This window comes from Podarcis cretensis (assembly GCF_951804945.1).
Source record: "Podarcis cretensis genome assembly, chromosome: 3".
Classification (NCBI taxonomy): domain Eukaryota; kingdom Metazoa; phylum Chordata; class Lepidosauria; order Squamata; family Lacertidae; genus Podarcis; species Podarcis cretensis.
This window is the reverse complement of record NC_137172.1, coordinates 6,436,258-6,508,346: the sequence shown is the minus strand read 5'-3', so window position 1 is coordinate 6,508,346 and position 72,089 is coordinate 6,436,258. Positions and strand designations below refer to the sequence as shown.

General features: G+C 44.6%; 1 protein-coding gene across 2 annotated transcripts; it reads right to left on the bottom strand.

Annotated features, from left to right (window-relative positions):
* Nucleotides 1-24,505: 24,505 nt before the first annotated feature.
* On the bottom strand, nt 24,506-64,594 carry BLK (BLK proto-oncogene, Src family tyrosine kinase). 2 transcript variants are annotated; one of them, XM_079968776.1, is made up of 13 exons: nt 64,455-64,594; nt 50,163-50,279; nt 48,769-48,817; nt 45,303-45,396; nt 43,455-43,553; nt 42,601-42,704; nt 36,974-37,120; nt 35,803-35,955; nt 34,119-34,298; nt 32,647-32,723; nt 29,983-30,133; nt 26,692-26,823; nt 24,506-25,683 (listed from the first exon to the last, which is right to left on the bottom strand). In XM_079968776.1, the coding sequence occupies exons 2-13, from the start codon at nt 50,271-50,273 to the stop codon at nt 25,472-25,474; spliced, it is 1,509 nt and encodes a 502-aa protein (XP_079824902.1). In that variant the 5' UTR covers nt 50,274-50,279; nt 64,455-64,594; the 3' UTR covers nt 24,506-25,471. The 2 variants fall into 2 exon arrangements, with proteins under 2 accessions (XP_079824902.1, XP_079824901.1); XM_079968775.1 differs by having other exon boundaries at nt 50,163-50,274; nt 64,455-64,557.
* Nucleotides 64,595-72,089: the final 7,495 nt, after the last annotated feature.

Below are 72,089 nucleotides of genomic sequence, written 5' to 3'. Positions count from 1 at the left end.
GTGCTCCTGTTTCTCTGGTTTTGCCTCTCTCATCGTTTCCATCCTTATCTGCCCTCTTCCGAGCTGGTCCAGGAAGGAGTCTTCATTCTCTCTCTTTCTGTCTCTCTCTTTTCCATCAAGGAAACAATAGCCCAACAAGCATTTAACAAATCGGACATTTCCCTTTCCCGTTCCCCCCCCCCCACCTCTCATTTTTCTGCAAGCGTGCATTTCTCTGAAGCAAACTCTGCTCCCACTGCCTCCTTGTTTGCAAATTGTGAATATATCACAAGAAAGGCGAGCAGCTGGCTCTGAATTTGGGGCTCGCTGGGACTGATAATTCTGCAGGATGCAATGTGAGTCATTTGACCTTGGGAAAGATTATTCAAATGTCCTTTGATTATTTTTGCTCATGATGGTATTGGTTATACTGCATGGGATCCCGCTTCCAATACTGTTTTCCCCTGCAAAAGTTTCAGGGCGAACAGACTGCTTCCTTTCCAATCAGTGCATGCCCTGCTGGAATCCTGTAACTTTTTATATCACAAATGCTCTGCCCCACCTTCGTTGTGTTATAGAATGGAAGTCAGAACTCAGGAATCAGCCTGGCCTGGCCGACAGAGGCCCAAACGACATGGCAGGTGTCTAACGAACTGAAAGTGGACATTAGATTGTGCCTGGAATCCACTCGTTTTTTGAGGCTGTACGATATACGGTTTTCCCAGTAGTGATGTATGGAAGTATGGAAGTGAGAGCTGATCGCCAAAGAATTGATGCTTTTGAATTATGGTGCTGGAGGAGACTCTAGAGAGTCCCATGGACTGCAAGAAGATCAAACCTATCCATTCTGAAGGAAATCAGCCCTGAGTGCTCACTGGAAGGACAGATCCTGAAGCTGAGACTCCAATACTTTGGCCACGTCATGAGAAGAGAAGACTCCCTGGAAAAGACTCTGATGTTGGGAAAGATGGAGGGCACAAGGAGAAGGGGACGACAGAGGACGAGATGGTTGGACAGTGTTGTCAAAGCTACCAGCATGAGTTTGACCAAACTGCAGGAGGCAGTGGAAGACAGGAGTGCCTGGCGTGTTCTGGTCCATGGGGTCACGAAGAGTCGGACATGACTAAACAACTAAACAACAACAATGATATACGGTATGCACAAACAAGTTATTCAGCAGAAAACTGATGTGGAATAAGTTAAAAACCAGATGAAAACATACATCAACATTCTACATGCCTGGATAGCCTTGCCTAACCAGAAAAGAGTACAGTTATGGCATCTGTCTGATATCAGTGGGAAGGGAGTTCCAAAGTTCAGGTGCTGCGACATTAAAATATCAATTTCTTACAAATGTGGAATGTATATTACATTGCCCCACAACAGTTCCACACATCTTTACATGTCTTCCACTTCTTCATTAATCCACCCCATTCTTTTAATTCATTTCTCTGTCACTTTCCTAACTGCAAATGGTTCTGGTTGGTTTTTTTTTAAGGTGGAGTTGCTCTAGAACAGCGTTTCCCAAACTTGGGTCTCCAGCTGTTTTTGGACTACAACTCCCATCCTCCCTAAGCTAGCAGGACCAGTGGTCAGGGACGATGGGAAATGTAGTCCAAAAACAGCTGGAGACCCAAGGAAACCCTGCTCTAGAAGAACAGTTGAGAACACTTCAATTGTATAAACTAAATTACTGGTATGACTTTTAATCACTTCTGCAGAAATAGTGGTTGCACGACTGTCCTAAGACATAGATGGCTGGGCTCCGCAAAGCAGGGACCATGGCCACTTTCTGTTTATTTGGGATCCTGATTGCCAATAACATCTTTCTTGTCTTTCAAATGGATGATACTTAGCTATACCTCTCTTTTAAATCAGAACCAGTGAAGGTGGTGAAGGTCCTGTGTGAGTGTCTGGAGGCAGTTGGAGGATGGATGGCGGCTAACAGATTGAGGTTGAATCCTGACAAGGCAGAAGTAGTGTTTTTTGGGGATGGGGTGGGCTGGTGTGGAGAACTCTCTAGTCCTGAATGGGGTAACTGTGGTGCACAGCCTGGAAGTCATTTTGGACTCACAGCTGTCCATGGAGGAGCAGGTGAATTCTGTGTTCAGATCAGCTGTCTACCAGCTCCATCTGGTACAGGCTGAGACCCTACCTGCTTGCAAGCTATCTCACCAGAGTGGTATATGCTCTAGGTAACTCCTGCTTGAACTACTGCAATGTGCTCTATGTGGGGCTACCTTTGAAGGTGACCCGGAAACTGCAACTAATCCAGAATACGGCAGCTAGACTGGTGACTGGGAGTGGCCACCAAGACCATATAACACCAGTCCTGAAAGACCTACACTGGCTCCCATCACATTTCTGAGCACAATTCAAAGTGTTGGTGTTGACCTTTAAAGCCCTAAACAGTCTCGGCCCAGTATACCTGAAGGAGCGTCTCCAACCCCATCATTCAGCTGGGACCCTGAGGTCCAGCTCCGAGGGCCTTCTGGTGGTTCCCTCCCTGCAAGATGTGAGGTTACAGGGAACCAGGCAGAGGGCCTTCTCGGTAGTGGCACCCACCCTGTGGAACACCCTCCCACCAGCTGTCAAAGAGTAAAACAACTAGCAGACTTTTAGAAGACATCTGAAGGCAGCCCTGTTTAGGGAAGCGTTTAGTGTTTAATCGACTATTGTATTTTAATATTCTGTTGAAAGCCGCCCAGAGAGGCTGAGGAAACCCAGCCAGATGGGTGGGGTATGTATGTATGTATGTATGTATGTATGTGTGTATGTAAAGGTAAAGGGACCCCTGACCGTTAGGTCCAGTCATGATCGACTCTGGGGTTGCAGGGCTTATCTCGCTTTATTCGCCAAGGGAGCCGGCCTTCAGCTTCCGCGTCATGTGGCCAGCATGACTAAGCCGCTTCTGGTGAACCATAGCAGCACACGGAAACGCCGCTTACCTTCCCGCCAGAGCGGTACCTATTTATCTACTTGCACTTTGACGTGCTTTCGAACTGCTAGGTTGGCAGGAGCAGGGACTGAGCAACGGGAGCTCACCCCGTCACGGGGATTTGAACCGCTGACCTTCTGATCGGCAAGTCCTAGGCTCTGTGGTTTAACCCACAGCGCCACCTGCGTCCCTATGTATGTATGTATGTATGTATGTATGTATGTATGTATGTATAAATAAATAAAATGTCTCACATTCACTCCCTCGGCTGGCTGTACCTCAAGGGCTGGCTGCTCAGGGAAGCCAGAAGCCCTCCATTTCCAGACAGCTGTGTGGAAGATGGTTTCATGGCCTTGGAAGAGCAGCCTTAAAAGAGAGACAAAGAGGAAAGTTTAGTCTGAATTCCATCTGCTGTGAAAGCCTCCCCCAAAAGTCAAAGCTATGAAAGCAGCCTTGGGGGAAAGTGTGGGCTGAGAAGGGCTGTATGAACTGAGAGGTGGGGGTGAAGAAAAAAAGAAAGATGTGAAATCAACATGTTCCAGCAGATAAGCCATCAGGGTCAAGGCAGCTGGCAGGGAAGCTGTGCCAGGAAGACACGAAACCTTCACTTTTGCCTCTTTCATCTTCAGCAAAACCCCTTGCATTTTCTAGACACTGTGGAAGTGCAAAGGGGAAACCAAAGAATAACAAAAATGCAGAGCTGGGACAGACCCCAAGGGTTGTTCAGTCCAATCCTCTGCGATGCAGGAATCTTCAGTAAAGCATTCATGACAGAACACCATCCAACCTCTGCTTAAAAACCTCCAACTAAGGAGAGTTCTCCACCTGTCAAAGAATTAGTTATTTCTAATGTTTAGCTGGAGTCTCTTTTCTTTTCTTATCTTTTTTCTTTTGCAGTTTCATCCTTTATTATTTTATCCACATAATATACATTCTTTACAACAAACAACTCCAAAATAAAATCATATGTAACAAAACCATAAGTCTCATGTTTTCATTTACACTGATCTCCTCTTCGATACCTTTACTTGATATTTCTTGCTGCTTTCCTTACAGAATCTTCATTAAAATTTAAATCTCTTAAATCCTATACCAATCTTTAACAGTTTCAATTACCGTATTTTTTGCTCTATAAGACTCACTTTTTCCCTCCTAAAAAGTAAGGGGAAATGTGTGTGCGTCTTATGGAGCGAATGCAGGCTGCACAGCTATCCCAGAAGCCAGAACAGCAAGAGGGATTGCTGCTTTCACTGTGCAGCGATCCCTCTTGCTGTTCTGGCTTCTGAGATTCAGAATATATTTTTTCTTGTTTTCCTCCTCCAAAAACTAGGTGCGTCTTGTGGTCTGGTGCGTCTTATAGAGCAAAAAATACAGCAATCCCTTCACCTCCCTCCCCCGCAGCCCAGTACTTCCCTCCACCCGTGCACAATCTTTTTTACCTAATAATATTTTTGTTATTGTTGTGTTATTCACTTTATTTGTTATTCCATCCTTATCCTATCTCCTTCCGCCTTTTATACTTTTGCATATTAATTTTTAAGCTCCAGCACCGACTTTTTTCATGTATTCCTGGAATCTCTTTTCTGGTCATTTGAATCCATGGGTTTGGGTCACACCCCGTGGAGCAGCCAAAAACAAGCTTGCTCCATGTCTCATGCAATGGTCCTTCAGGTATCTGAAGTCTCTGCTGCATCTCAACCTAAAGGAAACACGCCTGGAAGCCCTGGAAGTTTGTACCCCTTGGAGGTTGGGTTGGCGCTCAACAATATGTAGCAGAGTGAACTGGCAATATTCTCTTAATTGGTGGGGTCACTGTGAGTCATAGAATCTTAGAGTTGGAAGGGACCCCAAGGGTCATCTAGTCCAACCCCCTTCAATGCAGGAATCTCAGCTAAAGCATCCATGATGGCCATCCAACCTGTGCTGGGCCCAGGGGTAACCCATAAAACATGGTCCAAGACCAGTCCAGAATCCTAAGGTTCCACTGGGAGTCAGTCCAACAGGGCCAAGGCAGGACACGAGGCAGGAAACCAGACAAGGACAGGTACAGGATCTCAGGCAGGATCGGGCATACAGCAATGTACCTCCCATAACCTGGGACGGGGTCCGACAGCCTTTTATCTTTGTCGGGGTAGTGGCCGGTCCTGATCCCCTGGTGACTCACCTCCCTGTTTTGCCCAAAGGCAAGCACTCCTCCTGCGAGTGCTCAGTTCTCTCCTTCTCTCAGACCTGAGTCTCTGCAGCTCGGGAGACGTCGGTGGGTTACTAGACCCAGGGGCCGCCTCAGCCTCCCCTGACCCAACCGGTAGTGGAGCAGCTGTAAGTGATGGCCCAGCTGAAGGCAATGAGGTTATCCCCAAATCTGGAGCCAGGGCAGGCACCGGCCCCTGACTCGGCCCAGCTGGTGTTTGTTGCAGGGGAACCTGTGCAGACTGGGACTCTTCAGTTTCCCTCCCCTTATGGTTTTGATCTATGGGCTACTTTTAAAATGAGGCTGCATTTTAACCTGCATTTTAAATTGTCCCCCCCCCATTATGTTTTTACTGTAACTTTACTGGTGTTAGCTGCCCTGAGCCTGGCTCTGGCCAGGGAAGGCGGGGTATAAATATTTTTTTAAAAAAATATTATTATTTCTCTCTCTCTCAATATCTCTCTCTCTCTCTCTCTCTCTCTCTCTCTCTCACACACACACACACACACACACACACACACAACACCAGAACTCTGGACACCCAACAAAACTGGGTGTGGGAAGATTTAGGAGAGCGCTTCTTCACTCAGCACGTAGTTAAGCTACAGAACTCCCTATGGGCAGCAACATAGATGGCTTTTAAAAAGGATGAGACAAATTCATGGAGTGGGAGAGTCCAGGAATGGCTACTAGCCAGGATAGCTCTGCTCTGCCTCCTCAGTCGAAGGCAGCGATGCTTCTGAAGACTAGTTGCTGGGATCCACAGGAAGGGAGAGATGCTCTTGTGTTCGAATCCTGTTGCGGGTTTCCCACAGGCACCCACTTGGCCGCTGTGAGGACCAGATGCTGGACTCGATGAGCCATTGGCCTGTAGGGCTGTCTCTCCTCCCCTTGCCGTTTGCAAGCAAGTACAATATCTACCTTCCCCGCAATCTCGGCCTTCACCCATTATTTTGGCTCATCGCAACCGCCGGGCGTTTGATGCGTGAGCGAATGGGGCCTCATCCATCACAGACCTTGGAGGAGTTCAGAGGGGCCCTGCGGCTGCCGACGAGAAACATTCCTCCCCAAGAACTGCTCTCGACTGGCAAGGGGAGAAGGAGCTAGAGATAAGGGGCCTGCTAATTTGTCTTTTTTAATTGGCTCGGAATACTTGAATGAGAGTTGTTTTGTTATCCTTGGCTGGGCCTTGGCCGCTGTCCAGCGTCCAGGGCTCAGCCAGAGGCTTCTGAAAGAGCGAGCCTCTGATAAGTACTCTATTATGATTGAGTCCATTTCATGTCATAAGGAATGGGAGCAGAGAGGAGACGGCTGGGTTTTCTTTTCCTTTTCTCTTTTTTTTAAATAAAAAAACCCCAATTATTTTACTTGGGCAAAAAGTTAGGTTTGCCACCGTCAGTCAGGATAAAGATCACTCAACTTGCTTTGGGTTGTACAGTGGTACCTCAGGTTAAGTACTTAATTCGTTCTGGAGGTCTGTTCTTAACCTGAAACTGTTCTTAACCTGAAGCACCACTTTAGCTAATGGGCCCCCCCACTTCTGCCGCACAATTTCTGTTCTCATCCCAAAGCAAAGTTCTTAGCCTGAGGTAATATTTCTGGGTTAGCGGAGTCTGTAACCTGAAGCGTCTGTAACCTGAAGCGTATGTAACCCGAGGTACCACTGTGCTGGTAAAGATATCAAGTTTTAATTTTTAAAGAAATTCTGGCATCACACCACTGCCCCTCCATGAAACAGAACCAAATTCTGATGTTAGTTGCAATGCACACCATACATTTAAAGGGCTGTAAAAGTAAAGGGACCCATGACCATTAGGTCCAGTCGTGGCCGACTCGGGTTGCGGCGCTCATCTCGCTTTATTGGCCGAGGGAGCCAGAATACAGCTTCTGGGTCATGTAGCCAGCATGACTAAGCCGCTTCTGGCGAACCAGAGCAGCGCATGGAAACGCCGTTTACCTTTCCGCCGGAGCGGTACCTATTTATCTACTTACACTTTGACGTGCTTTCGAACTGCTAGGTTGGCAGGAGGAATGGGAGCTCACCCCATGGAGGGGATTCGAACCGCCGACCTTCTGATCGGCAAGCCCTAGGCTCTGTGGTTTAACCCACAGTGTTAAAGCCTCTGCTTCGCATGCTCAGGGTTCTGGGTTCAATGCAGGTGAGAAGCTAAGAAGAACCTGCTTCATGAAGCCATTGCAGACCTTCCACGGTTCCCCATTTTTCAGGGACAGCCCTGGATTTACACAAGTCATCCCAGTTTCTGATTTCATTTCAGAATGTCCTGCTTCTTCTTAGGACGTTCCTATTTTCATTGGAGAAATGTTGGGGGGGGGGGAATGGCAATGGCCCATCTAGTCCAACATCCCGTTCTCACCAGTTGTCCATGGGAAACCTGCAAGCAGGACTTGAGCAGAAGCGCCCTCTCCCCTCCTGCGGTTTCCAGCAGCTGGAATTCAGAAACATGGCTGCTTCCAGTTGTGGAGGCAGAATGCAGCTAACTTGGCTAGTAGCCCTCGACAGCCCTGCTCCTCCATGAATTTGGCTTATCCTCTTGGCAATGACAAACCTAGACAGCATCTTAAAAAGCAGAGACATCACCTTGCCAACAAAGGTCCTTATAGTTCAAGCTATGGTTTTCCCAGTAGTGATGTATGGAAGTGAGAGCTGGACCATAAAGAAGGCTGGTCACCGAAGAATTGATGCTTTTGAATTATGGTGCTGGAGGAGACTCTTGAGAGTCCCATGGACTGCAAGAAGATCAAACACATCCATTCTTAAGGAAATCAGCCCTGAGTGCTCACTGGAAGGACAGATCGTGAAGTTGAGGCTCCAAGACTTTGGCCACCACATGAGAAGAGAAGACTCCCTGGAAAAGACCCTGATGTTGGAAAGATGGAGGGCACAAGGAGAAGGGGACTACAGAGGACGAGATGGTGGGACAGTGTTCTCGAAGCTACCAGCATGAGTTTGATCAAACTGCGGGAGGCAGTGGAAGACAGGAGTGCCTGGCGTGCTCTGGTCCATGGGGTCACAAAGAGTCAGACACGACTAAATGACTAAACAACAACAACAAAATCTATATCTATCTATATCTATCTATCTATCTATCTATCTATCTATCTATCTATCATCTATCTATCTATCTATCTATCTATCTATCTATCTATCATCTATCTATCTATCATCTATCTATCTATCTATCTATCTATCTATCTATCTATCTATCTATCATCTATCTATATCTATCTATCTATCATCTATCTATCATCTATCTATATCATCTATCATCTATCTATCTATCTATCTATCTATCTATCTATCTATCTATCATCTATCTATACCTATCTATCTATCTATCATCTATCTAACATCTATCTATCATCTATCTATCTATCATCTATATTTATCTATCATCTGTCTATCTATCCATCTATCATCTATCTATATCTATCTATCTATCTATCTATCTATCTATCATCTATCTATCTATCTATCTATCTATCTATCTATCTATCTATCTATCTATCTATCATCTATCTCTATCTATCTATCTATCTATCTATCTATCTATATCTCTATCATCTATCTATCTATCTATCTATCTATCTATCTATCTATCTATCTATATCTATCATCTATATCTATCTATCTATCTATCTATCTATCTATCATCTATCTATCTATCATCTATCTATCTCTATCATCTATCTGTCATCTATCATCTATCATCTGTCTATCTATCCATCTATCATCTATCTATCTATCTATCTATCTATCTATCTATCTATCTATCATCTATCTATCTATCATCTATCTACCTATCTATCTATCATCTATCTATATCATCTATCTATCTATCTATCTATCTATCTATCTATCATCTATCTATCATCTATCTATCTATCATCTATCTATCATCTATCTATCTATCATCTATCATCATCTATCATCTATCGACAGCCATTGTCACTTGCTGCTAAGAACTGATGTTTTTGAGCCACCTGATGTAACCTCCAGACTTTCCACCCTAAACCCTGAGAAAGCTTTGATCCCATATTGCCTTAGAAATGTGAAACTTATGGACAGTTCTCTCTTTTCCTAAAAAAATGTTTAGGGGTACTCTCATTTTGACTCAATAAAATCACCATTTTATAGTTCAAATTGGGGAAAATAAATACAGTAAATTGGACAAAAGTACAAAGATTCACAAAATGTTTTGGGGTTTACGTACCCCTGTGTCTCCCCCCAGAAAAAAGCACTGCTTATGGAAATCATTTCCCAGCTAACCACTCCAAGAAATCAGTCCAGCCTGGCAAGGCTTCTCTCTTACAGCAGATAATCAGGGCCTGCCACCCCTCAGGTATTAATAAAGGAGGTTTTCCCTTTGCTTTGTCCCAGCCAAAGTGGTTAGAGGGTATTGCTCACTAATGCGGCTCCTGTCATTACGCTGCAATATTGTTTATATCCCAGAGATGTGGATAAGGAGTTCTGTCACTTCTGGCACCACTGTAGCTCCCGAGAGATTACAGAGAACTGTGGCTGACACAGCCCAAGTCTGCTTTGATTGACACCGCGGGGAGGCATGGTTACTGTCAAGGAAGGATTGGGTGGGTGGGGGGAGGTGGCAGTGGGGAGACGGGAGAAGAAAGATTTGCACAGAGAATCCTGGAAAAAACAATGCTGTCCAGGGTTGTAAAGACTGTGGAGAGAATAACTGGGTGCACTCTTCCCACCTTGGATCAAATCTATGCTTCCAGGTGCCATAAGAAAGCTGCAGAGATAGCGCAGGATAGTGCACACCCGGAAATGATCTCTTTCAGCTTCTGCATTCTGGAAGAAGGTACAGGGTTATAAAGACTAGGACTAGCCACCTGAGAAACAGTTTCTACACAAATGCGATTTTGCTTTTAAATGCAGTGTGAGGAGTCTCTATGGGAGTATATTGTATATAAAAATGGGGTATCAGAGTTTTTAGGGGCTGACCAGGCTGGGATAGCTGGGAAAGAAGGATTGTTGGGTTTTGAATGTCTTATGTAGTTTTTCAATTTCATTGTTCTGTATGGGACGATGACAATAAAGATTATCATATATATATATTTAAAAAGGAAAACTTCTAGAGGACATCTTTGGCCTTCTGGTGTTCCTTCTTCTCAAGATTCGGGGCTCCCCCAGAAGACCTGTTTATTGAGCACTCATCCTGATTTGCTGCAAGGAGTTTGAATGATGTTGGCTATTTACGGAACATTCCTTCCAATTTGTTTTGGGGGAGGTTGGACGATGTCGGGTCTTCCCATCTCATTCCAGCACATTGGCCAATCACATTCCTTATTGCAAAAAAAGGGGGTCCGATTTTGGGGCAAGAAGGTTTGGTGTGTGAGATTACCAAACTAGCTATAATCGCACAACCTGAAATTTCTTGGTATGTGATTCAATTCCACCCCAAAATAAGGATAGTGTAGAAGTGGAAAGATAGCGGGTGGTGCTGTGGGTTGAACCACAGAGCCCAGGACTTGCCAATCAGAAGGTCGGTGGTTCGAATCCCCGCGACGGGGTGAGCTCCTGTTGCTCGGTCCCTGCTCCTGCCAACCTAGCAGCCTGAAAGCACGCCAAAGTTCAAGTAGATAAATAGGTACTGCTCCGGCAGGAAGGTAAACGGCGTTTCCATGCGCTGCTCTGGTTCGCCAGAAGCTTAGTCATGCTGCCCACATGACCCAGAAGCTGTATGCCGGCTTCCTCGGTGAATAAAGCGAGATGAGCGCCGCAACCCCAGAGTTGGCCACGACTGGACCTAATGGTCAGGGGTCCCTTTACCTTTACCTTTAGAAGTACCTTAATCCTGAAAACAAAAGCACCATCGTGTTGGGTCAGAACAATGGCCAATTGTATGTAGGGATCAGATAAGTCTCTCCCCCCCCCCTTAGGTTGCTGGGAATTTCATAAGCAATTGCACTAACTGGAAATGTCCTACAGACACCTGACTGGTGACTGGGAAAACAGGATCATATAATCACATAACTGTAGAGTTGGAAGGAACCTTCAGGGTCATCCAGTCGAACCACCTGCAATGCAGGAACCACAAATAAAGAATCCCTGACAGATGGCGATCCAACCTCTGCTAAAAAAATCTCATGAGGAAGGAGAGACCGGCACCTTCCAAGGGAATCCGTTCCACTGTCAAACAGCTCTGACAATTGGAAAGTTCTTCCCAATGGTTAGTCGGACTCTCCTTTCTTGTGATTTGAATCCATCGGGCCAGATCCTACTCTTGGGGGCTTCAGAAAACAAGCTTGCTCCCTCTTCCCTGTTGGATGCTAGACTCTAGCCTTTCATCTGATCCAGCCAGACCCTGTTTTTTATGATCGGTGGTGCTTTCAGGACAGATTAAAGAGGGGGGAAATGGCTTTGATGGGCCATAATAATAATAATAAATAATAATAATAAATTTTATTTATACCCCACCCTCCCAGGCCAGAGCTGGGCTCAGGGTGGCTAACACCGGTAAAATTACAATAAAAATATAATGGGGGGGGGGGACCAATTTAAAATACAGGTTAAAATGCAATTTTACGAGGGAGCATTCAAATGTGAGACAGCCCCCACCCCAAATCCTTGCTCTGAAGTGGTGCAACCCTGCACAAGCAACATCATGCGCTACCTCCGATCATACGTTTCAGCTCCGCTCTTTCGGTCATGTGTCCCAGCTCTGAGTCCACATTGCACAGATCCAACTTTCAAAGTGCATTCTTGCTTTGTTGAGCCTTGCGTTCCACAGGGTCGTGGGCTGCAGTGTTTAGTTCTTGATGTTTGAGCTAAAAATAAAAAAAAGGAGAAGAAGCTGTTGAGGAATGATGCGCAGCCAGAAGTGCACAAGGGGTGGTGATGTCTTCAATCTTCTTAGGACAACCCAAACCAAACACTGTCGGTTTGTTTTGTGAAAATCGCCACAATGCTCTTCATCTTTCTTTTGGCACCTCTTCTGCATTTTTTGACGTCGTATTTCTCAACTTGTTTATTCCGGGAGTTCTCTGCCCTTCCACGGACCAGCTTCTGAACCACAATAGCATGTCTTTCTATAGGCAAACACATCTCAAACTTTCCTAAATCATATAGGCGTCAATGCCTGGTGTTCACAAGCACATGCACATGTCCACAGCAGTTTATGAAAGCAATATTAAATACAAGAATAAAAATAAAATATAGTTAGCTGAGATGAGTGGGAGACCTTTTGGGTCCAAAGGGCCAGGTTCTTATCTGTCTCCACCCCTGTGGGCCAGGACAAACCACCTGTCAATCGTGGTATTACATTTGATAGCTTAGCTCAGTTGGTTAGAGCATTGTGCTGATGATGCCAAGGCCACAGGTTCGAACCTCATCTGGGGCAGCTGCATATTTCTGCATGGCAGGGGGTTGGACTAGATGATCACGGTCCCTTCTACAATTCTACGATGCTATGATTATGTCATAACCAATGCCTCACCAGCCTAGTCTGCAGGGCTGATGGGTCAGTCAGATAATATGCATGAAATGATTTGAGCACTCAGAAAATGTGGCATCCGTGCAGACATAGAAAGGTGCCAGACTAAGGAACATTTTGAACCTCTTAACCTCTCAGCCGTCTCAAAATTGAGTTTGTTTCGAGATAGCTGAGAGGTAAGGGAGTTCGACAGGTTGGAAACAGACATATCTTAGGTCTCTGTCTGTCTATCCACACATTTTCGTTCTCATACAATATTATTTCAGAGTCAGTGTCGTCACCATGATTGTGCACTGTGAAGTCTGTACAGTGGTACCTCAGGTTAAGAACTTAATTTGTTCTGGAGGTCTGTTCTTAACCTGAAACTGTTCTTAACCTGAAACTGTTCTTAACCTGAAGCACCACTTTAGCTAATGGGGCCTCCCGCTGCCTCTGCGCCGCCGCTGCGCGATTTCTGTTCTCATCCTGAAGCAAAGTTCTTAAGTTCTGAAGGCAGCCCTGTTTAGGGAAGCTTTTAATGTTTAATAGGTTATTGCATTTTAGTGTTTTGTTGGAAGCCACCCAGAGCGGCTGGGGAAACCCAGCCAGATGGGTGGGGTATAAATAATAAATTATTATTATAATAATTATTATTAACCTGAGGTACTATTTCTGGGTTAGCGGAGTCTGTAACCTGAAGCGTCTGTAACCTGAAGCGTCTGTAACCCGAGGTACCACTGTAGTTTGAATCTCGCCTCAGACCCACCTCAGAAGGTGTCCTTAGCCAGGCTATTAATCTGTCTTTACCTCAGCCCCTCAGTTTCCATGTGGGGGAAAGAACGCCAACCTATTTCCTATCGCGAAACGTGTAGGCGAAGCCCTTTGCCTGGTCAGCTATGTTTTCTTGTTTGTGTGTACGTGAATACAGGTGCAATGCAGGTTTCGAAGCATGCAAATTGGGATGCAGGCCAGCCTCAACCACAACGGTGGGACACGGCACTTGAAGATTTGGGATTTACGGCAAATCCGTCACCTCTGTTGACAGGCCCCGTTGCACAGGAGGACCACAGATGGCTGGTTTTGATTCGGGTTTCACTCCTCCCTGCGAAGTGTTGCGCCTGCCACCGAGCAAGACAAATCGGAACCCGCCTCTGTCACCCCCGCCAGAGACAAATGGCTGCCCACATGACAGGATGTAGTAATAAGGAGATTAATTTGCCACAGGAGTGGCTTCTGAGGGGAAATCCTTAAGAACTTAACTCAATCGGAGGAAGCTCAGGGCCAGCAAACTTCTACTGGGCTGTCTCCCGCTTCCAACGAAACTTTTGTTTTCGTCCGGCCAAGGAGTCTGCATTTCTCTCTCTCGGCATTTCCCAAACTTCTGATACCAAAGCACAGAGTCATTGCTGTTGCTATTTCCTGAATTAAAATTAGAAGCTAATCTATGAAGAGGGTCACTGCCATATTTCTCCATCATGGCTCCATGACCCTCCAACTTTTTAAAATGTTTGCAGTATAAAACTGCTTTGGTACTCTTCCATAATTCCCCTTCCTATTCACCCCCTCCTGCAGTTTTGCACATTTGCCCTCATTTTTTATTTTTAAACCGATTGTTTTTATACGCCCTGGAATTTTAGCGAATGCTGATCGGCTCTTTTAAATCCCGCCATTTCAGAATGTGCTTTTATGGACAGTTTCAGGCAGTGGGTTTGTCCCATACAACTGACATTGTAAGCTACCTTTAGGTAAAGGTAAAGGGACCCCTGACCATTAGGTCCATTCGTGGCCGACTGGGGTTGCGGCGCTCATCTCGCTTTGCCGGCCGAGGGATCTGGCGTACAGCTTCCGGGTCATGTGGCCAGCATGACTAAGCTGCTTCTGGTGAACCAGAGCAGCGCATGGAAATGCCGTTTACCTTCCTGCCAGAGCAGTACCTATTTATCTACTTGCACTTTGATGTGCTTTTGAACAGCTAGGTTGGCAGGAGCAGTGACCGAGCAACGGGAGCTCACCGCATCGCAGGGATTTGAACCGCCGACCTTTGGATCGTTTCCTGCTTGGCAGGAGGTTGGACTCGATGGCCCTTGTGGTCTCTTCCAACTCTATGATTCTATGATTCTAAGTCCTAGGCTCTGTGGTTCAACCCACAGCGCCACCTGCGTCCTGGCATGACATAACTCTCTGCAAATGAGCTTTAGTCCAGCTGTTCAGAGCAGTCGTGCACATTTCATCGCATGCGCCGCCAGGCCCTCCTCGCTCCTTGGGCACAGGCAGGAAGGGTTGTCAAGGACTGGCGCTGACTGACTCAGGCCTGATCCCTCCCTGCCTCCACGTTCCTGTCCTCCCGGGTACAGGACATTCCCTCCAGGAGAGGACGGCCAACATGGGAACGGAGCGCAGCTGTTCCTCAGCCGTTACCTTGAGCTCCAGAGAACCTCCCTCCCTCCCTTTCATGATTTGAATGCGGTCAGCTTGTTTGCTTCTCAGAGATGCGCAGGAGTTGTCCGAGAGCCGGAGGGGAGGGCGGGCGCTGCCTGCAGATGGCCGGGTCCCATGGCCTTCACCTTCCTGCTGCAAGGGAGAGGCAGGCAGAACGGCCTTTGGGATTTGGCCAGGTTGTAAATAACATCTCCCTCCCCCAAAACTCCACAGGAAGAGCCTGGCAGCCAGGCGTGGACAAAGTGGATCTGCTCACATCCGCACCTATTGACTTCAAGTAGCATTGCTGCTCGAGAAACAAATTCATCAGAAACCCAGGAAAGCTGCCTTATGCTGCTGGTTCATCAAGCTCATGGCATATGAACATCAGAAGAACCATCTAGCCCATCATCCTGTTCTCACAGTGGCCAACCAGATGGCTGGGTGAGACCAGCAATCAGGATTCGAACACAGGAGCCCTCTCCCTTCCTGTGGTTTCTAGCAACTGGTCTTCAGAAGCATTGTTGCCTCCAACTGTGGAGGAACAGCAGAGCCTCCATTATGGCTAGCATTGTCCTCCATGAATTCGTCCATTCTGCTTTCATCCAAGTTGGTGGCTGTTATGTACTGAGTTGAATAGGATCCAGAATGCAGCAGTCTGATTGGTCCGCAGGAGCCACCCAATCCAGCTCCAGGTGGAAGTGAATCTGCAACCTGATTGGCCTACAGGAGAATCCCGGAATTAGCCAATCACGTGGGGCCCATTGTGTAAATAATGTATATAAAGCAGACATTTCGGGGGAACTTCCATTCCTCCTCACTACTATGAGCTGAATGAAGAGCATGAAATCCACACTCAACTCTGAGTATATTTTAGTGGCCATCCCTGTTTCCTGTGGCAGGGAGTTCCCTATAAGAACATAGATAGTGCCACAAAAGTTGGGTGCATCCCACTCTTTCTGCTGAGCATTGGCAGGGCCTGTGGTCCTTTGGAGAACTGAGACACAGCAGAGGCCATTGGACCTTTAAGAAATAGGGTTTATTCACCTGTTCACACCTTCAGTCTGCACAGAGGGAGTCCAGATCTTGCAGCACAGTCATTTCAAGAGGGGCTTGTCCCCCACAGCAGTGCAGCCAAGGCATCTCTCCCAGCAGGCCTGCAGCCAACCTGCCCAGACGGATCCATATCTTTCTTCTTCCCCGCAAGCCTTGCTCAGGATTCTCTTCCTATCACCACACACCCAGTAGCTACCTGCCAACCTTCCAAACCCCCAGTCTCTGTTCACACCTCAGGGCAATTGGGGAGGACCGTTCTCTTGCATTGCCAATGCCCTCAAGGGCCCTGTCTTGTTCCGTAATCTTTCTTCTTTGGCTGATCACTCGTAAGATTGTCTTCCATGAACACGGTCTTAACGGTGCGCCCGTAAGCGATTATGGAGGCCAATTCTGGATCCACATGTCCTTCCACAGTGAGGACATAGGTTTCTGGGTGGGAGTTGATCATGGTGAGGGTTTGCCAAGCGTGCCTTCCTCTTAGCACATTTCTCCCTTTCGTCGTGAGTTTGAGCATCTTCAAAGTCCATGACACCTTTGGTAGAGGCTGTTCTCCAACTGGAACGTTCACAGGCCAGTGTTTCCCAGTTGTTGGTGTTTATACCCCATTTTCAAAGATTTGCCTTGAGAGAGTCTTTAAACCTCTTTTGTTGACCATCAGCATTACGCCTTCCATTCTTAAACTGGAAATAAAGTAGTTGCTTTGGAAGATCGCTTGGACTACTGCAATGCGCTCTATGTGGGGCTACCTTTGAAGGTGACCCGGAAACTACAACTAATCCAGAATGCGGCAGCTAGACTGGTGACTGGGAGCGGCCGCCGAGACCATATAACACCGGTCTTGAAAGACCTACACTGGCTCCCAGTATGTTTCTGAGCACAATTCAAAGTGTTGGTGCTGACCTTTAAAGCCCTAAACGGCCTTGGCCCAGTTTACCTGAAGGAGCGTCTCCACCCCCATAATTCAGCCCGGACACTGAGATCCAGTGCCAAGGGCCTTCTGGCGGTTCCATCCCTGCGAGAAGTGAAGTTATAAGGAACCAGACAGAGGGCCTTCTTGGTAGTGACACCCGCCCTGTGGAACGCCCTCCCACCAGATGTCAAAGAGAAAAAACTACTACCAGACTTTTAGTAGACATCTGAAGACAGCCCTGTTTAGGGAAGTTTTTAATGTTTAATAGGTTATTGTATTTTAATATTGTGTTGGAAGCCGCCGAGAGTGGCTGGGAAAACCCAGCCAGATGGGCGGGGTATAAATAATAAATTATTATTATTATATTATAAGATAATACTCAGGCATCCAAACAACAATGGCCCTAGCTGGACGTAGGCTAGTCCAGGAATTCCTCTGCAGCTTGTATTTCACACCCCAAATAATCAAAATCCTACCATTTATTAATATCTAAGGTTTAGGGCTTCTTCCCATCTAGAACACCAGCTTCAAAAGAGGATTTGACAAAGGGCTACCGACAGCTACCAGCAATTATGGCTATGCTATGTATTTGCTGTCTAGGTTTGTCTTTGCTTTCCTAGACAGCATCTTAAAAAGCAGAGACATTACCTTGCTGACAAAGGTCCGTATAGTTAAAGCTATGGTTTTCCCATGAGTGATGTATGGAAGTGAGAGCCGGACCATAAAGAAGGCTGATCGCTGAAGAATTGATGCTTTGGAATTATGGTGCTGGAGGAAATTCTTGAGAGTCCCATGGACTGCAAGAAGATCAAACCTCTCCATTCTGAAGGAAACCAGCCCTGAGTGCTCACTGGAAGGACAGATCGTGAAGCTGAGGCTCCAATACTTTGGCCACCTCATGAGAAGAGAAGACTCCCTGGAAAAGACCCTGATGTTGGGAAAGATGGAGGGCACAAGGAGAAGGGGACGACAGAGGACGAGATGATTGGGCAGTGTTCTCAAAGCTAGCAGCATGAGTTTGATCAAACTGTGGGAGGCAGTGGAAGACAGGAGAGCCTGGCATGCTCTGGTCCATGGGGTCACGAAGAGTCGGACACGACTAAACGACTAAATAACAACAATTTTAATATTCTGTTGGAAACTGCCCAGAGTGGCTGGGGAAACCCAGACAGATGGGCGGGCTATAAATAATAAATTATTATTATTATATTATAAGATAACAATCAGGCATCCAAACAACAATGGCCCTAGCTTGACGTAGGCTAGTCCAGGAATTCCCCTGTAGCTTGTATTTCACATCCCAAATAATCAAAATCCTACCATTTATTATATTCAAGGATTTAGGGCTTCCCCCATCTAGAACACCAGCTTCAAAAGAGGATTAGACAAAGGGCTACAGATGGCTACCAGCAATTATGGCTATGCTATGTCTTTGCAGCTGGAAGCAGAGATGCTTTTGAATACCAGTGGCGAGTGCTTTTGTTCCTGGTTTCTGCTTGTGGGTGTCCCACAAGCATCTGTCTGGCTGCTGCAAGAACAGAATGCTGGACCATTGGTTGGATCCAGAGGGGTCTTCTCATGCTCTTACGCCCCATCGCTTTCAGCCATTCAGATTTCCTCTTAGAAGTCTCTGCTGGAATGCCAGGGAGAGGAGGCGAGAGGGAGGGAGGGAGAAAGGGCTCATAAATTACTGGCTAAAGCCACTGTCACATCAAGGCAAGGGCAGTTTATACAAGCTGCTGCAAGGTTATTAAAGATCAGAGGGTAACTAACCTCGGACACAGCTACCCCTGAAGTGTGTCGTGTCCGAGGGCGCTTGATACATGCTTGGGCTTTGACCTGGAGGCGACCCGCTCTGACCCCTGCTTTATCAGAAGGAGAGCAAGCCCCAGGGTGGGCCTGAGGACCACCTAGCGTGTAACCTGAAGGGCACAAGGAGAAGCGATAGCAAAGGATCAGCCAGTGTTGGGACTGACGGAGGAGAATGCGAAGTGGTACACTCTGAGCTAGGGATGCGGGTGGCACAGTGGGTTAAACCACAGAGCCTAGGACTTGCCGATCAGAAGGTCGGCGGTTCAAATCCCCGCGACGAGGTGAGCTCCCATTGCTTGGTTCCTGCTCCTGCCAACCTAGAAGTTTGAAAACACGTCAAAGTGCAAGTAGATAAATAGGTACCGCTCCAGTGGGAAGGTAAACGGCGTTTCCGTGCGCTGCCCTGGTTCACCAGAAGCGGCTTAGTCACGTTGGCCACATGACCCGGAAGCCGTACGCCGGCTCCCTCGGGCAAAAAAGCGAGATGAGCGCCGCAACCCCAGAGTTGGCCACGACTGGACCTAATGGACCTTTACCTTTGCACTTGAGCTGGGAAGTCTGTGGTCCGGATACAGTGGTGCCCCGCAAGACGAATGCCTCGCAAGACGAAAAACTCGCTAGACGAAAGAGTTTTCCATCTTTTGAGGTGCTTCACAAGACGAATTTCCCTATGGGCTTGCTTCGCAAGACAAAACGTCTTGCGAGTTCTTGCAAGTTTTTTCCCTTTCCCCCCCTTTTTCTAAGCCGCTAAGCCGCTAATAGCCACTAAGCCGCTAAACCGCTAATAGCGCTAATCCGCTAATCCGCTAATAGCCGTGCTTCGCAAGACGAAAAAACCACAAGACGAAGAGACTCGCGGAACGGATTAATTTCGTCTTGCGAGGCACCACTGTATTACCTTGAGCTGCTCGCTCGCTCGCTCGCTCACTCACTCACTCACTCACAGAAGGTATAAAAAATAGTATGGCGATGAAGATGATGATGATGATGATGATAGTACCCCACCCATCTGACTGGGTTGCCCCAGCCACTTTGAGCAGCTTCCAGTGTTCCAGACATTTCTTCAGGTTTGTAGGGCCGAGGCTGTTGAGGGCTTTGAAGGTCAGTGCAAGAAGATCAAACCTATCCATTCTGAAGGAAATCAGCCCTCACTGCTCACTGGAAGGACAGATCGTGAAGCTGAGGCTCCAATACTTTGGCCACCTCATGAGAAGAGAAGACTCCCTGGAAAAGACCCTGATGTTGGGAAAGGTTGAGGGCACAAGGAGAAGGGGATGACAGAGGACGAGATGGTGGGACAGTGTTTTCGAAGCTACCAGCATGAGTTTGACCAAACTGTGGGAGGCAGTGGAAGACAGGAGTGCCTGGCGTGCTCTGGTCCATGGGGTCACGAAGAGTCGGACAAGACTAAACGACTAAGCGACAACAACAACAACCAACAGTTTTGATTGTGCTTGGAAACATACAGAGAGCCAATCAAGACCCTTTTGGACCGGTGCTATATGGTCTCGATGGCCTAGCTGATGCATTCTGGATTAGTTGTAGTTTCCGGGTCACCTTCCAAGTTAGCCCCATGCAGCAGTAGTCCAAGCGGGAGATAGCCAGGTCATGTAGCATGGGCATAGCCAGGATTTATTGGGGGGGGGGGAGGATTTTTGTGGGCAAGGGCAGAACCAATGTGATTGGTCAGTTAGTTAATATTCCCAGTGCTTTTTTCTGGGGGGTACGCAGGGGTATGCATACCACTAAACCTTTTGTGAATCTTTGTACTTTTGTCCATTTACTGTATTTATTTCCCCCATTTTGAACTATAAAATGGTGATTTTTTTGAGTCAAAATGAGAGTACCCCTAAACATTTTTTTAAAGAAAAAAAGCACTATTTGTATTGTTTGACTTGATCTGGGGCGATGGGGGGTGGGAGCAGCTGCCCCTTCCTGCCTTCCCTTGGCTATGCCCATGGCATGTACCACTCTGGCAAGACAGTCTGCAGGCAGGTAGGGTCTCAGCCTGCATACCAGATGGAGCTGGTAAACAGCTGCCCTGGACTCAGAACTGACCTGCGCTTCCATGTACAGCTGTGAGTCCAAAATGACTCCCAGGCTGTGCACCTGCTCCTTTAGGGGCACAGTTACCCCATTCAGGACCAGGGAATGCCCCACACCTGCCAGCCCCTTGTCCCCCCAAAATAGTACATCTGTCTTGTTGGGATTCAACCTTAATCCTTCTCAATAGGAACACCACAACATAAGAAGGGGCCATCTTCAGAACCCAGCACAATTCTTTACTGTGCCCCCCAAACCACCATTTCTGCTAGAGGTACAGTTCCTTTTCTAGGTTGTTAATTGGAAAGATGGGATTCGGGGGCCTTTCGGGGGCGGGGGAATTTGTATATAACCTCTGGGAGAAGAAGCTGCTATTGCTCTCACTGCTACAGAAAAGGAACATCTGAATACTTCCTTAAAAGCCCTCATTTGTAACACCCCCCCCCCCCAGAGTCCTGTCTAAAGTATGTGAGGTGAGAGAGACACCTAGTGGGCACCTGCGAGAATAGCACCTTAGAACGCCTTTCCTTTCCTTGTGGACAGATGTATGGAAGTGAGAGCTGGGCCTTAAAGAAAGCTGATCGCCGAAGAATTGATGCTTTTGAATTCTGGTGCTGGAGGAGACTTGAGAGTCCCATGGACTGCAAGAAGATCAAACCTCTCCATTCTGAAGGAAATCAGCCCTGAGTGTTCACTGGAAGGACAGATCGTGAAGCTGAGGCTCCAATACTTTGGCCACCTCATGAGAAGAGAAGACTCCCTGGAGAAGACCCTGATGTTGGGAAAGATGGAGGGCACAAGGAGAAGGGGACGACAGAGGACGAGATGGTGGGACAGTGTTCTCGAAGCTACCAGCATGAGTCTGACCAAACTGCGGGAGGCAGTGGAAGACAGGAGTGCCTGGCGTGCTCTGGTCCAGGGGGTCACGAAGAGGCGGACATGACTAAACGACTAAACAATAACAATCGAAAGACTCCCCAAATCCTGTAGCACAGAGATGAGAAAAACATTCACAGCCCAAGAGTGACATCCCTTGTAGCCAACCATCAGGGGCAGGAACAGGGGCAAATGTTGGTGGCAATGGATGATCTTTTAATTTTTTTAAAGCTTTTAATAGTTAAGCACATTTCTGCATAAATTTATGCCATCCTCTTTTAAAACCTTCCAACTTGGTGGCTACCACTGTCCCCTGGACAAGGGTGTCAAAAAATGCTAGAGGGACAGGTAAGCCCCGCCCCACATAATTGATCACAAAATGTGGCACATGCACATCATTTGAATGGCAATATTCTTCATTTTTTTTGGGGGGGGGGGCGTTTCAGTCAGTCAATTATTTTATGGGAAGGGGCAAAGGGACCTCAGACCCTATGAGTTGGCTCCTATGCTTGTGGGGGAGCAAGTTCCATAGTTCAGCTATGCACTGGGTGATTCTTCAGCATCAACTTCGTTGGACTGGTCATGTTGTTTGGATGCCTGACTTTCGTCTTCCAAAGAAATTGCCAAAGCTTAGTAATAATAATAATAATAATAATAATAATAATAATAATAATAATTTATTATTTATACCCCATCTATCTGGCTGGGCTTCCCCAGCCGCTCTGGGAGGCTTCCAACACAATATTAAAATACAATGACCTATTAAACATTAAAAGCTTCCCTAAACAGGGCTGTCTTCAGATGTCTTCTAAAAGTCTGGTAGTTGTTTTTCTCTTTGACATCTGGTGGGACGTCTTTCCACAGGGCGGGTGCCACTACCGAGAAGGCCCTCTGTCCAGTTCCCTGTAACTTCACTTCTCGCAGGGACGGAACCACCAGAAGGCCCTCGGAGCTGGACCTCCATTTCTGGGCAGAACAATGGGGGTGAAGATGCTCCTTCAGGTATACTGGGCCAAGGTCAGCACCAACACTTTGAACTGTGCTCAGAAACGTACTGGGAGCCAATGTAGGTATTTCAGGACTGGTGTTATATGGTCTTGGCGGCCACTCCCAGTCACCAGTCTAGCTGCCACATTCTGGATTAGTTGTCGTTTCCGGGTCACCTTCAAAGGGAGCCCCACATAGAGCGCATTGCAGTAGTCCAAGCAAGAGATAACCAGAGCATGCACCACTCTGGCAAGACAGTCCATGGGTAGGTAGGGTCTCAGATAGGGGTAGAGCATGTGCTTTGCAGAAGGCCCTCGATTCCTACATTGCAGCAAGGTTGGGCTAGATGACTCTTGAGGTGCCCTACAACTCTACAAATTCTATGATTCTGTAATCCCTGGCATCTCCAGGTCAGGCAGGGAGAGACTCCCTGTCTGAAATTCCTGGAGAGCCGCTGCCATCAGTGTGGACAATTCCGAGCTAGATAGAGCAACTGTCTGGCTCAGTTTAAGGTAGATTCCTAAGACTATGTTGCAATGCAAAAGTCCCTGATTCGGGTCCATCTTATTGTTTCCAACCCCCAGCCCTGTGTAGGTTTGGAACTGTACTGGCATCCCTAGCTGGGGGAGAGGAAAAAGCGACGTTGTGTCACACAAACTCTCAGCGACGTCACAGACACTGCCCAGTACGTCCTCACAGCACAAATACAGTCTTACCTTGGGTTACAGACAGGTTGCATTTTATCGGTTACGGACGTGTCAAAACCCGAAAGTACCGGAACGGGTTACTTCCGGGTTTTGGCAGTTGCGCATGCACAGAAGTGCCAAATCTCAACCTGTGCATGCGCACAAGAGGCGCTGCGGGTTGCGAATGTGCTTCCCATATGGATCATGTTCACAACTTGAGTGTCCACTGTAACGACCAGAAACCCCACAGCACTCCCCAAATTGCAACGGCCTTGCAGAGGCAGGAACCCCACTTAACCAGTGACAAAATATTTGCAGCCTGACCGGGTGCAACTGAGCTAAGTTAAGAGTTGCTTGGGATCACAGTAGACAGGAAGGCCAGAGCAAGATGTGATTTCATGTTTCTTTAAGTCAGTGGTTCCTAATGTGGGTGCAAGTACCCCCTGGGAGGCAGTGGGATTACCCAGGGGGGCACTAAGAAGCAGGGGGGACAGGGGAACACTGGAGATGTAAGTGACAAAGGTCCATATAGTTAAAGCTATGGTTCTCCCAGTAGTGATGTATGGAGGTGAGAGCTGGACCATAAAGAAGGCTGATCGCCGAAGAATTGATGCTTTTGAATTATGGTGCTAGAGGAGACTCTTGAGAGTCCCATGGACTGCAAGAAGATCAAACCTCTCCATTCTGAAGGAAATCAGCCCTGAGTGCTCACTGGAAGGACAGATCCTGAAGCTAAGGCTCCAATAATTTGGCCACCTCATGAGAAGAGAAGACTCCCTGAAAAAGACCCTGATGTTGGGAAAGAAGGAGGGCACAAGGAGAAGGGGACGACAGAGGACAAGATGGTGGGACAGTGTTCTCGAAGCTACCAGCAGTGGCGTAGCGTGGGGGGTGAAGGGGGGGCGGCCACACCGGGCGCAACATCTGGGGGTTAGGGTTAGGGGGCGCAAATCCATGGGTTAGGGGGCGCAAATCCATGGGTTAGGGGGCACAAATTACTTGTCTTGCCCCGGATGCTGACAACCCATGCTACGCCACTGGCTACCAGCATGAGTTTGACCAAACTGCGGGAGGCAGTGGAAGACAGGAGTACCTGGCATGCACTGGTCCATGGGGTCACGAAGAGTCGGACATGACTAAACAACAACAATTAGGAAGGAGGAGCCTGCAGGCACTTGGAATCAAGGCTTTGACCAGCGGAGGTGAGATCCTGCTTTGCCTTCATGTGCCCTTTCCTTATGCCTGATTATAGATCCAGCCTTGGCAGTTTAAGTTATGGTTACCCGATTTTTTTCAATGAATCCGGGGACACTTTTTTTTTTTTTGAAGCTGAGTAGCAACAGGGAATCAGTAGGGGGGATGGTGAGGCAAAAGACCCTGGGCCCAAGCACACATGCATATTGTATAAAGGTGCAAAGATCTTTTTTCGCACCCTGTGAAACATAAATGTGCAGAGTTTTTAAGAAACTGCGCAATGGCTGTCTGCCTGTAACTCCCGACCCTCCCCCGATCAGTCAAAACAAAGGGGAAAGCGGGCAGGAGATCTGTACCGCCGGACACCCCGGTACAGCACACAAGACACATCATATGGGGACTTCCAGAGAGGAAAAATGGTGGGCACCACGGCCGTGAGCAGCTCCTGAAGCCACCCAGAGCCAACTGCGCTACCAGGCTGGCTCCGGGTTGCTGTGGCTGCCGCTGCCACGTTTCCCGGGGACAGATTTGCAAATCTGGGGACATTCCGGGGACGGAATTTGTCCGGGGACAGATTTGCAAATCCGGGGACTGTTCCCAGGAACCAGAGACGTCTGGTAACCCTAGTTTAAGTTATTGTTTAATTGGTAAGGACGGTTTTGGGACAGGCAATGGAGTCCGATCTAAGGGGTGGTTGAGTCTCCACTTCTCAAATCCTCTCCTTTAGCACTGGCCCGGAATAAAATCCATTTCTTGCAGGGGACCTCGAGAACGGGGTGAGGACCACAGGCAGCCGTGGAGGAACAGAAATGCCCAATGGTCCAGCGAAGTCTGCTTCGGAAGTGAGTCCACACACCCCTCTTGCCAGCATCCCACAAGGGTTGTTTTTTTTTTTTTTACAGAAGTCTCCAGAAACTTCGTCGCTGCTCAGGAAGAATTGGGCTGAGCTTCGTACTGTGCTTCCGTGGCCGTGTAAAAGTCCTCAAGGGTGGACTGGAGGTATTCGAACGTAGGTCTCTCATCGGGATTGTTCTTCCAGCATTTCAACATGACTGCATAGAGTTCAGCTGGGCAGTTTTCTGGACGGGGCATCCGATAACCCTTCTGTAGATGTTGGATGACTTCGGAATTGGTCATAGCTGTGGAAAGGTGAGGAAAAATTGATACTGAAAAATGTGGTCTCATCCCTTAAAGGTAAAGGTAAAGGTAAAGGGACCCCTGACCATTAGGTCCAGTCGCGGACGACTCTGGGGTTGCAGTGCTCATCTCGCTTTATTGGCCGAGGGAGCCGGCGTACAGCTTCCGGGTCATGTGGCCAGCATGACTATGGAAGCTTTTAATTTTTAATAGGTTATTGTATTTTAGTGTTCTGTTGGAAGCCGCCCAGAGTGGCTGGGAAACCCAGCCAGATGGGTGGGGTATAAATAATAATAATAATAATAATAATAATAATAATGCTGCTGCTGCTTCTGGCGAACCAGAGCAGCACATGGAAACGCCGTTTACCTTCCCGCCGGAGTGGTACCTATTGATCTACTTGCACTTTGATGTGCTTTTGAACTGCTAGGTTGGCAGGAACAGGGACTGAGCAACGGGAGCTCACCCCGTTGCGGGGATTCGAACCGCCGACCTTCTGATCAGCAAGCCCTAGGCTCTGTGGTTTAACCCACAGCGCCACCCACATCCCACGGTCTCATCCCTTACTTGCCCCATAACCAATCACTGTATTTGGTGGGAGAGGACCTCCCATCTTAGCACAAGGTCCATACTGTATGGTATAGGAGCAGGGCCTTACTTGTGATGGCACCTACTCACTCATGTATTTTGAACTGATGTAAGATAGGAAAATTAAATGAGATGGATATAGTAAAACATGCAGGAATGGCGGATAAGATAAATGAACCTTGGAAGGGGAGGGAAGTCAATGAATGTGTGGTATAATAAAAGATGTTTAATTTGAAATGTAAAATTTTAAAATTTAATAAAAATTATTAATAAAGAAAATAGAATGAAGGCTTGCTAAAACATCAGCAGAGCGAATCAGTATTGGATAATGGATAATGGATAATGAATCATTAATCATCAATCATCAATAAATGATCCTTGGCTCGGAGTAACAAATAATGCTCTAATGCAAACTACCGTACCGGGGTAGGGGCACCTTCCATAGGTGATGATTTCAGTAAGGAGAACTCCAAAAGACCAGACGTCGGATTTGATCGTGAAAACTCCATAGTTAATTGCTTCTGGTGCTGTCCATTTGATAGGAAATTTGGCGCCTGTCAAGAAAGGGTAAATTCATGTGTTTTCATTGTTCTTATTGATTTTAAATTATAATTATGACAGAGAAAAGAAAGAGAAAAGACGAGATGGAAAGGGAGGGGGAAACCCCACCATCTTAGTTTAAAAATATATGTGACGTTAACATATGAGAGCGCTGGAGGTGAAATAGTTAAACAAGTTACCCAATCAGAACCCAGGGGGGTTGAGTCAGAGGGACTATAAAACCAGCGCTGGGAGGGGCGAAGGGAGGATTTGGTGAGAGTTGGGTGGTTGGTTGGAGTGGGAGTGAATTGGGATAGAGTCTGTGGGTAGGTTGAGTTAGTGTAGCGAAATAAGTTGAGTCAGGAACAGTTAGGAGCTAGGAAGACGAGTAAATATCTGAGAGGTGGTTTAATGAGTGAGAGCAGGTAGTGGAAGTTATAGGTCTGGCACCCCATGATTGTAATTCACTGAGACCATTTATGAAACCACACGCTTGTTAAACTGCAATAAATAAACAGATGTTTATGTTCCAATTTAACCCTGACTGGATTCAGTATTGTCCCAGGTAGGGCCTGGGTGGTGGCAGCGAGAAATAAAGTGGTGGCACGGTGAAATGTCCGGGGACCCTGTGTGATCGCCACAATATACTGTAAATCAGTGGTTTTCAACCAGTGTGCTGTGGTACCCTAGGGGGCTTTGCATGATGGTCAAGGGTGCTGCGGTCAACACTGGCCTCTGTCTCTCTTTCCTTCCCTCCCTCCTCTGATGAACCTCTCGCATCTCTAACTCCCAAAGGTTTGCACAGCTGTTTGTTGCAGCAGCAGTCCTGGTTACAAGCTCTCCAGGTGAATGGTGCCTCTGGGGCTGGCCAGGGGAGACTAGAGGAGAGACAGGAAAGCTGAGGAAACACTCCATAAAGACCCCCCCCCCCAGGGGTGTGGCACATGAGGTCACCACCTTGCTGAAGCAAGGATGGGAGACCAACTAGGGATGACGAAGCAGGCCACCCAGGCTTCTTGATGGGACAACGGCAGAATATAAATGTGATGAAATAAAGTAAATAGATTATCAGAGGGAACAGGATAGTACTGTATAAAGGTGGACCTCACTCAGCTAGGCTCAGGGCTCAGGCAGGAACATGCAGGAGATGATGATGATATATTTATTTATTTATACCCCACCCATCTGGCTGGGTTTCCCCAGTCATTCGGGCCACCTCCCAACAGAATATTTAAAATTGATAAAACATCAAACATTAAAAACTTCTTTACACAGGGCTGCCTTCTGATGTCTTCTAAAAGTTGTGTAGTTCTTTATCTCCTTGACATCTGCTGGGAGGGCATTCCACAAGGCGGGCACCACCACCGAGAAGGCCCTCTGCCTGGTTCCCTGTAACCTCACTTCTTGCAATGAGGGAACCACCAGAAGGCCCTCAGAGCTGGACCTCAGTGTCCGGTCTGGACAATGGGGGTGGAGATGACAGCGACCAGAGATTTGGGGGTGACAGCTATAAAAAATGGTGACACACTCTGAGTGGATGGTGTCGGCCCGTTCTTGATTTTCTCCCTTTTAGCTCGGGAAAGGATTTGGGCTGACTTGGAAGACTCCCTGGAAAAGACTCTTATGTTGGGAAAGATGGAGGGCACAAGGAGAAGGGGACGACAGAGGACAAGATGGTTGGAAAGTGTTCTCGAAGCTACCAGCATGAGTTTGACCAAACTGCGGGAGGCAGTGGAAGACAGGAGTGCCTGGCGGGCTCTGGTCCAGGGGGTCACAAAGAGTCGGACACGACTAAATGACTAAACAACAACAACAACGTATTCTCTGGTAAAAAGTCTCAGGAAGCCTTTTTCAGGGTTAGTTGGAGGGGGCCAATCTCTAGGGGAAAACAGGATGCTTTCATGGACTTCATCAATTAATACTATTGTCAGGGGTTCAGGAGCAGAAGCACAGGGAAGAGGGGAGATGGAGAGTGAAGGGGAAGAATCTGAGGGCAGCGTAGGAGAAGATGACAGTGGCCCGAGAGATTCCATGAGCCTCTCCAACGAATCGGAAGATTCACAGAAGGGGGCGCCGGTGGCCAGGGCAAGGGGGGTCCCAAGGGGGACACCCCAGAAGCAAGGGGCCAGCGGGGACTCCCAGAGCAGCAGTTGGAAATCAGGACCAGCTTCCCCACTGGAGCATAGTGGGGGGGAAGAGTCACAGGTATCGGGAGTAGCGTCTCCCCCAGCAGGGAGAGGAGAGGAGTCAGGGCTGACCACGCCTCCATCGGAGAGTCAGACAACGGAGGGGAGGTCAGATCCGGCCAGTATCCCGGAAGAGGGAAGCAGTGACAGAAGTAGTGTAACGGTCAGGAGGAAGGTCACTGGGTTGGCGCGAGAGGCAAGTTCAAATGTACAGGAGCGCGGGACAGCAGAGAATGAGGATTGGGAACCGGGTCCTAAAGCCCGCCGGAGGGAGGGGGAGGAGCTAAGCGACTCAGCGTCTGAGGAGTCCAGGAAGGGCAATGCCCCAGCGGGCAGGAGGACCCAGAGGAGAAGAGAGCAGCGGAAAAGGTGGAGCAGGGCTAGGATCTTAAACTGGTGTCATAGGGGAGGAGACTCAGACGGGACTTCGCCGATCTAGGGTTTAAGATGTAGGGCTGCGCGCTGCGGCTTTGAAATGGAAATTGAACTTCAATAAAGACTTTTGTACATTACAACAGCCTAGCGTTGGTCCTCTGTGAGCTGGGACCTAGAGGCAGCTCTGACAACTACAAATAGGGGTGGGGGGGGAATTTTACATTGAAATGCTCCCCCATCAAAAAAATAAAGACAACACTTTCCTGCACATAAGAAACAGCACAATTTCCTTATGCTAGTTTTTTCTATGACCCTGATATCTGTTTTCTGGTCAGTTACTCCCAGTTCAGACTCCATTAGCACAAATGTGAAATTAGGATGTTTGTCCCAGCATGGAACTAGATAATATCCACCCCATCACCGCTAAGACTAGCAGGGTGTTATGAACTAAGCACCATCACTAAAGACAAGAGATCAGATCTATGAAAGTCCTGAGTGAGAAAGCACTTATTCTGGAAAAGGCTAACATTTTGCTCCCACCTGGCTGATGCACACAGAAGACACCCTATCATTAAGCTTCCTTTACGACAAAGCCCTAAGCGTCGTACTGACCTTCTTTTGCGAGGTACTCATTCTCTATGATCCTGGCCAGGCCAAAGTCTGCGACTTTGCAACAGAGGGTCTCTGAGACGAGGATGTTAGCTGCCCTGAGGTCCCTGTGGATGGAGTTCATTCTCTCAATGTACGCCATCCCTTCAGCGACCTGTAAGGAAGAAGGAAAATAATGGAATACAACTGCATGGAGATCACAGAGAAGGATGCCTCTGTGGCTGATAGGGATGAGTGAATCTGGCTATTTTGGTTTTTCTCAGTTTCTCGCTTCCAATCCTAAGGTCATTGTACCAGATTTCCACATCGATTTGCCATTTATTTATTTATTTATTCTTTTAAAAGCCCTCATTAAAGTTCATTAGCAGTGCATTGTGAAATTGCTTTGGGATGCTTCATAAGAAACAATTCATAACAGCAGTGGTAATAATAACTTTAAAAAAACAACAACCTAACATGTACATTTTTTGCAAGCATTTTTTTCTTTTGAAAAAATCCAATTTTGATGTTATTTCCACTAATGTGGCCACATTTTACCCTAATATATGGATTTTGGTGCACATTATTTGGCTGGAGAGCAGCACTGAAAAATTCATAGAAGTGTGAATTTAAAGGACGCTTGTGTTTTGGTTCGCACAATGTTTTGAAAAGTGTGAATGAGGTAAATGCATCCTTAAACTGAATCATATTTCTACCACAACCTTATCTGGAAATATCAGGGGTTTTATCCCCACCAATATGGATCAGGGACTCTCCAGACTTATTTCCATTTCAGACATGGGATGATTACGTGAACACTGGCAAATTTTGCTCCCATTTCTCCAAAATCCCAAGCTGGGTTATGAAACTGTTGATGGTGATAATTTGTTTTTGTTATTATGCTGCCCACCTGACTGGGTTGCCCCAAACCTTTGGTCTGATCCAGTTTGGTTCCTCTTACATCCTTAACGTACAATGCAAGAGATGCATTTTTTTAATAATCATAATAATAATAATTTATACCCCACCCATCTGGGCAGCTCCCAACTGAATATTAAAAACATGATACAGCATTAAACATTATAAACTTCCCTAAACAGGGCTGCCTTCAACAGAGCAACACAAAAGAGATACATCCCTCCGACCCCAGCCTTTAACCGATGCAGAACAAATTGTATATAAAGAAGGTTGTTGAAAGACAGCCAGACCCTCTTTTGTTTAGTTCTGCCTCAAAGGGCCTAACAATTTTCCAGACCGCAGAGATTTTGTGGTAGGCTTTTGTTTGTTTTTTTTTTTTGCCACCTTGCATTTTTCTTGTGGTTTTGAACAGGATATGAAGATACATTTTCCACAAATATTCGACATGCTCAAGCTTTCAGCTCAAATGCCGCTCGCCTCAGTGGAAAATGGGTGTTGCTTCCTGTCCTGATGTTAATGAGATAGATGGCTTGTTTCCTCTCAGCTCATACAAGCAGAGGGGAGGGAAGGAGAGAGGGGCTGACCACAGGACGACGTATACACCGATAACTTTCTATTTGCAGATTCCGCCTACGCGTTCTGCGCCCGAGTGGTCAGCTCATGCAAACAACACCGTTCTGACAATACTTGCCACCAGATGCTGTCGCCAGATACACTGCATTGCACCTTACTGTCTATTCAAGGACTGAAGGGCTCACTCCAAACCTTGCCATTCACCAGAATTGCAGGGCATACTCCTAAACTCTTCCCACCCAATGAAATCCAAATGACGGCATTAAATTTATGTGCAGTTCTGACCTCTGAGTTTGCATTTCTGTTACGGAAATTACGGGGGGGGGGGGCACATCTTTAAAGTTAAATGTTACAAATATTATGCCTGAATGTATCCTTTCAACTTGACAGCTCAGGGAAGTTACCTAGCTTTAAAAATAATAGAAAATCAACTCCTTTGCCAGTTCCCTCCATTCCAAAGCTATTTTCCCCTTGAAAAGGGACTCCAGGAAGTTACCAGAGGTAACAATTGCTGAGCTGATTGTTGACCAAGGAAAGCTTAATCCCATCACCAGACTTGCCCAGGGGCCAGACATGCAGAGGAAGTTCTATTGTACTTTGGGTGGTGGGACTTCAGAGGTGTTTGCCTATGCTAATCCTATACCTGAGTCTTGCTCTGCCATGTCTACTTATGCTAATCTTGTACCAAATACTTGTCTGGACATATTTGCCAAGGTTAATCTAGAGTAACCCCTGTCTATCCCTCCCCTTTTGTGACATGTCAGTGATGTAGCAGTGATGCTGTACAAACTGTATTCTGGGATATGGTGGGAAAGTTTTAAAAATTTGAATCCTCGGGGTTCAAATTTCCTCTTTGAACCTATTGCGCAATAAACTTTGGTCTACAGCTATACGCTCTGGTTGGTGGCTGGACTCCTTCCTTTATTCCGCAGGGACCCGTGGCCTCTGCCTGACGAGCTGGGTGACTGAGCAACCTCACACCTAGATTTTTCTGTAACAATTTCTAAGTTTGCTTCTCCTAAAATCCAGAAGATCCCTTGCTATATACTTTGCTCAACACATTCTCCTCTCGGAAGTGCAGGCTTCAAAGAAAGCAACATTCAGGATGGCCAGAGAGCCACATGCGTAGCTCTCAAGTTCGGGGATGTGTCAAGACCTTTTTCAATCACAAGGTTTAAGGCGAATCAATCCACTCACCTGGGCTGAGGAGTCTATAAGTTTGGGGAGAGTCAACTTCCTTCCTTCCTCTGATTTCAAGAAATCCAGCAAGCAGCCTGAAAAGGAGGAGAAATCAAGATTATTCACTTCCAAAGACCTTTCAATGTGCAATGGTATTGGATAAAGTCTCCCATGTTTTTAATGCCAAATCCTTTTCTAAGAGAGTAATAGGGGAGAATATTCCTAATGTACGTTAGGGTAATAAAGCATGCAACAAATTCTAGTTTGAGGACCTTAACAGATTTTTTTCTATGCATTGTTGTTGTTGTTGTTGTTAGTATACTGTTCTGTACCTGTAGATCTCAGGGCGGTTTACAACATAAAATTACAATATAAAAAACACAAAATATAAAATAAAGATGAATGAAATAGATTATTTATCCTACAGAAATACAGTCGTGCCCCACAAGACGAATGCCTCGCAAGACGAAAAACTCGCTAGACGAAAGAGTTTTCCGGTTTTTGAGGTGCTTTGCAAGACGAATTTCCCTATGGGCTTGCTTCGCAAGATGAAACGTCTTGCGAGTTCTTGCAAGTTTGTTTCCTTTTTCTTAAAGCCGCTAAGCCGCTAAGCCGCTAATAGCTGTGCTTCGCAAGACGAAAAAACCGCAAGACGAAGAGACTCGCGGAACGCATTAATTTCATCTTGCGAGGCACCACTGTACCCACAAAGGACATCTGGAAGATATTTAGTCTACTTACTGGCTAACCCGAACAAAATCATAAGAGAAACAGTCTTCCCTATTCTGCTGCGAAGACCTTTAAATTAATTGTATCTTGGTTTGTCCCTATCCTTAGATCAGAGCTTTTTAAACTGTGTGTCTCAACACGTTAGTGTGTCGGCTACAATGTGTAGGTGTGTTACGTAAACGCTCCCTGTGCTCCCCCCGAGGCTGGAAAGGGGTTAGTTTAAACTCCAGTTTGCTAGCACATTGGTACTTCAGATGTCGAACGGAATCAGTTCCGGAAGTCCGTTCGACTTCCAAAACATTCAGAAACCAAAGCACGGTTTCCGATTGGCTGCAGGAAGCTCCTGCAGCCAATCAGAAGCCCCAGAAGCCCTGTTGGATGTTTGGGTTCCCAAAAACATTTGCAAACGGGAACACTCACTTCCGTTTTTATGGCTTTCAGGAGCCAAAACGTCCGAGTACCACGACGTTCGCCAACCAAGGTATGACTGTACAACTGAATTACTATGTCACAAAATGATGTGTGTCTAAAAAGTGTGTCTAAAAAGTGTGTGACCAACATGAAAAGTTTGGAAAGCTCTGCCTTAGATTGTATATAAGCACAATGCATTTTTAACTTGGCATATGTTCGAAATGGTATGATTTGGGTGCTTTAATTTTCCTATATTGGCAAGAAGGTATTGACTGAAATCAAGGAGACCCAGATTCTGCATTCCAGTGTGGATCAATATAATTGGCTGAGATCCCAAGGGAGTTGGTTACCGTTGGCCATGTATTCCGTTACGATGTAAATCGGCTGCTGGGTGACCACGGCGTGCAGACGGACCAGCTTGCTATGCTGAAGCCTCTTCATCAAGTTGGCTTCGGCCAAGAAGGCATCTGGAGCCATGCTGCCTTCTTTCAGGGTCTTCACTGCCACCTTCACATTATTCTTGTAATAACCTGTAAAGGTAAAAGGACCCCTGACCATTAGGTCCAGTCATGGCTGACTCTGGGGTTGAGGCGCTCATTTCGCTTTACTGGCTGAAGGAGCCGGCATACAGCTTCCGGGTCATGTGGCCAGCATGACTAAGCTGCTCCTGGCGAACCAGAGCAGCACACAGAAATGCCGTCTACCTTCCCACCAGAGCGGTACCTATTTATCTACTTGCACTTTGATGTGCTTTCGAATTGCTAGGTTGGCAGGAGCACAGGGACCGAGCAACGGGAGCTCACCCCGTTGCAGAGATTCAAAGCACCGACCTTCTGATCGGCAAGTCCTAGGCTCTGTGGTTTAACCCACAACACCACCTGTGTGCCTTCTGTAATAACTGATAGAGGGGGGAAATGGGGTGAATGAAGGACAGAAGGCCCTACCACCTTTTGGAAGCTTAGATCCTTCCAGCTGAACTCCAAAACACATATCTGTTTTTATACCTTTTCCAGATATGACAATGCCAGGCAACACTAATAATAATAATAATAATAATAATAATAATAATAATAATAATAATAATTTATACCTCACCCATCTGGCTGGGTTTTCCCAGCCACTCTGGGCAACTCTCAACAGAATAAAAAAGTGATAAAACATCAAACATTAAAAACTTCCCTAAACAGGGCTGCCTTTTGATGTCTTCTAAAAGTTGTGTAGTTCTTTATCTCCTTGACATCTGATGGGAGGACGTTCCACAGGGTGGGTGCCACCACCGAGAAGGCCCTCTGCCTGGTTCCCTGTAACCTCACTTCTCACAATGAGGGAACCGCCAGAAGGCCCTCAGAGCTGGACTTCAGTGTCTGGGCTGAATGATGGGTGTGGAGACGCTCCTTTAGGTATGCTGAACCGAGGCTGTTTAGGGCTTTCAAGGTCAGCACCAACACTTCAATTTGTGCTCAGAAATGTACTGGGAGCTAATGCACTGTATTTTTCACTCCATAAGACGCACCCAGTTTTTAGAGGGGGAAAGCAAGAAAAAAAAATTTCTGCACAGAGCATGTAAGCGGCTCTTGCTTTTCTTGCTTTAAACCCTTCTGTACCTCCTCCCGCTTCACTGAGAAACCAGCAGAGCAAGCTGCACAGCTCTCGCTGAAGCCAGCAGAGCAAGAGTGATAGCTGTGCAGTGCCTCTTCTGCTGGCTTCCCAGCAAAGTGGGAGGAGGGACGAAAGGGAACCCTTACAAGGGAGAGCTGAGCAGGGCCTGGCATGGGCTCTTGCTGGCTTTTCCGGGAGGTGGGGGAAGGGACAGAGTGCAGCCCGTCAGTCCCTTCTCCTTCCTTGGGGAAAAGCCCCCAAGAGCCGCACACACGCTCCACGCGGCTCTTTAAAGGGAGCGCTGAGCAGAGCCTCCCGCCTGCATTTGCTCCATAAGATGCACACACATTACTTTTTAAGAGGAAAAAGTGTGTCTTATGGAGTGAAAAAAATGGTAAGTCTTTCAGTACCGGTGTTATATGAGTCTCAGCTTACCCATCCAAACCTCTCCAAACTGGCCTGCTCCCAGCTTCTTGACAAGTTTCAGCGTTTCCCGAGGAATCTCCCATTCGTCGGTGGTCCATGGCCTTTGTGGAACCAGAGAGATGCACGGTTGCCGTAGCAGCTGACACAAGCCATCTTCGTAAGCTGTGCAGGGGCACCAGAAGCAGAAGGAAAAGGTCTGAGATCAGGTCAGGGCAGAACATGGTTGTAGTAACCCTCCTCCTCCTACATAGTTTATTTCAGTTTTATTTTTTTACAACAGGTATTGAGTACAAACTGCCCACTTCCCTCCCTGTCTTTCCATCTCCAGATATTACAGTGTTTCCCCCCGTTTTCCTCGCTTAGAACACCTGCTATTTTCGGGTGGGATTCAATGAGATCCCTCTAAATTTAGGTAGAACAGGGAAAGATGGTTTGCTGCTCTGGCACAACAGACTTGCTTCCTCAAAACACTGGACTTCTTGGGATAAGGAACTTTAATGGTGAAAAATGCGTCGGTGGACAGTGTGCATTGATTCTTGAGTTGATGCAAAGTTGCCTAAACTCCCCAGGAAAACAAATCAGGAAGGATGCTCAATAGAGAGTGTTGTCTGGAAATGGCCTTAGTTCAAAATGTTTGTCCACAGTTCAATTTTGATAGAATGTGAGATAAAGAAAAAGTAGAGAGAGGAAGAAAGAAAAAGGTGAAAGATGAGGGAGAGAGGGAGAGAACGCAAGGGGGGAAATGAAAAGACAAATAGGGAATATGATATAGTCTTATTACTCTGCATATAGTATGATAATTTGTTTGAAATTTGTCCTCCTTTAGTGGTCGAATCTTCAGTTCTCAATGTTCCTGCAGCACTTTGCAGATCTTTGTTAAAAAAATCCTTATTAAGATTAATCAGCACTCTAGTTCACTCCTAATAAAGACATGTTTGTATGCAGTTTTGACTAATGTACACATTTCCCCATGTTTGTGTGCTGTTTTCTTGAATATATTCATTTTTCAAAGGCACACTTGGTTGGAGAACTGCATTGCAAAATTTGCATGTGTATGAATTTCAAAGGATGGGTATGTTTCGGCTCTCACATTGATTCCAAAACTGCGAATTAGGTACACCTGACTTTACCTGTGAACCGAATCAAATTCCTCTCCCATCCCAACTTAAGGGTGACTTACAAGAATAATGTTTGACAAGGTCCTGCAGAGTAGGGAATGTGGTCCTTGGGCAGATGTAATATCCCCCATGGTCCAGAGAGCGGATTTGATAATGTTTGATGACATCCCCTTGAGATGTGTAGTCCCTGATGGAAAGGGAAAAGGCGCCTGGAAAAGGAGACACAAAAATAGATATTATCTGTTGTTGCAGGAAAGTGTTTCTAAACATTGCTATCAGCAGGAACATCGTTTCACAATGCATTTTCCTGGTGGTCCTAGATTCGAACTCGCATCAGCCCCAGCCAATGTGGGGACAATAAGAGCTATAGTCCAGGAACTGCTTGTTTCCTACTGCTCCAGTGGGCAGGACCCAAACCAATGGATTCAAATTGATTAAGAAAGGAAATTCCAACTAAATATTAGGAAGAACCCCCCCCCATCCATTTTATTTATTTTTAATTAAAGCAATAATCACAAATAATTAAATAAGAATAAACATGTGCACTCCACAACTGAGACGATTCCATTCTAATGATCCAACCTCCCAAAATTGGTTTGACCCCTTTTCCGTTTTAACAGTAGAAACTCTACACTCTCACATATCTCCTCAAAAATAATTTCTCTTGCATACTCCCTGCCTTACCTTAATGGCACATTTATTAATTTATCATTAACAGCTATATTCCACCCCTCTTTATACCATCCTTCCATTTTATATTCTGCTTGCCCCTTCCGCTTCCTGGCGATAATAATTCTTGCAGCTGTCAATAAATTTGTGAGCAAGTCCTTGTTAGCTCATGAACAGGGACGCAGGTGGCGCTGTGGGTTAAACCACAGAGCCTAGGACTTGCTGATCAGAAGGTTGGCGGTTCGAATCCCTGCGAGGGGGTGAGCTCCTGTTGCTCGGTCCCTGCTCCTGCCAACCTAGCAGTTCGAAAGCACGTCAAAGTGCAAGTAGATAAATAGGTACCACTCCTGCGGGAAGGTAAACGGCATTTCCGTGTGCTGCTCTGGTCTGCCAGAAGCGGCTTAGTCATGCTGGCCACATAACCTGGAAGCTGTATGCCAGCTCCCTCGGCCAATAAAGCAAGATGAGCGCCGCAACCCCAGAGTCAGCCACAACTGGACCTAATGGTCAGGGGTCCCTTTACCTTTACCTTTACCCCACTTTATACCATCCTTCCATTTTATATTCTGCTTGCCCCTTCCGCTTCCTGGCGATAATAATTCTTGCAGCTGTCAATAAATTTATGAGCAAGTCCTTGTTAGCTCGTGAACAGGAAGAACCTTCTGATGGTAAGAAATGCTGAGTTATAGAACAGACTCTTTCAGAAGGTGTTGGACTCTCCTTCAGTGGAGGTTTCAAAGCAGAGTTTGGAGGGCCGCCAGTCAGGGATTCTTCATCTTTGATCCCTGCATTGTAGGGGGTTGGACTGGATGACCCTATGGGTCCCCTGCAAACTCTACAATTCAATGATTCTATGTCACGTGAACACCATGTGTGCCACCAGCCAATTAACCATATGAAATGTGTGTGTTATTCAGGTATGCTACAACAGCTAAAGAATCCCTGACAGAGTTTTATCGTATGTGGTGGACTTGTAAAGGAATCAAAAGCTATTGGGAAATAATTTACAATGAAATGAAAAAAATGTTGAAGATGTTGTTGTTGTTTAGTTGTGTCCGACTCTTCGTGACCCCATGGACCAGAGCACGCCAGGCACTCCTGTCTTCCACTGCCTCCCGCAGTTTGGTCAAATTCATGCTGGTAGCTTTGAGAGCACTGTCCAACCATCTCGTCCTCTGCCGTCCCCTTCTCCTTGTGCCCTCCATCTTTCCCAACATCAGGGTCTTTTCCAGGGAGTCTTCTCTTCTCATGAGGTGGCCAAAGTATTGGAGCCTCAGCTTCACGATCTGTCCTTCCAGTGAGCACTCAGGGCTGGTTTCCTTCAGAATGGAGAGGTTTGATCTTCTTGCAGTCCATGGGACTCTCAAGAGTCTCCTCCAGCACCATAATTCAAAAGCATCAATTCTTCGGCAATCAGCCTTCTTTATGGTCCAACTCTCACTTCCATACATCACTACTGGGAAAACCATAGCTTTAACTATACGGACCTTTGTTGGCAAGTTTTTGCAGATGATTTAGTATTGACATTACAGGAACCAGAATTTAGTACTAAAAGAGTACTGGAACTGATTCAAGAATTTGGTCAACTGGCAGGATTCAAATTGAATAAGTCAAAAACTAAGTCAAAACAAGATACATCTGAAGAAGTGTGCATGCACACGAAAGCTCATACCTAGAACTAACTTAGTTGGTCTTTAAGGTGCTACTGGAAGGAATTTTTTTTCTTTTATTTTGTTTTGACTATGGCAGACCAACACGGCTACCTACCTGTAATCAAAAACTAAGGTTCTTGAGAAAAATTTAACATAGATTGAGAAAGTGAGGTTTCAGAAAGAGACAGGTTTAACACTGGTAAAGAAAGTAAAATACCTGGGGGTTAACATGACGGCTAAGAATTTAAATCTATTTAAAGATAACTATGAGAAATGTTGGTTAGAAGTGAAAAAGGATTTGGAAATATGGTCAAATTTGAAGCTTTCCTTGTTAGGCCGAATTGCTGTTATAAAGATGAATGTATTGCCAAGAATGTTATTTTTGTTTCAATCATTGCAAATTTTGGACAAGATGGACTGCTTCAAGAAGTGGCAAAGAGATATCTCTAGATTTGTCTGGCAGGGCAAGAAGCCCAGAATAAAATTTAAAATATTAACTGATGTAAAGGAAAGAGGTGGATTTGCCCTGCCAGACCTTAAACTTTATTACGAATCAGCAGCATTCTGCTGGTTGAAAGAATGGCTGCTTCTTGAAAATACAGACATTTTGGACTTAGAAGGTTTTAATAACATTTTTGGGTGGCATGCATATTTGTGGTATGACAAGGTTAAAGCACACAAAGCATTTAAAAATCATATTGTTAGAAGAGCATTGTTTAATGTCTGGACAAGGTATAAAGACTTACTTGAAAGTAAAACCCCAAGGTGGTTGTCACTGATGGAAGCAAAGGCTCTGAAAAAGCTCAATATGGAGGCCAAACGGCCGAAATATTGGGAGATTTTGGAACAAGAGGGAGACAGATTAAAACTGCAGAGTTTTGAAAAATTAAAAAACAAAGTGCGAGATTGGCTTCATTATTATCAAATAATGGAGGTTTACAAATTGGATAAGAAAATTGGCTTCCAGGTGGAAAAATCAAAACTGGAAACAGAATTATTAGAACCTAAAACTAAGAATTTGTCAAGAATGTATAACTTGCTGTTGAAATGGAATACTCAAGATGAAACGGTTAAATCTGCTATGATTAAATGGGCACAAGATGTTGGACATAACATTATGTTGGCTGACTGGGAACAGTTATGGACCACCGGTATGAAATTTACGGCATGTAATGCCTTAAGAGAGAATATTATGAAAATGATATACAGGTGGTACATAACACCAGTCAAGCTTGCGAAAATATATCATTTGCCTGACAATAAGTGTTGAAAATGTAAGGAAAATGAAGGTACATTCTTTCACCTTTGGTGTACGTGCCCAAGGATTAAGGCTTTCTGGGAAATGATATACAATGAAATGAAAAAGGTATTTAAGTATACCTTCCTGAAGAAACCAGAGGCCTTTCTCCTGGGCATGGTCGGCCAATTGGTGCCAAAAAAGGATAGAACTTTCTTTATGTACGCCACAACAGCAGCAAGAATACTCATCGCAAAGTATTGGAAGACACAAGATCTACCCACCCTGGAAGAATGGCAGATGAAAGTAATGGACTACATGGAATTGGCGGAAATGACCGGCAGAATCCGAGACCTGGGAGAAGAGTTGGTGGAAGAAGACTGGAAAAAATTTAAAGACTATTTGCAGAAATACTGTAAAATTAATGAAAGTTAAAATGATGTTGGATTGAAATGAAGTGGTTTTAGCAATAAGGTTAGAATCAATGTGCAAAAATAGATTGATAATAGATGAAAGTATAAAGTTACAATGTGTTAAGATATTGGATTAAGACTAAAACAAAGAGGGAAAGGATTTGCTGAACTAAATATCTGAATTGGAATATAGAAAAGGGAGGCGAGAGGGGGTCAAGAAATTAAGTAAATGAAACGTAAGCAATGAAAAGATAGACTTGTTTTTAACTTTGTGTTGTTTTTTTGTTTTTTCTTTTCCTTTTTAATTTGCTTTCTGTAACCTTTTGTCTTTTATGTACTTTTGTAATTCTGTATTTTCGATTTTTATCTTTATTTTGTAACCCTATTTGTTGCTCAAAAACTTTAATAAATATATTTAAAAATATATATATACGGACCTTTGTTGGCAAGGTGATGTTTCTGCTTTTTAAGATGCTGTCTAGGTTTGTTATTGTTTTTCTTTTGTTAAAAGACCAGGAGCTTTTTTACTAGGCATTACAGGTCAAGACTTGCCAAAAGAGTGGAAGAAACAATTTGTGTACGTTACAACAGCGGCTAGGATATTACTAACCCCAAAATGGAAAGACGACAAGATACCAAAGAAAGAAGAATGGCAAGCAAAACTTATGGACTATGCCGAAATGGCAAAGCTTACGGGAAAACTCAGAGATAAGGACAATAAAGATTTCAAAAAAGACTGGGAACTGTTTATGATGTACTTACAGAAATATTGTAAAGAAGTAGACTCACTAGCAGGGTTTGAGTAAACACAATTAAGGAAAAAGTTGTATAAGTCAAGGAACAGTAATTGTGGAAAGAATAAAATATAAGAAGTAATTTGGGAAGATATGGTATAAAAATAATAAGAATATGAGAATATTTAGTTGAAAGATTTTAAAATCAAGGTAAATAAAATAAGCAGAAGTAATAAACACTTAAAAAACCAGAAGAGGAGGGTGGGGAAAGTCAATGGCAGGGAGGTGGGGAGGAGGGAATCTGGGTTTATGAATTTTTTATTGTGTTTACAATGATTGTGTTGAATATAAAATTGTAAAACCGAATAAAGCTTTTTTCTTTTTCTTTTTTAAAAAACACAACCATATGAAATGTGTTGCACGTGGTTCCATGTTAACAAGTCACATGTTGAGATTCCTGCATTTGCAGGGGGTTGGACTAGATGACCCTTGAGTTACCTTTCAACTCTGTGATTATAAAAACCATCTAGCACCAGAAGCCATGGGAAACGTCATGAGATTTCTGCTAACTCTGATATGGTTCTGTTCAAATATGCAACTGTCTGCTGACTGAATGCAACTCAAAATTTGTCACTATGAGCAAAGGGTGGGCTGCTAGAATTGGGGGTCACCTCCAACCCAGAAAGGATGTCGTGGAGCTGCAAAAGTTTCAGTAAAGGGCAAGCAGAACGATCAAGGGAATGGGGCGACTCCTCTATGAGTTTCTGTAAGAGATGCAGAAACGGAACGAATCCCATGAGGTTTATTTGCACTTTAATAAAACTCCACGAGACATTGTCAAACGCCTTTTCTGCATCCACCAGCATCAAAGCAGCTGGTTTATTTCCCAAATACTCTAGTATATTAATGGCATTTCTGATATTGCTGGAACAGCGAGAGAACTTTTCCATCGTCATTCTGCAAAATACATTCCCAGATTCTTACCTGGATTAGTTTCGCTTTCCCTGATCAGAAATGACCCCATCACATTGCCAGGTGCCAGCAAGAGGCGTTCGGTTTCTTTTCTGCTCAGGTCTTTAAAAAACCACCTGAGAAAGAGAGATTTATTATGATTATTAAACAACAGCAAGAGCAGAAATCACCACTAAGAACTGAAGGTCCAGCTTTTGTCTCTTTAGTTAGAAACTTCCTGTTCCTATGGCATTCCTGAATCAGCCTTTAATGGTTCAGTTCCTGTTCTGGGGTGGGAAATCAGTCAGTGGTAGGGTTTTAATTCCTAATTACCTTTTTTTTTTTGCAGCCAGAGCAATTGATCACCATTTTTAGCTCAATTGGTAGAACATGAGATTTTAACGTCTATGGTACCATAAGGCTCACCTTTTTTTTTTTTAAGGGAAAGACTGGGAGTCAGAGGACAATAGAGGTGCATAAAAACTGAGTTAGGCTGTGGACACACCATACATCTAAAGCACATGGCTTCCTCCAAAGAATCATGGGAACTGTAGTTTACATATCACTGAACTTCAATTCCCAGCACCCAAAACAAGCTACATTTCCTGGGATTCTTGGGGGTTTAAATGTACCATGTTTATGCATCCTTAGAGGACTAACTTGCATAGGGAGGCAGATAATATGTAGAGGAACAAGGAACTGGAACCCCATGACATACTGAATCGGGCCACATTTTTTTTAAAAACCCGAAGCAAAACTCTGGCCTTGATGATTGCAAACTTTTCACTGCAGATCTTCACATGTCTCAAAATATCAGTTGGGGTCCCCCAAGTTTGTAATGTTAGATAACAGATTCTGTGCCCCCAAACCTAAAGAGGCCTCCTTACTTTTCTTCTTCCAGGCTGTTTACACGGGCCACAAAATTGCTGGGTATGTAGCCTTTGTGCCCCGTGGTAAGAGATTTTGCTAGCCACCAGTCCCCGTCGCTGTGAAAATAAAGCACCGTATAAATAAACAATGCACACTGAAAGAAGCAGTGATTTTACTAGGGATAGACTCATCTTTTTTGGTTTCTCTCTGGCTTTCTCTTTTTCCAGTCATCAGTTGAGTCCCCCACATTTCCACATCAGTTAAAACAACAACAACAACAACAAAACAGTAAGCCTTCACAAGCAATTTTTCCTAATATCATTTTTATGAATAAATGCACTTTTTTGCCAACACACCAGAAAGAAGACTAGAAACAAACAATATTATTACAAATTTGGGGGGATCAATCTGGATGATGCCTTGAGTTCCTCCCAATTTTGTGGGTAAAATGTATAAGAGCAAGCTTGTCAAATTAGTCCCTTTTTCTAGGTGATGGTTTTGGCTGACTAGGTGAGCACTTATGGGTGCTTAACTAGTTTCGACGGGGAGCTGGCGCCAGGTACCAGGCCTGTTGGCAGACCAGCTCTGCGTTACAAAGATGTCTCCAGACGTGACATGAAGGCTAGCAACATGAACCCCTCCGTGTGGGAATCCCTTGCAGATGACCACAGAGGTGCTTCACAACATAAACATTGAAAATGGGAACACAAAATACGTAACGAAACCAAAACAAAAAACCTCCAATAACCCCCCTCTTCCACGAACACATTTAAAAAGGCCAAAGGATGTTAATCAGCCCAAGCTTTGGTGATCGGGAAACATTTCTGTCTGGTGCCTAAATATATGTAATGAAGGCACCAGCCTTCCACAAATGGGGAGCCAGTGCAGAAAAGGCCCTGTTCTTGTGTTGCCACTCTCCAGACCTCTTGGGGAAGAGGCACACGAAGGAGGGCCTCAGAAGATGATCTCAGAGTCTGGATAGGTTCATATGGAAAGAGGCGGGCCTTGAGGTATTGTGGTCCTGAGCTGTTACTCTCTCTATATATATGCATGTATGTAAAAAAAAAAAAAAGTTAAAGGACTCCTGGACAGTTAAGTCCAGTCAAAGGCGACTATGGGGTGTGGTTCTCATCTTACTTCAGGCTGAGGGATCCAGCGTTTATCCACAGACAGCTTTCCAGGTCATGTGGCCAGCAGGACTAAACCGCTTCTGGCACAACGGGACACCGTGACGGAAACCAGAGCGCACGGAAATGCCGTTTACTTGCCCACCGCAGAGGTACCTATTTATCTACTCATGCTGGTATGCTTTTAAACTGCTAGGTTGGCAGAAGCTGGGACAGAGCAACGGGAGCTCATCACCATCAAGCAGATTCGAACTGCCGACCTTCCAGTCGGCAAGCCCAAGAGGCTCAGTGGTTTGGATCACAGTGCCACCGGTATCCTATATGTATGTAGGTATGTTTGTATATGAATACTCATTTGGATTGTAAAACTGTATCACAACAGGCAAATGGGCCCAGATTTTTTTACATGAGGATGCTGTATATTTCAGGTTGATTTTTATACAGTGGACATTCGGGTTCCGAACGTGATCTGTATGGGAAGCATGTTCGTAACCCACAGTGTCCGCAACCCGCAGAGCTGCATCTGCGAAGACCTGGGTCACGATTTAGCGCTTCTCTGCATGCCCAAGCACTGAAACCCAGAAGTAACCCGTTCCAGTACTTCTGGGTTCGGCGCGGTGCGCAACCCGAAATTTCACAACCTGAAGCATTTGTAACCCGAGGTATGACTGCACATTTATAGCAAAAGGCATACCAGAGCACGACTGAGCTGATTGAAACTTGCAAAAGATCACTCACCTGCAAAGGACTTCAAACTTCTCTCCTACGGTCAATGGCAGATCACGGTCACTCAGCGTAGTGAAATGGTACTGTGCTACGACAATGTGCTTATCTGTATTGTGAAAAAAAGCAAAAGTATTAACTGAGCCCAAGACCTAGAAGCTAGAAGTATCAACTGCATGGAATAGGGTCAACCATCCCCACTCCTTGTTCAGCAAAGGTAGAGAAGAGCCTGGATTTAAGTTTAATGCAGCTTCTGTACCTTCAGTTAATACCTTCCTGTTCACTTATATGGTTACAATATTCCTGAACTAGCCCTTCTTTAGCCTGTTACTGTTCCAACGGTGGACAACTTGCTGCCAGAGAAATTTATTACGGTGATTAGGATTACAAGATTAATTTAATATGTACTGATTTATCGAGCAATGGGTTTTAGGCTTTTCATGACTTGAGACTAGCCACTGACCTTGAGACAGAAAACCCAGGCATTGCTGTAAAAAACAGCCATATTGCAACCTCATGGAGAGGAAATATCCAATCATAGAATTGAAAGGACCCCAAGGGTCATCTAGTCCAACCTCCTGCAGTGCAGGAATCGTGACTAACGAACCCCCGACAGATGGCCACACAGCCTCAGTTGAAAAACCTCCAAAAAAGGAGAGTCTAATACCAGCAGCAGCTGTAAGGAAGTCTGCACTTGAAGCTGACCCAGAAACTCCAGCGGGTGCAGAATGCCGCGGCGAGGCTCCTTACGGGGTCCTTGCCATGGAATCACATTCATCCAGTGCTTTACCAACTGCACTGGCTCCTGGTGGAGTACAGGGTCAGATTTAAGGTCTGGTTTTGACCTTTAAAGCCCTATGTGGCCTAGGACCCTCGTACCTATGGGGCCGCCTCTCCTGGTATGCCCTGCGGAGGACCTTAAGGGCCACAAATGACAACACCTTGGAGGTCTCATGTCGCAAGGTGGTTAGATTAGTCTCAACTAGGGCCAGGGCCTTTTCAGTACTGGCCCCGACTTGGAGGAATGCTCTGTCACAAGAGACTAGGGCCCTGCGGGATATGACATTTTCCCACAGGTCCAGCAAAACGGAGCTGTTCCGCCTGGTCTTTGGTTTGGACTCAGTCTGACCCTTATGTTTCCCTCCCCTTATGGTTTTGATCTATGGGCTACTTTTAAAAAGAGGCTGCATTTTAAATTGCATTTTAACCTGCATTTTAAATTGGTTTATTCCCCCCTATTATGTTTTTACTGTAATTTTACTGGTGTTAGCCACCCTGAGCCCAGCTCTGGCCGGGGAGGGCGGGGTATAAATATGTTGTTGTTGTTGTTGTTGTTGTTGTTGTTGTTGTTGTTGTTGTTGTTGTTATAGTTTATTTGTACCCTGCCTATCTGGTTGGGTTTCCCCAGCCACTCTGGGTGGCTTACAGCACATAAGAAACTGTAAAACATTAGACATCAGTGGCGCACAGATAAAGTCAGCAAAATATAAAAACAAGTATTAAATTATGTAAATGGGAAGTCTTCTTGAAATATTTTGTAGGTGTGCAGGGAAAGAGTAGCTCTTTCGGATATTTGAGGCCTGTCAACAACAACAACAACAACAACAACAACAACAGCAACAACAACAACAGCAACAACAACAATTCTACCCGTCCCATCTGGCTGGGTTGCCACAGTGAGACAAAATATAAAAACGCAGGGAGTTCTTTGTTTTTTCACATCACACATTAACAACTTCCCTATACAGGGCTGCCCTCAGATGTCTTCTAAATGCTGTGTAGTTCTTTATCTCCTTGACATCTTAAACACTAATGTGAGCAGCTTGAATACATTCAGGCAGGTCTTCAGCAGATACGCTAACACCCGTCCTGTGAAAGGGAGAAGACCTTTCATGCCGCAAGCCACAGACCTTCTAAATATAGCCAAGGGTGAGACAGAGTTTTAAATCTCTCTCGGCCTGACCTTTTCAAAGAAAGCCACTGGCAACCTTCCCCCTTTGCAAGGTCACGTGTGAGACTCAGGAACAATGCATGGTTTTGTGAGGGCCAAGTCCAGTGAATACCCCAGTTTGCATTTATTGGTGGAGTCGTGCCAAGAAAAGGCCAGGAGCTCATTTTGTGAGCCAAGAGCTTGGGCTGGGGGGCGGCTGCTCTAAGTAAATACCGTATTTTTTGCTCTATAAGACTCACTTTTTCCCTCCTAAAAAGTAAGGGGAAATGTGTGTGCATCTTATGGAGCGAATGCAGGCTGCGCAGCTATCCCAGAAGCCAGAACAGCAAGAGGGATTGCTGCTTTCGCTGCGCAGCGATCCCTCTTGCTGTTCTGGCTTCCTAGATTCAGAACATTTTTTCTTTCTTGTTTTCCTCCTCCAAAAACTAGGTGCGTCTTGTGGTCTGGTGCGTCTTATAGAGCGAAAAATATGGTACTTGCCTGCTGGATTTCCACTACGATACAATACGATACGATATGATACAATACGATACGATAAACTTTATTGTCATTGTCCCATACAGAACGACGAAACTGAGAATCTGCACCAGACATTCAGAAACCAACAAGCCTGCTATCCCAGCTATCCCAGCTTGGTTATCTCCCTTAAACCTCTGATACCCCATAATTAAATACAATATACTCCCATAGAGACTACCTTACACTGCGTTTAAAAGCAAAATCGCATTTGGATAGAAACTGTTTCTCAGGCGGCTAGTCCTAGTCTTTATAACCCTGTACCTTCTTCCAGAAGGCAGAAGCTGAAAGAGATCATTTTTGGGGTACATACTATCCTGCACTATCTCTGCAGCTTTCTTATGGCACCTGGAAGCGTAGATTTGATCCAAGGTAGGGAGAGTGTGGGTGGCGTTGTGGGTTAAACCACAGAGCCTAGGGCTTGCCGATCAGAAGGTCGGCGGTTCAAATCCCCGCGACGGGGTGAGCTCCTGTTGCTCGGTCCCTGTGCTCCTGCCCACCTAGCAGTTGGAAAGCACGAAGTGCAAGTAGATAAATAGGTACCGCTCTGGCGGGAATTTAAACGGCGTTTCCGTGCACTGCTCTGGTTTGCCAGAAGCGGCTTAGTCATGCTGGCCACATGACGAGGAAACTGTACACTGGCTCCCTCAGCCAATAAAGTGAGATGAGCGTCGCAACCTAATGGTCAGGGGTCCCTTTACCTTTTTAGGGAGAGTGCACTCAATTATTTTCTACGCAGTCTTTACAATCCTGGACAACATTGTTTTTCCCCTGACCTTATCAGCTCCCAAACCACACACACAGACCATAAGTTAATACACTCTCAACAGTAGAATGGTAATTGTAGTGCTGAATTGCATGTTTGCAGCTGGAAAAGAAATGCACGGCTCCATTTTGCAGGCTTAGGGAGAGCTCAGAGCAGGAAATAAAGGAAGCCTTCATCCCAATGGCTCGTCACAATAGCTCCCTGGTGTTGAGAAAACAGCAAGAGAAAACCAAGGTTCATCTTCTTACCGCTGTCAGAAGACTGACTGGCAGGAATGGTGAAGTTCTTTGCCTTGACCTTTGGAAAGTTACAGAAACCAAACATTACTTCACTGCAATAGTCCCCCCTCGCCCCTCCTTTATTAATCCCAAGTTGGGATTCAAGTCATTTTACGACATTTCAAAAAAAAACAACTTTATAAAGTGCAAAGTAAGTGTAGCCAGCAAGTTACAAGAAATCATTAAAATGCACTGGGAACCAGAAAATAAAAATAGTTTGCCCTGACTGCAACCCACTGGTCAACATCATCTGCAGACCCTCCAAGTGTCCCTATTTTCCAGGGACAGTAATAATAATGATGATGGTGATGATGATGATGATGATGATTTATTTATACCCTGCCCATCTGGCTGGGTTTCCCCAGCCACTCTGGACGGTTCCACCACTATAAAAAAAGCAACAAAACAGCAAACATTAGAAACTTCCCTGAACAGGGCTGCCTTCAGATATCTTCTAAAAGTCAGATACAGTGGTGCCTCGCAAGACGAAATTAATCCGTTCCGTGAGGCTCTTCGTATAGCGGTTTTTTCGTCTTGCGAAGCAAGCCCATTGACAGCTTAGCGGATTAGCGCTATTAGCGGTTTAGCGGCTTTTAGCGATCAGCTGCTAAGCGGCTTATCAGCGGATCAGCTGATAAGCGGCTTAGCGGCTTAGGAAAAGGGGGGGAAAAGGGGAAAAACCCCGCAGGAACTCGCAAGACATTTTCATCTTGCGAAGCAAGCCCATAGGGAAATTCGTTTTGCGAAGCGCCTCCAAAACGGAAAACCCTTTCGTCTAGCGGGTTTTCCGTCTTGCGAGGCGTTCGTCTTGCGGGGCACCACTGTAGTTATTTTTCTCTTTGACACCTGGTGGGAGGGCGTTCCACATGGCGGGCACCACCAAACCGAGAAGGCCCTCTGCCTGGTTCCCTGTAGCTTTGCTTCTCGCAGTGAGGGAACTGCCAGAAGACCCTCGGAGCTGAATGATGGGGGTGAAGATGCTCCTTCAGGTATACTGGGATTTACAGAAGCTGTCCCAGTTTCTACTTTGAACTGAGAATGTCACACTTATCCTTAGGAGATTTCTATTTCATCGGGGAAATGTTGGAGGGGATGGAGTTACGTGACTCCTGAAGCCAAGGAAATAGGTAACTATACAACCTTTAGGAGACATCTGAAGGCAGCCCTGTACAGGGAAGTTTTCTTTTTAATGTTTAATGTTTTATTATCTTTTTATGTATGTTGGAAGCTGCCCAGAGTGGCTGGGCCAACCTAGTCAAATGGGCAGGGTCTTCTTCTTCTTCTTCTTCTTCTTCTTCTTCTTCTTCTTGAGGCAGAATTCCAGTCCTTTGGGGAACAGCCCAGTCTTGGATTCGAATTCTTACCGGCGGCGGTGGTGGAGGGTTTTTATTTCTCGGAGATGACAGAGGCTTCTGCTTGTATATTGAATTGCGCCTCTCCTTCCGGCCGGTCTTCTTGCTACCACATGCTCCCATCCTGCACTGGAGGAAACACAAACAAGGTTGCTTCTGGGTGATCAGCTGGAAAAGGACAACTCTATGGAGGGCTGCTCTTTATGCTCAATGCCAGAATTAGTCCTGCTTTAATAATAATAATAATAATAATAATAATAATAATTTATTTATATCCCGCCCTCCCAAGCCGAAGCTGGGCTCAGAGCAGCTAACAACAGTAAAAATAACACAGTTTACATAAAATCACAATCAATTAATATAATAATAATAATAATAATAATAATAGTAGTAGTAATAATAATAATAATAATAATAATAATAATAATTTATTTATATCCCGCCCTCCCCAGCGGCTAACAACAATAAAAGTAACCCAGCATTATAAAATCAATTCATTATAAAATCAGTTCAAACCAAATTAACGGCAAACATTGGGCTAGAGTTCTGTGAGGATTACCACAGAATAATATAATATAATAATATGAATACAAATACAAATAATACGAAACTATTATAGTATTTGTCCACCTACTATTATAATATTAGACTAACCAATTAATTAAATTAGAAAATAAACCGACTTCCGGGTTAGCACCAACGTCTAATGGCGGATTCCCTCCGAGCTCCGGAGGGAATCGGCTCAGTAGGGATCGGGTTCTGCCGCGCCGGCGACGCGGGGACCCTTAGAAACCACAGGCGCGGAAGCCTGTGGACTTGGTGACTCGGCGGGCACCATTTGTGCCCCCCCGACCTGCGAAGGAGCCTTTTTAAAGGCTTCGGAACGGGGGACAGGAGCGGCGCGGTGCTGAGAGTCCTCTGCTTCCCCTGCTGAGTGAAGCCGCATGCCATGGACAGAGAGCGCTGACTTTTTCCTGAGAACATTCGGACTAAAAAGTAACAACCCGTGAGTAATACAGAAATTGGACTTAAAAAGGAAATTTTTTCTTTGAATTTGGTACGATCGGGGAAGATGCAAAAAGGAAGTCTGTCTCCCCATCTTGTAGACAATTTAAAACAAGGACTAAATAACTAAGGTCAAGAGAATATTTTTATTGTAACTGAACAAAGTTATTAATTTCATGATTGGACAGTATAAGTAATTTTGCTGGAGGATAAGAGTGGATTTTGAGAGCTGTGCAACCCCCCGGGACCCGGGAGTGATCAGTGAGAGAGCCTGTTGGAAAGATACAGAAGACTTTGACAGCTGTCAAAACTAGCTGTCAAAGTTGGGGAATATAAAGTAACATTGTTTTTGCTGCCTTTGCCAGTTGGATTTGCTACATTTTGGTTATAAACTGTCGAAAAATAAGCTATTTTGTTTTTGGGACTGGAACTAGAAGGATAGGAAATATCCACAATCCCTCTAGAGGGGGTTTTGGGACACTGCAAGAATGGCTGGAAGTGGAAAGATACTCACTGAGTTGAACAAAACTTTTTATCTCCTGGGAAAGCTTCAAGAACAAAGTAATATTTTGGCTACAAGGGTCATGGGACTGAATGAAACAGTAAATAACTTTACTGAAAATGGAAAGGACTTGACTCAAGTTTTCGTCTTTGAACCAAAAGCCCCTGTAGCGGAAACAAAAGATTTTGCAGCTGAGCAGGGAAAGAAACTTGACAAATTTGAGAAAGTGGAACAAGTGGAAGAGATGCATGAGGATCTGGAGGGAAAGGAAGGAGGAGTTATAATGCTGCAGAAGGCTAAGGAAGGCCAGAGGCCTGGCAGGAAGGTTATAAAGGAAAATAAGAATTGGATGATGAAGATTTGGCTTGAATTGGAGAATGAAGAATGGAGAGACCTACCTAGATGGAGACCTGAAGATTTATGGATTACAAATTTGAATAAGATGGAAGTTCGAGCATTTGGGACATTTAAATTCATGAATTCTTTCAAACATGGAGGTCTGGCCGGAAGAAATATGGACTTTTTTGGGATTGTGCTCCTCCGAGATTCGGGGTTTAATATAAAGGACTATTCAAAGAACCGGCAAAGAGGAACTGAGAGAGACTTAAAAGCCTCTGATGTGAGATCGCCAGGCTGACAGCAAATGGACTGATGGACATTGGTTTGGGGATCGAAACCGGGAAAGGGAGGGTGGGGTTTGATGAATCCAAAGGTTGTATATATATATATATATATATATATATATATATATATTTCTTATTTTGTATTTTTGGTTTGGTATTAATATAAAATTGGGAAATTTGTGGAAGGGAATCTGGGTCGACCTTGGAAAAAGGGTTTAAGTAGAAGGATTGAGGTAAATAAGTTGAAATCTGTTACTAAAAGGATTTAAGCATAACAATGAAATAAGGTAAAAATTGGGTAAGAACTTGTTGAATTAGCATTTGGAATTGGAATACAAGAAGGTGAGGCGAGGGGAAGTCGTGGGAAATAAGGTATAAGAAAATAAGGACTGAAAGTATACTTGTTTTGTGTGTTTTTTCTGTCTTTTTGTTTATTTGTCATATTTGAAACCTCAATAAATATTATGTTAAAAAAAAAATTAGAAAATAAACCACAAAACATTCCACAGCTAAACAGAACTACCATATAACATACATTCAGGGAAGAAAAACCACCTAAATAGCAGGAGAACAACAACCCAGCATCTAACAGTAAACAAGCAAAACTTAAATATAATCATGAAACAATGGACTATAACAAACTAAAACAGATGGCAAAGGAAGGTGGAGAGGGGAAAAAAGAAAAAAAAAGAAAAATTAATTGAAATACATTCTAAAATCAATTCATTCTAAAATCAATTCAGAGTCAAATTAATGGTAACCAGGGTTAGAGTGCTATGAGGATTACATAAGGAGAGAGGGGGTCAGGCTGCGCCTTGGCCAAAGGCCTGGCGGAACAGCTCCATCTTGCAGGCCCTGTGGAAAGATGTCAAGTCCCACAGGGCCCTGGTCTCTTGGGACAGAGCATTCCACCAGATCGGGGCCACGGCCGAAAAGGCCCTGGCTCTGGTTGAGGCCAGCCTAACCTCCCTGTGGCCCGGGACCTCCGAGATGTTTTTATTTGAAGACCGTAAGGTCCTCCGTGGGACATACCAGGAGAGGCGGTCCTGTAGGGTTTGCAGCGGGTTTGACTTAGATGACCCTTTGGGGTATCTTCCAATCTACCACTCTGTGTTTCTACATTCTGTCCCACCTGGAATCCTGCCCCACTTCCCTAGTCACATGACATACTATTATTATTGCCTTAACAGCCGCTTGGATGCTCCTAGCCCAGAGATGGGAAGAAGGCAAAGTCCCTTACCATTTGCCCGATAATAAATGTTGGAAATGTAAAGACACCGAAGGCACATTCTTTCACCTTTGGTGGACATGCCCAAGGATTAAGACTTTCTGTGAAATGATTTGCAATGAAATGAAAAAGGTATTTAAATATACTTTTCTGAAGAAACCAGAGGCCTTTCTCCTGGGCATGGTTGGCCAATTGGTGCCAAAGAAGGATAGAACTTTCTTTACGTATGCTACAACAGCAGCAAGAATACTTATTGCAAAGTACTGGAAGACACAAGATCTACCCACCCGGGAAGAATGGCAGATGAAGGTGATGGACTACATGGAACTGGCGGAAATGACTGGCAGAATCTGAGACCAGGGAGAAGAGTTGGTGGAAGAAGATTGGAAGAAATTTAAAGATTATTTACAGAAATATTGTAAAATTAAGGAATGTTAGAAAGATGTTGGAATGAAGTTACATGGCTTTAGCAGAAATGTTATAAAGAATTAAGAATAATAGATTGTAATTGGATTAAAGGGAAAAATAATGTTAGAATTTGTTAAGTTAAATGATAGGACAGAAGTTTGAGGAAGATGGAAAGGATTTGCTGAAACAAATAATCGAAGTGGAATACAAAAAAGGGAGGTGTGAGGAGGTCGCTGAAACAAGCAAAAGAAAGTTAATAATATTGAAAGTATTGGTTGTAGTATAAACACCGACAACTGGGAAACACTGGCCTGCGAGCGCTCCAGTTGGAGAACAGCCTTTACCAAAGGTGTCATGGGCTTTGAAGACACTCGAACTCAGGACGCAAGGGAGAAATGTACACGTTTGGCTAACCTTCACCATGATCAACTTCCACCTGGAATCCTTTGTCTCCACTGTGGAAGGACGTGTGGATCTAGAATTGGCTTCCACAGTCACAGACTCACTGTTAAGACCATGTTCATGGAAGACAATCTTACTCGGCTACAAGTGATCACCAAAGAAGAAAGTATGTGCTGATAGTAAAGGTAAAGGGACCCCTGAGCATTAGATCCAGTCGTGGCCGACTCTGGGGTTGCCGCGCTCATCTCGCTTTATTGGCCGTGGGAGCCGGCGTACAGCTTCCGGGTCATGTGGCCAGCATGACTAAGCCGCTTCTGGCGAACCAGAGCAGCACATGGAATCACCGTTTACCTTCCCGCCGGAGCGGTACCTATTTATCTACTTGCACTTTGACGTGCTTTTGAACTGCTAGGTTGGCAGGAGCAGGAACCGAGCAACGGGAGCTCACCCCGTCACGGGGATTCGAACTGCCGACCTTTGGATCGGAAAGTCCTAGGCTCTGTGGTTTAACCCACAGTGCCATGTTGTCATTTAACATCATTGTCTTCAGTATTATTTATTTGCATGGCATCCTTTGGTATAAATGTTCTCTGGATAGTGGTCATTCCTAAAAAAAGAACAAGTGAAAGAAGTACCACACAGTTGCCTTTTAACCCATGCAGACAGATAAAATGCACCTCTATTAATTGTTATTGTTCAAATGTGCATGTCTTCCTTTTTTATTTTTTGTTTTTTGTTTTTTTTTAAATAAATTTTTTATTAATTTCCAAATTTTTTAACATAAACAAAAACAACATAAAAACAAACACAAAAACTCATATTTTCTTAACCTTAATTCCATAACCCTCTTTTCCCGGACTTCCCCATACCTTTCCCTTTTTGCATCCTTAATTTTAAACCATTATTCAGCAACCCTTCTTAACCAATTAAATGTAAATTCATTCTCTTTTTCAATTCCACCCTAAAATTAAACACAATTTTCCGCTGCAATTCTACGTCTTCCTTTCCCTCAGCATTTTAGCACTCCTCAATTTTATAATAGTTCTTAAGATACATCTTAAATTTCTTCCAATCTTCTTCCACAGTCTCTTTCTCTTGGTCGCGGATTCTGCCGGTCATTTCTGCCAATCCCATAAAGTCAATCACTTTCACCTGCCATTCCTCCAGCGTGGGTAGCTCTTGTGTCTTCCAATACCTTGCTAGAAGAATCCTTGCTGCCGTAGTAGCGTACAGAAAGAAATTCTTATCCTTCTTCGGCTCCTTTTTTATTTTTTGACCCTGCGGTTCATTTTAGAAATGTGCCCCCTTGCATGTTCATTTGTGGGAAGCTCATTTAAGGATGATATTATAGGAGATTAAAAATACAGAATTAAACACCCTGTGTGATAGCAAGCCCCTTATCAGGCCTCTTTTCAGAGAAATGGGTGGCTGTCACTCTTTCCTGAGGAAGATTGCAAAGTAACAGCCTCCCCCTTACTTCCAGCTGAATCAGCAGCACAACATAGCTGATTCTGTATCTGAAGAAGTGTGCATGCACACGAAAGCTCATACCAATAACAAACTTAGTTGGTCTTTCAGGTGCTACGGGAAGGATTTTTTAATTATTTTTTTTATTTAGATTTCATGGCAAACTAGAGAAGATATAAAAACGCCTGACTGCATTTAGCAGGGTCGCAAGGGACAGCTGCTGTTGGAACTGCAAACCCCCTCCATCCTGGCTGGTAGCTTGGGAAGGGAGAGATATTCATGGTGCAGGGGGAAAGGGCTCAACACTGGGAGCCAGTGTGGTGTAGTGGTTAAGAGCGGTAATCTGGGGAACCGGGTTCGCTTCCCCGCTCCTCCACATGCAGCTGCTGGGTGACCTTGGGCTAGTCACACTTCTTTGAAGTCTCTCAGCCCCACTCACCTCACAGAGTGTTTGTTGTGGGGGAGGAAGGGAAAGGAGAATGTTAGCCGCTTTGAGACTCCTGAAGGGGAGTGAAAGGCGGAATATCAAATCCAAACTCTCCTTCAGGTAGTGATAAAGCTATCAAAGTGATAAAGATATCAAATCCAAACTCTTCTTCTTCTTTAGGGAAGCTTTTAATGTTTGATGCATTTTTGAAGTATTTTGAAGTATTTTTATATTTTGTTGGAAGCCGCCTAGAGTGGCTGGGGAAGCCCAGCCAGATGGGCGGGGTATAAATAAATCACCATTATTATTATTATTATTATTATTATTATTATTATTATTATTATTACCACCAGGGGTGGGGGACTTCAGGCCCGAGAGCTGAAAGTGGCCCCACCAGGATTCTCTGTTTGTCTCTCAGGACTTTCCTAAGCCACACCTCCTCTTCTTAGGTCACACCCCTCATTAGCCCTGCTTTGTACCATCATTAGCCAATTTCACACTCTATCTGACCCGCCAAGTGTCCCTATTTTCCAGGGACAGCCCCAGATTTACAGAAGTTGTCCCAGTTTCTGATTTGATCCCAGAACGTCCTGCTTTTCCATAAAAAGGTAAAAGGACCCCTGACCATTAGGTCCAGTCGTGGCTGACTCTGGGGTTGTGGCGCTCATCTCGCTTTATTGGCCAAGGGAGCCGGCGTACAGCTTCCAGGTCACGTGGCCAGCATGACTAAGCCGCTTATGGCGAACCAGAGCAGCGCACGGAAATGCTGTTTACCTTCCCGCCGGAGCAGTACCTATTCATCTACTTGGACTCTAACTGCTTTCGAACTGCTAGGTTGGCAGGAGCTGGGACCGAGCAACGGGAGCTCAACCCGTGGCAGGGATTCAAACCACCGACCTTCTTACTGGCAAGTCCTAGGCTTTGTGGTTTAACCCACAGCGCCACCCGCGTTCCTAATTTTTCTTAGGACGTCACTATTTTCATTGGAGAAATGTTGGAGGGTGTGGAGTTAGTCAAGGAGATAAGCAATTATACAGTGGTACCTCGGGATGCAAATGGGATCCATTCCGGAGCCCCGTTAGCATCCTGAACATAACGTAAGACGCGACAGCGTGTCTGCGCATGCGCGGGTCATGTTTCGCTGCTTCCGCACATGTGCGTGATGTCATTTTGACCGTCTGCGCATGCGTGAGCGACGAAACCCGGAAGTAATGCACTCTGTTACTTCCGGGTCGCCGCGGAGTGCAACCCAAACACGCTCAGCCTGAAGCGTATTTATCACAAGGTATAACTGTACAACCTTTAGAATACATCTGAAGGCAGCCCTGTATAGGGAAATTTACAAATGTCTTACTGTGTTTTTATATGTGTTGCAAGCCGCCCAGATGGGTGGGGCAACGCATTCAGATGGGTGGGGTATAAATAAAATAAAATAAAATAAAATAACAATAACAATAACAATAACAATAACAATAACAATAACAATAACAGGATGTCTCTATATTCATTGGAGGAATGTTGGAGGGTATGCTGTATATGTAAAGCAGTATGTTACCACTGTAAACTCCCATGGCTTCCCCCCAAGAATTCTGGGAGCTGGAGTTTCTTACGGGTACTGGGAGAGGCTAGGAGAGCTCTACATTCCCCTGACACAGCTACGTTTCCCAGAGTTGCCTGGGAAGAGGCATTGATATTAAAGGACTCTGGGAATTGTAGTTCTGGGGGCGGAACAGGCGTCTCCTAACAACAATCCACAATGAAAGAAAAGAACTTGAATAATCTCTGGGGTTTTTTTGCATCTGAAGCCCCACATCACGCCTGTCACTGGCCAAATGGACATTAGTTCTCTTTGGGCTGCAGTTTGCTTCCGCTGGCACCTGCGGAAGATGTCTGTGGCTTTGCAGCCATCAGCAGTAAACAACAGCAGCAGCAGCAGCAGCAAATGCTGTGCAGAATAAATGTGGTTTTCACCAGACTACCTGTTTGCAACACTCTTCTCAAAGGCTGACCTTCCTTCCAAAGCGGGCTTTTGCCAAACTGCAAAAGTCTGGGGGAGAACGCTGCCATTTTAGCATAGAAAATGTTCTGCTGAAACTTTTATACTGGCACAAACTTTAAAAAAACTTTTGCAGTTGTCTTAAGATAGGTGATCAGCAGTGTAGTAGGTTGGGGACTCTTAGGAGTAAGAATCGGGAGAGGCCCTAACAGATTTAGCGCTTTGAGAACTGCAGAGTGTCCATGTTCGCTGCTCCGGTGAATCAGCCATACAGTGGTACCTCAGGTTACAGACGCTTCAGGTTACAGGCTCCCCTAACCCAGAGATAGTACCTCGGGTTAAGAACATTGCTTCAGGATGAGAACAGAAATTGTGCGGCGGCAGCGGGAGGCCCCATTAGCTAAAGTGGTACCTCAGGTTAAGAACAGTTTCAGGTAAAGAACGGAACTCCAGAACGAATTAGATAGATAGATAGATAGATAGATAGATAGATAGATAGATAGATAGATGATAAATAGATGATAGATAGATAGATAGATAGATGATAGATCGATAGATGATAGATGATAGATGATAGATGATAGATAGATAGATAGATAGATAGATATAGATAGATAGATAGATGATAGATAGATAGATAGATAGATGATAGATAGATAGATAGATAGATAGATAGATAGATGATAGATAGATGATAGATAGATAGATAGATAGATAGATAGATAGATAGATAGAAGAGCCTTCAAGTGTCCCTATTTTCCAGGGACAGTCCTGGATTTAAAGAATCCATCCTGGTTTCTGATTTGATCCCAGAATGCCCCGTTTTTCCTTAGAACGTCCCTATTTACATTAATAATAATAATAATAAAAATAAATAAATAAATAAATAAATAAATAATAAATAAATAAATAAATAAATAAATAGGCTCAGGGCAGCTAACACCAGTAAAATTACAGTAAAAACATAACAGGAAAAAAAAACCAATTTAAAATACAGGTTAAAATGCAATTTAAAATGCAGCCTCATTTTAATAGTAGCCCATAGATCAGGACCATAAGGGGAGGGAAACATAAGGGTCAGACTGAGTCCAAACCAAAGGCCAGGAGGAACAGTTCTGTCTTGCAGGCCCTGTGGAAAGATGTCAAGTCCCGCAGGGCCCTGGTCTCTTGTGACAGAGTGTTCCACCAACTCGGGGCCAGTACTGAAAAGGCCCTGGCCCTAGTAGGGAAATGTTGGAGGGTATGGAGTTATGCAACCCCTGAGCCAAGGAAATAAGTCACTATACAACCTTTAGAAGACATCTGAAGGCAGCCCTGTGTAGGGAAGGTTTTTAACATTTAATGTTTTAGTATGTTTTGATATATTGAATATGCAGAAATGGTGAAACTTACCGGAAGAATAAGAAACTTTTTATAAAAGACTGGAAATGGTTTATTGAATATTTACAGTTAAATTGTAAACAGATAAGAACATTGGCAAGATTATTATAATAACCTGCAGCTTTATGAGAGTATATAATTAAAGTAGATGAATAAATGAGCAAATTAAGTTAATTTGGATATGCAGAAGGTATTAAAAATAAATTTATGTTATGCTTATTGTATTTCTGTATTGTGGTGTGTGTGGGGGGGGGGGTTATGTTATGTCCTAAATAAAATTTCCAATAAAAATTAAAATAAATAAATAAATAAATTTAAGGAACCGCAGAAAGAGGGGGAAGGAAGTCAAGTTTTGAAATGTTAAAATGATAGTAAAACTAGTGAAATCTATCAATCTGAAAAGCATATATGTTTTTATACATGTTGGAAGCCACCCAGAGTGTCTGGGAAGGGTACAAATAATAAAATTATGATGACGATGGAATACGACATTACTATTTTCACCAGAGAAATGTTGGAGGGTATGCAACAGATAGAAAGATAAAATTATAAGGCTTTTGCTGTTAGCCTCCATTTTGTTTTCAGGAGTGAAGCAAAGATGAGTTTGACTAAAGCGAAGGACCATGGGGAACAACATTCTTGCCATGATCGCCGGTACCACCTTGGAGTCAGAGTTGCCAGACCACCAGGTTCTGACTTAAAGGCTCCAGGTTTACCTGTCTGCTCCAGGTGGCAGGTAGCTGGCTTGAATTTCCAGTTACTGGGAAGATGTTTCTGGCAGGTGCCGAAAAGAATACAATGAAAGCACCTGCTTGATATCAATAGCAGGGAGTTCCGAAGTTCCAGAGTTCTTAAAAGCAATGTTGTATTGGGCTTTTGATACTATTTTAAACTTTTGTAATTGTGGGTGTTTACTACTGTAATGTGCTTTGGGACATTTGGGACTGTCCTACAGTGGTTCCGCTCCTTCCTCCTGGGCCGTGTTCAGAAAGTGGTGGTGGGGGATGAGTGTTCAGACCCCTGGGCTCTCATTTGTGGGGTGCCTCAGGGTTCTGTCCTCTCCCCCATGCTTTTCAACATCTACATGCAGCCGCTGGGAGAGATCATCAGGAGGTTTGGGCTGGGTGTTCATCAGTATGCAGATGATACCCAGCTCTACCTCTCTTTTAAATCAGAACCAGTGAGGGCAGTGAAGGTCCTTTGTGAGTGTCTGGAGGCTGTTGGAGGATGGATGGCGACTAACAGATTGAGGTTGAATCCTGACAAGACAGAAGTACTGTTTCTGGGGGACAGGAGGCGGGCAGGTGTGGAGGATTCCCTGGTCCTGAATGGGGTAACTGTGCCCCTGAAGGACCAGGTGCGCAGCCTGGGAGTCATTTTGGACTCACAGCTGTCCATGGAGGCACAGGTCAAATCTGTGTCCAGGGCAGCTGTTTACCAGCTCCATCTGGTACGTAGGCTGAGACCTATCTGCCTGCGGACTGTCTCGCCAGAGTGGTGCATGCTCTGGTTATCTCCCGCTTGGACTACTGCAATGCACTCTACGTGGGGCTACCTTTGAAGGTGACTCGGAAACTACAACTAATCCAGAATGCGGCAGCTAGACTGGTGACTGGGAGCGGCCGCCGAGACCATATAACACCGGTCTTGAAAGACCTACATTGGCTCCCAGTATGTTTCCGAGCACAATTCAAAGTGTTGGTGCTGACCTTTAAAGCCCTAAACGGCCTCGGTCCAGTATACCTGAAGGAGCGTCTCCACCCCCATCATTCTGCCCGGACGCTGAGGTCCAGCGCCGAGGGCCTTCTGGCGGTTCCCTCATTGCGAGAAGCAAAGCTACAGGGAACCAGGCAGAGGGCCTTCTCGGTAGTGGCGCAGATGTCAAAGCGATAAACAACTACCTGACATTCAGAAGACATCTTAAGGCAGCCCTGTTCAGGGAAGTTTATTAACGTGTGATTTTACTGTATTTTTGGTTTTTATGGAAGCCGCCCAGAGTGGCTGGGAAGGCCCAGCCAGATGGGCGGGATATAAATAATAAATTATTATTATTATTATTATTATTATTATTATTATTATTATTATTATTATGTAGTAATCAGTGAATAGGTATTAAAGATAATAATGGAGCGGGCAAGTGCTTGTTGTTTTCTTTCATAAAACAATCATAAAACTGTTGCTATTTTTATGCTCTTCTATTAGTAAAAACCCAAAAGGGTGCTCTATCAAAGCAGTGAATCTTTGTACTTTTGTCCATTTACTGTATTTAATTTTCCTGATTTGAACTACAAAATGGTGATTTTCTTCAGTCAAAAATGAGAGTATCCCTAAACATTTTTTAAGGAAAAAAAGTGCTGCATCAAAGAATGAATTGAGAGTATACTTAAGAGTGCAGGATTAAAAACTAACAGCGAAAAGAGAATAAAAAAGAGCAGAACTCGATATGAATGGCCGGCTTGAGTAACAGGTTTTACATTTCATCCCAGTGTGTAAATGACATGTGATGCGTTCAGTCAGGCATAGACAAACTCGGCCCTCCAGATGTTTTGAGACTACAATTCTCATCATGCTTGACCACTGGTCCTGTTAGCTAGGGATGATGGGAGTTGTAGTCCCAAAACATCTGGAGGGCCGAGTTTGCCTATGCCTGCCAGTCGTGTGAGCATCTCTTGCACCCGATGTTTGAGGTGGTTTAGCCCCAGCATGTGTTCCTTATTTCAAGATTAAGCCTTAGGCAAGTGAGGAAACAGCAAAGGGGGAAGGGGAAACGTGGAGAATCCAATGCATGCACCCTGTGGCAGATCTTGCAGGAAACCAGCTTTCCAAGAAGATCATAAAACTGTAGTAATAATAATAATAATAATAATTTATTACTCATACCCTGCCCATCTGGCCGGGTTTCCCCAGCCACTCTGGGCGGCTTCCAACAAAACACTAAAATACAATAACCTATTAAACATTAAAAGCTTCCCCAAACAGGGCTGCCTTCAGATTCTAAAAGTTTGGTAGTTATTTTTCTGTTTGACATCTGGTGGGAGGGCATTCCACAGGGCGGGTGCCACCACCGAGAAGACCCTCTGCCTGGTTCCCTGTAACTTGGCTTCTCGCAGCGAGGGAACCGCCAGAAGGCCCCTCGGCGCTGGACCTCAGTGTCCAGGCGGAACAATGGAGGTAGAGACGCTCCTCTGTAGGCCCTCTGTGATAGGTTAGATCCAGATCAGAAAACCCTGGGGACTAGCGACTTGAAGGAATCAAAGGTTTTAGTCACTCCAGGTTGATCATGATTCCTTTTGGGGACAGAGCAACCAAGCTGGGCAGATATTGATGGCTCTGTCCAGTATGCTCAACAACATAGAAGGAACATGTGTGGAACATGTGTGGGAAATGTTGCTCTTAAGCTGAAGAGTGTGGGGACATGGGAAGGTTGTTGATGGAGTCACACGGGGCAATTCTACTCTCCCTTCCATTAATCCTGCACAGATGAACGTGTGAATTGTCTTCTGATCTCATAATGGATGAAATCAGCACTAGCTAAACTGAGAAATAATCCAGACATTGGATTATTAAGTCATCTCCCTGCTAAAAAACAGCAGCAAATCACCCTCTTGTGGATACGGTGCTAAAATAGATCACGAAACTTCAACATGGATATGCCAAGACAAATTTGATAGACAAGTTAATTCATCAACGTCAGTTTAAGAGGAACCTGAATGCTGAAAGCCAGTCTTGCTTTTATTCTCACACCAAGTGAACTACACATCAAACAGGCAATGTGATTTTATGTGTCTTGTCTTGTGGCCTCCGGCTAAAAGAGACCCAACCCAGAAACAAAATCCACAATGAGTATACTACCAAATAGAAATGTATTTTTAAATTTCAATCTTTCTCAGATACACAAGTAAAGGTCTTCATAGCTACCCACCATTTTTAGTAGTAATAGTAGTAGTAGTAGTAGTAGTAATAATAATAATAATAATAATAATAATAATAATAAACCTGTTATTTTCAAAACACTAGTTGTAAATCATGCTATGTTGTTTTAACCAAAGCAAAATAGCCCCAGCAGTAACAGACAGGCTGGGGGGGGGGGACATTCGGAAAACCAATGTGCAGATAAAACACACCTACAGCAGGAAATCTATATATAATAATTATCAAAAGAATTGGCTGTAGCAACCCAGATAGGTGGCTTATTATTATTATTATTATTATTATTATTATTATTATTATCCAGTGTTGAAATGATAAATTAGCAGATGAGGTGTCTCCTTTTAATTCATTTCTCTACCAATACGCGTTTTCCTGATCTGCTCTCTCCCCTCTTTACTTTATCACCTTTTCTGTATACAATTTTCATTCAAATTCAGCATTCACTTTGCTTGCTATTGCACATTAATGTTATCTATGAATGAGAGAAGTTGCCCCTGTGGGCAATTTCATTGGATAATATTGACAACAAACGATTCCTGACTCTCTTCATGCCGTGAGCATTCTGCAAGCAGTGGGGGAAATATTCCACTTGAATATTACGATAATATACTCAAAGGCCGAATAAAAGTAGGAACAAAGAACTAAGTGTGAACAAGAGAAACTGAGGCACACAGAGAGAATGAAAAGCATCACTCTGTGATGAAAATCACAAACCATATTGAGGAACAGGAAGACTCTAGGAAGCTATTTCCCCCCTAGACGTCTTGTGCCTGTGTTGGCTGTCACAATTATTCCCATTCTAAAGATGGCAAACTGAGGCAAAGACTGACAACGGGGGCTTCTCATTGCATCTGAAACTGGAGTTGACGCTTGACTCCAACAGGGCTTTTATGAAAAGACGATGCTATTGACTCTGTATTAAGTTTAGTCGCTCACCTTGGTCTTCCTCGCAATGGTCTCAGAGCATATCCCATGAAATTTCAGAACCCTGCCAGAGCTACCCAAAAGAAAAGGTGTTCTCCCTGCTAGGCTCTTCTAGATGAGAAGGGTTAATCTTCTAAACTCGCACATGTACAGAAACGCTCTAATAAGGCATCTCGGCTTTGTCAGTTGACTTCTGTTAGTGGTTTCCTGCCGACAATATCAGAACAAAGTGCTCGAGAGGGGCTGCTCCTCTCTAGAGTCCTGGGGCCAATAACTCAGCCACGCTGTTCACTCTGAGCTAATGTTAGACTTGTGACCACTTCAGTGGAAAAACGAAGCTTCCCCATGAAGCCTCAGTGGGCTATGACATGCTACTTTCAGGTTTACGGGCCAAATTCTATTTTCAACCTGCTACTTCCCTCCCGGACGTAGCCACATCTTCATTCATAGATGGCCGGATCTGGTCCTGAGGTCAGGCTCACTTGCTTGAACCAGCCGTTGATGCCATCCTGGGCCCTGAATCGCCCCCACCACACAACCTGGGTTGAACGCCTGACCGGATCTGGCACTGATTCAATTTGGGAGTAGGTCCAATGTATGTTTAAAAAGGTAAAGGGACCCCTGACCATTAGGTCCAGTCATGGCCGACTCTGGGGTTGTGGCGCTCATCTTGCTTTATTGGCCAAGGGAGCTGGCGTACAGCTTCCGGGTCATGTGGCCAGCATGACTAAGCTGTTTCTGGTGAACCAGAGCAGCGCACGGAAACACCGTTTACCTTCCCGCCAGAGTGGTCCCTATTTATCTACTTGCACTTTGACGTGCTTTCGAACTGCTAGGTTGGCAGAAGCAGGGACCGAGCAATGGGAGCTCACTCCGTCACGGGGATTCAAACCGCCGACTTTCTGATCGGCAAGTCCTAGGCTCTGTGGTTTAACCCACAGCGCCACCCGGGTCCTTAATGTATGCTTAGGGTCTTCATAAACAATGTATCTTTAGGGTCTTCAAAACCCTGTTTATGCATACGGCTGCAGGGTGGGAAGGGGTCACAGCGGAGGGAATAATCCTGCTGGAATTGACTTCTCCAATGTGAGATCATGCCCATAGTCTTCAGGATCGAGTCGTCTGCTCACCAGTGGGTTCAATCCTCTTCAGTTTGACTGCACATACATGTTTCCTTGCTGGGAACAGCCACATGTAGGCAAAGCTTCTTCTCTCTGGTCCCTGACAGCCCTGGATCAGTCTGCAAGGCCTGAATTGTCCCACTCCGATTTGGGGCTGTCTCTGTCCAGCTCGGCCAAAGCTCAGACCACCTCTCTGCCCAAATCAGCCCAGATCATTTTGTCCACAGCTTCAGCCATAAGGCAGAGATTATTATTTACATAAAAAAAGGAAAGCACCAACGCTTGAAAATTGCACACATTCCCATTCAGAACTTATCACCTCAGAGTCAAAGTGTTCATTATAGGGAGAGAAAACAGATTTTTTAAAATCGTGCCTTCAGATTTCTGAAAAGGGGACCTTCCTTGTAATAACCGAAATCCCGCTATGATGTGCATATGCACCAGAGGTCAGCAAAAAAACCTTTTTTGTCATGTTTTATGAACTATTTTGACACACCGAACAGAACAGAAGCCAAACCCTCAGCAAAACTTGACTGCTCCTCCGTCTTCAGACAGTTCTGTCATCCTCCATTTTGTAGGCCAGTTCATTCAGCCATTAATATATATATTTTTTAAAGTCATGTGACAGGCTTTCCTGATGAAGCAGTTTTGAGGATGTGTCGCTGATGCTATTGTCTGTCCCTGTCTCGCAGCGGTTAGAAAGTTCGTTTAAAAAAGAGAGAGTTCCTGTTCAAGTCTGCCCCATCCGCAAAGGAACTAATTCCACCCCAAATCCATGGCACAGACTAATTATGATGATGATGATTCTATTTATACCCTGCCCATCTGACTGGGTTGCCCCAGCCACTCTGGGCTGCTTCCAACATATATAAAAACACAATAAAACACTAAACATTAAAAAAAAAAAAACCTTCCCTATGCAGGGCTGCCTTCAGACCGCTGGGGGGGGGGGTCCGGATAACTCCATACCCTCCAACATTTATCTCACGAGACTACCATGCCCTATGTGGGATGCGGGTGGCACTGTGGTCTAAACCACTGACTTGCCGATCAGAAAGTTGGTGGTTCGAATCCCCGCAATGCGGCGAGTTCCCATTGCTCGGTCCCTGCTCCTGCCAACCTAGCAGTTCGAAAGCACCTCAAAGTGCAAGTAGATAAATAGGTACCACTCTGGTGGGAAGGTAAACGGCGTTTCCGTGTGCCTCTCTGGTTCGCCAGAAGCGGCTTAGTCATGCTGGCCACATGACCCAGAAGCTGTCTGCGGACAAATGCCGGCTCCCTCGACTTATAGAGTCAGATGAGCACGCAACCCCAGAGTAGTCCGCCACTGGACCTAACGGTCAGAGGTACCTTTACCTTTACCATACCCTCCAACATTTCTCCAATGAAAAGAGGGACACCTTAAGGAAATGCGTGACATTCCACGGTCAAATCAGAAACCGGGGCGGCTTCTCTAAATCTGGGGCTGTCCCTGGAAAATAGGGACGCTTGGAGGACCTGAAATGTAAAATGTGGACACAGAAGTGTGTGTGACTACAATAAAAAAATGAAACAAATATCTTAGTGGAAAGTATGGTCAAGGATATAAAATAAAACTCTGCAATAAAATCATGACAATACAAAAAGTATAACGAGAACAACTGGACGTTTTATGCAGAAAATTTTATTTGACGGACATAATGTTGTACAAAATTTCGGCTTTTTTTCCTTCTCCCCCCCTTTCTTTTTCTTTTTCTTTTTCTTTCTTTTTCTTTTTTCAAATCCTTTCCTGCTATTATGTTGTGGAGATCTTTTCTTTTTGTATTTAACTTTGCTATACTTACCTTCGATGTATGCTTGTATGCCTGTATTTTAAACCAATAAAGAATTATTTTTTAAAAAAAGGAAGTGTATGTGACTGTGATATTTTTTTTTGCGGGAGGGTTAAAAAAATGCTTGACACCCTCCTTACGAGGACTCTGTGTGTATAAAGAGTAGAGATGTTTTCAGCCGGATGTTTAGCCAGACTCGAACACTGGACCAGAAACCCTTGATGGAGCAGCAAATATCAACAAAACGAATATTCACATGGGAGATATTTCCAGGGAGAAGCTGCCCTACAATTCAGAGCATGAGAATCACTGTCAGATTTCTTGATACATTCCAACCCCAAAGCCTTCTGCTCTAACTGGCCTCTAAACTTTGTCTATTTAGCTACAGTGACCTGAAGGTCAAGGAGATGGAACATCCTGGCCAGTTGAAATGCTGATTCCCACCCCAAACTGTGTTTCCATTTTAAATGATGTCCAATTTACAGACAATTGTCCTAAGCACAGGGACAGCCTGGGCTTAGAGAAACTGCAGAAGGGCGTTGTCAAGAGATCTGTGTTCTCACACACTCAAAATGCAAAATCAAGTCTCTGTTTTACACTCCATAATGCTAAAAAAGAGGGAGGTGAACATCAAATTGCGGAAAATGTTCATTTAAAATAGTGATACACACACAGACAGTGGACAATAAAGGGATCAGAAAATAGATAAAATTAATAGTTTTAAGAAAACACATATAAATTGTAGAATTCTATGTCTATGTCCTAAATTAAAAAGTTGAACGAATAAGCCAGAAGCATTCCTTTTAGGAATCGTAACAAATGACATCTGCAAAGACATGAAGATAATTTTTCTATATACAACAACAACAACAACAACAACAACAACAATTTATTATTTATTCCCCAGCCACTCTGGGCGGCTTCCAACAAAACACTAAAATACAAGAACCTATTAAACATTAAAAGCTTCCCTAAACAGGGCTGCCTTCAGATGTCTTCTAAAAGTTTGGTAGTTACCGTATTTTTCTGTTTGACATCTGGTGGGAGGACGTTCCACAGGGCGCGTGCCACTACCGAGAAGGCCCTCTGCCTGGTTCCCTGTAACTTCGCTTCTCGCAATGAGGGAACCGCCAGAAGGCCCTCAGCGCTGGACCTCAGTGTCCAGGCAGCACGATGGGGGTGGAGACGCTCCTTCAGGTATACTGGACTGAGGCCATTTAGGGTTATTGGTTGCTAAAAATTGGAAATCTGAAGCAGTACCATCAGCGGCAGATTGGCAACATAATTTTTTTGAAATGATTGAAAAATGACGGCAACAATTAGAATGCAATCTAACCAAAATCTCAAACAAGAATGGAAGTGTGTAGACGAATACATGATTAAAAGATGCTCCAACAAAAAAAAAAAATATTGATATGTTTAGACTGATCTCACAAAGTGAATTTAAATAGAGCCAGTGTGGTGTAGTGGTTAAGAGCGGTAGTCTTGTAATCTGGGGAACCGGGTTCGAGTCTCCGCTCCTCCACATGCAGCTGCTGGGTGACCTTGGGCTAGTCACACTTCTCTGAAGTCTCTCAGCCCCACTCACCTCAAAGAGTGTTTGTTGTGGGGGAGGAAGGGAAAGGAGAATGTTAGCCGCTTTGAGACTCCTGAAGGGGAGTGAAAGGCGGGATATCAAATCCAAACTCTTCTTAAATAGATATACAAGAATGTATGTTTTATTATTAAGATACAAGAATACAATCACAATAATAAAGTTATAAAATAAAAATTAGGAACTCACGCTTGGGTGGAGTGAAGACATAGGGTAAGATAAGAAGCAAGTAAGAAATGACTAAATGTTGGTACATAATGGAATGAAAAATGTGAATTTACAAGTATAATGCATATGTAATATTATGTAAACATTTTGTATATGTATTGAGATTTCAATAAATAAAAGAAAGAAATAAGGAAAGAAAGAAAAAGTTATTAGCTGAACAACGAAGGCTCTTGCATCATATCAATAAGCAGTGAGTTCCGCAGAATATTGCTGCCAAGCTAGAATAGTGATTTCTTGCAAGTGTGGAACACACATTATGTGACGCTGGTAAAAAGTGCCAGTTCATTATTTGACATGATAACTCAAATTATGCATGAATAAAAAACTGTCCCTTTCCTGCCTTAGCTGGCAGCTCTATTCTGCCTTTGTCAGACCACATCTGGAGTCCTGTATTTCCAGTTCTGTTCACCATATTTTAAAAAGGATATTGATAAGCTGGAACGTGTGCAGAGGAGGGCAACCAAGATGATCAAGGGTTTGGAAACCCAGTCTTGGGAGGAATGGTTGAGAGAGTTGGGTATGTTTAGCCTGGAAAAGTGGAGTCTGAGAGGTGATATGATAGCCATCTTTATTTTTATTTATTTTTAAATAATTTTTATTTAGTTTTACAAATATTAATTTATAGCAATCCAAATAACATTTCCATATTTAGAGATTTCTCCAAATCTCCGGACTTCCCACCTTCCACTCCATGGATCCTATTGTACACCCTCTTAACTGCATATTATTTCACAATCCATATTTTGTATCTTTCCATATTGTCCATGATATGCGCTACATTGTAAGTGTTAGTAAAATCCTGCTAATGTTTTCATCTGTTTACAGTGGTTTCCTAAACAAATTATAAATTTTCCCCATTCTTTATTCAGCTTTGGGTCTTCTTGGTTCCTGAGCTCTCCAGTCAGTTTTGCCATTTTGGCACAGTCCAACAGTTTAATTTGCCATTCTTCTCTGGTACAGAACCTTGTCTTCTTTCCATCTCTCGGCTAGTAACGTCGCATACAGGAAAAGTCTTTTATGTTGCTTTGGGATGTCGATACCTACAATTCCTAATAAGAAAGCTTCTGGTTGTTTTTTGTTGTTGTTTAGTTGTTTAGTTGTGTCCAACTCTTTGTGACCCCCATGGACCAGAGCATACCAGGCACTCCTGTCTTCCACTGCCTTCCGCAATTTGGTCAAACTCATGTTAGTAACTTTGAGAACACTGCCCAACCATCTCGTCCTCTGTCGTCCCCTTCTCCTTGTGCCCTCCATCTTTCCCAACATCAGGGTCTTTTCCAGGGAGTCTTCTCTTCTCATGAGGTGGCCAAAGTACTGGAGCCTCTGCTTCAGGATCTGTCCTTCCAGTGAGCACTCAGGGCTGATTTCCTTCAGAATGGAGAGGTTTGATCTTCTTGCAGTCCATGGGACTCTCAAGAGTCTCCTCTGGCACCATAATTCAAAAGCATCAATTCTTCGGCGATCAGCCTTCTTTATGGTCCAGTTCTCACTTCCATACATCACTCATGGGAAAACCATAGCTTTAATTTTACAAAAGCTATTTTAAACATTTTTTTTCAATTCATTATATATCATTTCCCAAAATGCTTTTATAACCTTACATGTCCGCCACGTATGATAAAAGGTACCTTCTTTTTTTATATGATAGGTAAAGGTAAAGGGACCCCTGGCAGTTAAGTCCAGTTGCAAAGGACTCTGGGGTTGTGGTGCTCATCTCGCTTTACAGGCTGAGGGAGCCGGCGTTTGTCCGCAGACACTTTTTCCAGGTCATGTGGCCAGCATGGCTAAGCTGCTTCTGGCACAACGGAACACCAAAACCAGAGCAGCGCATGGAAACGCCATTTACCTTCCCGCCGGAGCGGTACCTATTTATCTACTTGCACTTTGACGTGCTTTCGAACTGCTAGGTTGGCAGGAGCAGGGACCGAGCAACGGGAGCTCACCCCGTCGTGGGGATTCGAACCATCGACCTTCTGATCAGACTTTAAATATCTTAAGGGCTGCCACATGGAAGGGGGGAAAAGCTTGTTTTCTCCTGCTCCGGAGGGTAGGACTCAAACCAATGGCTCCAAGTTGCAAGAAAGGAGATTCCGACAAAACACCAGGAAAAACTTCCTGACAGCGGGAGCTGTTTGACAGTGGAACGTATGACCTCTGAAAATGGTGTACTAACTCATTAGAAGCTTTTAAGCAGAAGTTGGATGGCCATTTGTCTGGGAGTTGTTGTTTTTTTTAAATAGTTTTTATTAAGTTTTACATTTTTATATTCAATACAATCATCATTATCACAAAAAACTGTGTGCAAATCCCAGTCTCCCCCCCAGACTTCCCTCAACTTCTTCTTCTGGTTCTTTAAATATTTGTTTCTTCTGCTTATTTTATTCTACCTTAATTTGTAATCTAAATATTATTGCGTTCATATCATTTTTATACAATGTGTCCCAAATTACATCTTACGCTTTATTGTTTTCCCTGTTATTGCCTCTTAAATTTTATGCTTGTTTCCTTAATTGTAAGTGTTTCGTCAAAGCCTGCTAGTGAGTCTACTTCTTTACAATGTTTCTGTAGGTATGTCATATACAGTTCCCAGTCTTTTTAAAAATCTCTATGCCTCTAAGTTTTCCAGTAAGCCTCACCATTTCAGTGTAATCCATCAGTTTTACTTGCCATTCTTCTTTCGTTGGTATCTTGTCGTCTTTCCATTTTGGGGCTAATAATCTCCTAGCCGCTGTTGTAATGTACATTAAGCATTTCTTCCACTCTTTTGGCATGTCTTGTAAAGCCTAGCAAAAAAGCTTCTGGCCTTTTAACAAAAGTTATCTTCAACATTTTTTTCATTTCATTGTAAATTATTTCCCAATAGCTTTTGATTACTTTACAAGTCCATCACTAT

Bases quoted from the DNA above. Each gene is read 5' to 3' on its own strand.
- BLK (XM_079968775.1), bottom strand. From the start codon at position 64,492: ATGGGATATGCTCTGAGACCATTGCGAGGAAGACCAAG. The intron at 48,818-50,162 runs GTAAGAATTCGA...AACTTTCCAAAG, and splicing joins ACCCTCCACCACCGCCGCCG to GTCAAGGCAAAGAACTTCAC. The intron at 37,121-42,600 runs GTAAGAATCTGG...CTCCTTTTCCAG, and splicing joins GGAAAGCGAAACTAATCCAG to GCGCCTTTTCCCTTTCCATC.